The 72089-nt window shown below is 38.9% G+C and overlaps 2 protein-coding genes, 1 long non-coding RNA gene and 1 pseudogene across 4 annotated transcripts; 2 read left to right on the top strand and 2 right to left on the bottom strand.

The window, feature by feature from the left end:
• Positions 1–20771: 20771 nt before the first annotated feature.
• On the bottom strand, positions 20772–30700 carry LOC126592650 (uncharacterized; annotated as a pseudogene).
• Positions 30701–30942: 242 nt separating this feature from the next.
• On the top strand, positions 30943–31578 carry LOC126592653 (uncharacterized). Its single transcript, XR_007612746.1, has 2 exons — positions 30943–31048; positions 31171–31578. It is a non-coding gene; the product is annotated as an uncharacterized LOC126592653 (long non-coding RNA).
• A 17513-nt stretch (positions 31579–49091) lies between these two features.
• Positions 49092–54137, bottom strand: LOC126592649 (uncharacterized). The gene is made up of 9 exons (XM_050258406.1): positions 53883–54137; positions 53404–53703; positions 53139–53279; positions 52951–53054; positions 52577–52798; positions 51584–52078; positions 50013–50422; positions 49502–49595; positions 49092–49424 (listed from the first exon to the last, which is right to left on the bottom strand). Exons 1-9 carry the CDS (start codon positions 54054–54056, stop codon positions 49313–49315), a joined length of 2052 nt encoding a protein of 683 aa, XP_050114363.1. The 5' UTR covers positions 54057–54137; the 3' UTR covers positions 49092–49312.
• A 10375-nt stretch (positions 54138–64512) lies between these two features.
• On the top strand, positions 64513–66297 carry LOC126592651 (protein EARLY RESPONSIVE TO DEHYDRATION 15). 2 transcript variants are annotated; one of them, XM_050258409.1, is made up of 3 exons: positions 64513–64671; positions 65370–65700; positions 65898–66297. In XM_050258409.1, exons 2-3 carry the CDS (start codon positions 65391–65393, stop codon positions 66008–66010), a joined length of 423 nt encoding a protein of 140 aa, XP_050114366.1. In that variant the 5' UTR covers positions 64513–64671; positions 65370–65390; the 3' UTR covers positions 66011–66297. The 2 variants fall into 2 exon arrangements, with proteins under 2 accessions (XP_050114366.1, XP_050114364.1); XM_050258407.1 differs by having other exon boundaries at positions 64514–64671; positions 65917–66297.
• Positions 66298–72089: the final 5792 nt, after the last annotated feature.

The following is a 72089-nucleotide window of genomic DNA, read 5'->3' as shown; positions in this document are numbered from 1 at the left end:
TTCATGCATACAAAACACTTTTTGCATACATATCTTTCTCAACTTTTGACTAACATTTTTCAACTATTGAAAAACAAAAGATAAACATATTTTGAATGAAACAATAATCATGTCATACATAATATTAATACCCATATGCATAAAATCCAAAAGGACACATTATACATAAACCTTTGGCTCTGATACCACTTGAAGGGAAAAATATGAGTTTTACACATAGGGATTTCGAAATGACTATCATGCATATACAAATCAAATTTAATACACGAAAGCAGCGGAAGCATTTAACACAAAATATCAAAGCTATAGTCATGCAAATCCCCTTCAAGGTTCATAGGTTTATATATAATGCATCATAACATTTTAGAGAAGAACAAAGTGAAGGTTTAGCCTTATACCTCTTGATCTAGACTTGAGACCAAGGATGGACCACCTCCAAGCCCTTTGCTCCTTGAACTCCTTGAGCCTAGCCTCCCTCCTTGCCTCCTCCACTTTGTTGGTAAGAGTGCTCCAAGGTTCTCCTTTAGTCTCCAAATGAGAAGACCTCTAAAGATCCACACCCACTAGTGTAGTGAGATGGATGGAGGAATAACCAAAAGGGTGAAAAATTGTTAGCTAAAACACCCTCAAGGTGGCCGGCCTTTGTGTAGTTTTAGAGAGATATATCTTTTGCCTCTTTGATGTTTTAAACACACAAAAACCCTAAGGAATAAATCTCTATAAAGTTCCTTATATAGACAAAAAGAAACCTAGTCAACAACTTGACTAAATATCTCTCCCAAACCCTTTAAGTGGCCGGCCCTTTAGTGTTTTGTTTGGGCTTTGGGCTTTTATTATTTCAAGTCATCCTATGCTTGAATAAAAGCCCAATGGGTTTAGGCCCAATGGGCCCAATAAAACCCGAACGTTTCTTTAAGCCCAAAACGATCTTTATCGCTTTTATGATTTCTTTAGACTTTCTAAATTAATCACAACACTTAATTAATCCAATTAATTATTCCTTCATCCATTAATTACTCACTACAATAGTGTGTCGATGTACAATCATTTTAGGTTCTAATTAGCAAGGCAGTGAGGTGATTGGCATCAATCCAATTGATTATATTTAATTCAATCACTCAGTGAATTAAAACTTCCTTTTAATTCACCTTCTTCTTTGATGACTACATTTAATCATCTAGAAGAACCCACAAGCTATGAGTGACATCTAACCATATGTCATAGCTACCCAAGCTAATGTAGAAGTTGTTCGGAGAACCTATTCAGTTGTAATTACAATGTAATTCGATCCTTCTCTAAAACAATACTCTCAATCACATTACTAGGGTATGGATATATTATGTCAAACCCCTAATGTGATTATTCCTTCTTATATGATTCTATTGAGTCGTATAGGAATGCTTTCCTTTATTACGCTCGATACTTCGGCCGAAGATTCCTGAATCATATCTTAGAGCATTCTTCCTCTCTTATCGAGGATTAGAGATTCCTTGTTGCGCATACACTTGCCTTCATGACTAAGTGGTTTAACCCCAATTATGCCGTGGACACCCGCGAATGGGGAGACTTTGACATAATCAAAGATTAAGTACTTAACCACAAGACAACGACGATGCCTCAGGTCAAAGGATTACTTACATTATTCCAACCATTAGAGTTACTTGCTTGACATGTGAGTAGACCTTCATGCAAGTACTCTCGTTCGATTGTGTTCAGTGAACTCATTCCCTTAATGAGCACCTACATACTTGTCTTAGTGTCACCACACGAATGGGATGAGACTTTCCATCCTTCCAATTGAAGCAGACACAGTATGTACCGGTCTAAGCATTGTCAGTATCCCTCCGACAATCCAATGACCAGGAACCTTTTTGGACATTATGGTTATGTGAAGAAGGTCTCTGTAATCTAACATCATTAGATTACTTCTTCAATCGATCCATTGTCCATGGATACACTATTTAGGACATATATCGTTTGTTGAGATAGTCCTAACTAGTATCTTTGCCATTTAATGTATAAGAGTCATCTATACATCGATTCATTTGTCCTGAAAGGTTTCTTCCAAAGATTGACTTTCAGGGCATATTTCCAACATCATCAATGGAGGGCAACTACAATTCTTAAACCTTCGAAGCAAATTCAAGACTGTTCGATGAAAATTCAATTTATCCAAACCTTCGACTACTACAAGGTGTGGCTTCCATCACAATCTCTTGCTCAACAATGTGGAAGCAAAATTTGTATATGTTGTCTCTCCCACATTTTCAAATTTCTAGTTTCCCAAAAAAAAAAAAAAAAAAAAAAAAAAGAAATTCAACAAAAGCTTCAACTTCAAAGCTTCACCAACAAAAGCTTCATCAATGGAGGACAACTACAAATTCTCAAAAGCTTCACACTATCTTGATCAAGATAGTGTGAAGCAAAATCAATTCATGGTACCCAACAAAAGCTTCAACTCCAAAGCTTTACCAACAAAAGCTTCAACTCCAAAGCTTTACCAACAAAAGCTTCATCAGTGGAGGACAACAACAAATTCTCAAAAGCTTCACACTATCTTTATCAAGGTAGTGTGAAGCAAAATCAATTCATGGTACCCAACAAAAGCTTCAACTCCAAAGCTCCACCTACAAAGCTTCAACTCGAAAGCTTCACCAACAAAAGCTTCATCAATGGAGGACAACAACAAATTCTCAAAAGCTTCACACTATCTTGATCAAGATAGTGTGAAGCAAAATCAATTTATGGTACCCAACAAAAACTTCAACTCCAAAGCTTCACCGACAAAACTTCAACTCCAAAGCTTCACCAACAAAAGCTTCATCAATTGAGGACAACTACAAATTCTCAAAAGCTTCACACTATCTTGATCAAAATAGTGTGAATCAAAATCAATTCATGGTACCCAACAAAAGCTTCAACTCCAAAGCTTCACCTACAAAGCTTCAACTCCAAAGCTTCACCTACAAAAGCTTCAACACAAAAGCTTGACCCACAAAAGCTTGACCCACAAAAGCTTGCCCTACAAAAGCTTCACCCACAAAAGCTTGACCCACAAAAGCTTGACCTACAAAAGCTTGACCTACAAAAGCTTGACCCACAAAAGCTTCACCTACAAAAGCTTGACCCACAAAAGCTTGACCCACAAAGGCTTTACCCACAAAAGCTTCACCTACAAAAGCTTGACCCACAAAAGCTTCACCTACAAAAGCTTCACCCATAAAAGCTTCGCCCACAAAAGCTTCACCCACAAAGCTTCAACACAAAAGCTTCACACTATCTTGATCAAGATAGTGTGAAGCAAAATCAATTCATGGTGCCCAACAAAACTTCAACCTTAAAGCTTCACCTACAAAGCTTTAATATATATATATATATATAATTTTTTTTCGGAAATTCAAAAATTCAAAAATTTGGAAATTCAAAAATTCGAAAAAAAAAATCGAAAAAAAAAAAATTGCCTAGGCCTCATCTTCTTTGGGCCTAACAACTTTCATAACAAATATATATGAAGAAGGAGTTTTGGGCTATCACTTAGAAAGGAAGTGCTTATTCGTCAACTCCCTCGACCGGAGACTTGGGAGACTCCTACCATATGCTACTGCACCTTGATACTCAGAAGTCTCACGACCACTCAGTGACTTGGATTTTTCAAGTCTCCAAATGAGAAGTTTTCCTCACTCGGGAAATTAAGGGAGCATTACCTCAACCTACATGCTTCACTCACAAAGCTTCAACATACAAGCTTTAACAAAAGGAAAAATTCAAAGAACTTAGTGAAGAAGGCCTTGGTGTATTTAACACAATACGTTGAAATAAAGCAATGCTTGTTTATTGATATCTCCGATAAGTTACAAATATGTACATATACATGAATCAAAATAAACAAACAAGAGGGAGCCTTCACAAAGGTTGCTCAGAAGAAGTCTCAGCAGTCGGCAGAGCCCCAGAAAGAGGAGGCACCAGAGAGTGATTATTCGGAGCCTCAGTACTAGGCAGAACCCCAGAAGGAGGAGGCACCGCAGGTTGATCATTTGGAGCTTCATTACGCAGTACAGCCCCAGAAGACGAAGGCAATAAATGCCTTTGAAACAAACCCACAAACCTCTGATGATCAAGTAAAATCTGACCATCAGATTCCTGCAGCTGGTCAAGCTTCCTCTTCATGTTTGTAGCATAGTCATGTGCGAGCATGTGCAACTGTTTATTCTCATGCTTAAGCCCTTTGATATCCTGTTTGGGACTTATCACTTCAGTCGCCAATGATTCAACTTGGTGGGTTCGAGCAAATAGGCGTTGGACCATATTAGACACAGAACCTGCACATTGAACACTGAGAGCCAGAGAATCCTTAACAGCCAACTCATCAGACCGTTTGGAAAGTAGTCTGTTATCTTTGGGAGTGAGAAGGTTCCTGGCCACCACCGCAGCGGTCATATCATTCTTCATCACAGAGTCCCCAACGGTAAGAGGACCAGTAGGGGATAAGAAAGATGTGCGCCATATGTTGTCTTGAGAAGGCATGGCTGCCTCTTCACCAAAGTTTAAGTCAAAACGAAGGTCGGATGGGCTAGACATTCTCAGAAATGATGAAGGAGAAATGAGGTGCAATAAATCTCTAAAGTAAGGGGAAATTCCTACAAGCAATAACTCTCTTAATGTACTTTTTGCACACAATTGGTGCCCTTATAAAAGAAAGGGCAACAGGGTCGTTGGTTTAAAAAATTAAAAGGCACCACTCTCCGGATTCCGAAGAGGCACCATTTTCCACATACAACATCAGCTCCTTGGGTACCACAGATAACTTTGCTAAAGATCTCTGACAAAGTTTAGACACATAAATTTTGAAGGTCCAGCTACACTACTATTACCCACAATGGTAAAGGAACAGCACCACTGCTTGATAACTAGAAAGTCCCAATATGTGTCAACCTCCGTGCTCCGTGGCAAGGAAGACTGGAAAAAATGCCCAACCTTTACTCACATCCGAGAAAACACTCTCAACAAGATTGCTTGCTCAAAAATCGAAGAGGCACAGCCCTCCGAATCTCGAGAGCCAGACTCCCAATAGGATTACTTTATCAAAAATCAAAGAGACACTGCTCTCCGAATCTCGAGAGCCAGACTCGCAACAGGATTACTTTCTCAAACATCGAAGAGACACTGCTCTACGAATCTCAAGAGTCAGACTCCCAATAGGATTGATTTCTCAAACATCGAAGAGGCACCGCTCTTCGAATCTCGAGAGCCAGACTCCCAACAGGATTACTTTCTCAAAAATCGAAGAGACACTACTTTCCGAATCTCAAGAGTCAGACTCCCAACAAGATTGCTTTCTCAAAAATAGAAGAGGCACCATTCTCTGAATCTCGAGAGCCAGATCCCCGACATGATTGCTTGTTCGAAAACCGAAGAGGCACCGCTCTCCGAACTTAGAGAGCCAGATTTCCTTGGATAAAGCTTGTCTGCAAACTTCACACACAACATCAGCTTTCCAGATACCACAAACCACTTTTTCAAAGTGCTCTGACAAAGTTAAAACACGTGAAGCTTGCAGCTCCCACTACATTACTATGACCAAGAAGGGTAAAGGAATAGCACTACTACTTGTTATTAGGGAGACTTCTATATATGTCGACCTCCATCCTCCACAGCCAGGCAAACCTGCAAATAAAAAAAATGCTCAACTTTTCTTCACATCCGAGAGGGCACTCTCAGCAGAGTCTCTCGAAATACTCAGCTTCTTTTCCTCCCGATAATACCTCTGCAAACAAGCCACACCAGAGCAAGAGTATCTCATATCATCAGGGTTAAAAGCAAGAGTATCCCATATCATGCTTTTTCCCTGTCTTTTCCTTTGGACTTGTTCTTACCTGCAAAACAATGAGAAAAAGAGCAATCAGTCAATACTTGGAATCAAGCTTCCAGTCAAGAACTGACTGCCTGGAACCCCTTACCTGATTACTTACCTGGCATTGCTCTCGAGTACTCATCTTCAACATCTTATGCTTCCAGAGAAGATACCACATCTGCCTAAGGAACAGATAGGGCAAGTGAGAAGGACACAAGGAAGCATGTGGAGACAAGCGTAACAGAACACGTACTGATACATCCACTACTTTGTCAATAGCAAAAGTATCCCATATCATCAGGGTCAACGTACTCTAGATTTGATGGACTTGTTTTAACCCTCAAATTCTTGAGTCGGCCATATACTCTGGAGGAAACCAGAAAACCCTCCAGCCCAGTTCAAGAATAAGCCTGTGGAAAGTTACTTCTTCAAAAGCAAAAGTATCTCATATCATCTCTTCTCCATTTGCTTCTCCTTATCCTTGGTGCTATTTACGACATAAGGAGAATGAGAACAATCAACCGAAAGTCGAAGTCGAACCTCCGAACCAGGTTGCTTACTTGGAAGTCTGATTGCTTACCTTATCTGCTACCTCCTTCGACAAATCTTTTAGCTTGGCGACTTGAGGGACTCCTACTATAGGGTTTGTATCGCACTTGACCAAGCCCGAAACTACAAGTAAGCTTCAAGTGAAATTGATACATTACCTTGTGCATCTTCATCGATTAAAGATACCACCCCTGGATGGAGGAAAATTACTTCCAGAGAAGATGCCACATCTACATATGAGACAGATAAGGCAACTGAAAATGATACCACACTTCGGTACTTAGAAGTTTCATGATTACAAAATGGCTTGGATCTTGCAAGTCCCTAACCGAGGAGCTTCTCTCACTCCGGAACTTAGGGGAGCACTGTTTGTACCATACTTGACCAATCCCGAAACTACTGAGCATAACTCAACGCTATACCGTCAAGGACCTAGAAGAGTTTCCCTCCAACCAGGAGACCAATCACAGCGCGACACGTGTCGACATCAGAAGCCAATCATAACGCGACACGTGTTAACATCAGAAGCCAATCACAACATGACACGTGTCAATGTCAGAATGAAACTAGAAACTCTTTTCTATAAATAGAGATCATTCTCTCACAATATTGCCTAATGTCATTTGTACTAAATCATTCACTAGTACTCACTAAAGGAGAGTTTGAACCTATGTACTTGTGTAAACCCTTCACAATTAATGAGAACTCCTCTACTCCGTGGACGTAGCCAATCTAGGTGAACCACATACATCTTGTGTTTGCTTCCCTATCTCTATCCATTTACATACTTATCCATACTAGTGACCGGAGCAATCTAGCGAATGTCACAAACTTAACATTTTCTGTTGTACCAAAGTCCTCACTGATTTTGTGCATCAACAGGAGTTTACAAAGTGTTGGCAAGCTCAAAATCCGAAAACCCCAATACAACCAATAACTCTCACACACTAAAGAAACAAATAGAGAGAAATATAATGAATAATTTCCTCTCTATACAAAACTCAAAGCTAATACAACAAATACAACTTTGATGGAATGATAGCTAACCAATGAAAGAAGCAACAACTTCTCCTTCTCTGAAATAGGGCTGCGGCAGTGGCTCTTTTCTTCTCTGTGCTGCTCTCTGTTTCAGCTGCTACGCGACTACCTTTCTACAATCAAAAGCAGCAAATGCTGCCAAATAAAAACCCTAAGTCACCTGTGACTTTCACATGGGCTAGAAAATAAGGCCCCTTAAATAGGTTGTTGGGCTTACATAAAGACCTATCCAATTTGGGCACTAATCCAATACCTTCTTTGTGTACTTGGGTGCAACCACAATCTCGTAAAACATCCGAGTTTCACCATCTGTCGGGCTTCTAAACTCTCGGATTTCCTTAGCAAGAGCCTAGAAACACAAAACAACAAACAACAAACAACAACAAAGCCTCTTCCCATTAAGTGGGGTCAGCTAAGTTAATGGGTCCCGCAACTTTCGAACTCATAACCCCTCTAGAATTGTCGAACTTATATAACCAATGGACCAAATTAGGAAGAGCCTAGAAACACACCAAAAAAATGACTTATTTAGGAAACGGAAAAGCTCCAAAACAGGCATATATATATTACCAAGTTAAACTTCTGAAGGCTAGCCTTTAAGAATAAATCAGTTGGCATTCAAGTTCACCACGGTGCCAGAACTTGAGTGCACTTCAACAGCGAACAACATTTTGGGAAGTGCATGGTAATCATAATCTCATTTCATATCATAAACTCAGGTCGGATCCCAAAACTCCAACTCACCTCATCAACCTCGATGTTGAAAGCTACAATGCCACCAAAAGCACTCACGGGATCTGCTTTGACAGCAAGCATGTATGCTTCAAGAATATCATCACGTGAAGCTACAACACAAGGATTTGTACGCTTTACAACTACACAGGTAGGACTCTGAAACTCTGACACACAATTCCAAGCCGCATCGGCATTAAATAGTTATTATATGACATTTCCTGCATGCAGAAACTAAAAGGTTTAAAGCAGATGAGATCTGGTTAATTTGTAAACATTCAAAACAAAGCCCAGTTATATAGACCAATTCAAATATTTTTCCTCCCACCAACATGCTATTTCCAATGATTTGCATGTCCACAACAACAATAAAGCCTCAACCCACTAAGTAGGGTAAGCTATATGAATCCTAGAACGCCATTGCACTCGGTTTTGTATCATGTCTTCTGTTAGATCCAAGTAATCCAAGTCTTTTCTTAGAGTCTCTTAGTGGGTGTCTATTCCAATCTTGATCGATACTTTCAAATGAAAAAGTATTAAGGTTTCCTTATTAACCTAAATGCCACTAAAGATTCAGAAAAATAAGGATGCATGGTCATCCCTATCAATTCCTTACTATAAGTGGAGTCCAATAGCTAAAGGAAGAAGTCTATCTTACCTTCCCAAGCTGAAGCTAGCGCACAACGTACGTGTGTCCAACGATTGATCAAGATTACGTATGACTCGCGACATCGTGGAGCAGCTACCTCACAACAGCGTAGTAGCATCGCTACCAGTTGTGGTTTTGTTATTTTGTGGCATTGTCCTATGCAGTGGGAGTCTTAGGCAAAAATTCCCGAGGAGACGAAGAAAGTAGTGTAGCATGAGTTGTCGGTTACTATTTTCATTTTTAGCCTTTATCATTTTTTTAATTTTGTTTACAAATATTATAAACCAAAGTATATTATCTTAATATTATTAAATTTCTTACTATTATTTTACTATTTTCATATTTGTAGTTCAATTATAATCATAAGGATATATCCCCTGAGGCCACTGCCTACTTAGAGGAGAACTTAGCAACCCATTACAAACATTGGAAGTGCGAACTCCACGTGCATTTTAAGAAATGGGATGATCAGGAGATTGCTCGCCTAGAGAGTTGCCCAACGGAGTTGTTGGAGCGGCTGGAGGATTGGGAGTGGCTTTGCAAACATTTTACAAACTCAAAATTTGTGGTAAGTATGTACATAATATTTTAATAATAATTTAATATTGTTTTATTTATTTTTTAAATTTTTTTTAATAATTCTTTCAAATAGTCGCGCTAACATATATATTGTGTGTTTAATAGAAGAAATATGTTGCTGGCAAGAAAGCTCGAGAGTCAAAGACACTTCTCCACCATTCTAGTTCGATGCCTTTCTCTTATAGGGTTGAGGAGCGACGTCAGGTAAAAGTATATTAATTTTTTAATTTTGTACAATTTATTTTTTATTATTGATTAATAACATTTTCTTAATGTTTTTTTTTCTTCAAGAGGGTTATAAGTTCCCAAAGCTTGACATGTCCAAGGACGTTTATGTTCAACCCGGCGATGAGACCATTGAGCAACTCCATGTAAGTATATGTAATTATTATTATATTTATGTATCGTTCAAATATTAATTACAATTTTTTTATTAAATATAAAAAAAAATTCTTTATTATTATAGGTCGCTATGGTGGAGAATAGCAGCATTGCGGCTTCTCCTCGAGACCCCGACCAAGGACGCATTCTACCCTAGGATGCAGGGCTTCAGATCCTGACTGAGATCTCGGTTGTTGACATGGCAAGGTTGTTTGGGGTATGGGGAAAGCACGCGTTCGTGAGACGAGTGCCTCCTCTTCCAAATCGACCACAAGATAGGTCGTCATCATGACGGAGGAAGTGGCAACCCTAAAAGATAAGATTGCAGCTTAGGAAGCCCAGATTGCAGCTTAGGAAGCCCAGATTGCTGCCCAGGACGATAAGATAAGCATGATCTTACAGGCCTTCCAAATGTCCAACCTCAAAATCCTGATGTCAACACTTGATCTTGCTCCACCTTCGACCTCCTAACCGCTTTGCCCAGCCGATACCCAGTAGCATGATGCATCAAACACGGACGACTATTTATTTAGTTTTTTCTTTTATGTTCGAACAGCTTGTACGTACATTTTTATATATTTTATAATTAAATATTGTTTCATGGTTGATTAATTATTGTTTATAATTTAATTAAAATATTTGTAGAAATTAAATAAAAATATTTTGTCAAGAAAAAAGAAAAAAATATGAAGAAGTGTTTGCGCAACGACGACAATAACCTGTGTGACGATAGCAACCTACGTCGTGCACCTATCTTCGCACGACAATGAGAGCTAGATACGTTGCGCACCTATCTGCGTAGATTACATCATCGTCGCCCAAACCCTGCTTTCCCAACCTTTGCACAACGGTCTCCGTGTGACGAAGTTTCATTAGACTAATTCTCAAGCGATGTTTTTTGTCTTTGTGCGACGAACTATGCTTCGCCGCGCAAACTGTTATTTGTTCTATGCAGGGAAGAAGCATATATAGCCTTGAATCATGTCAACAGTATGATCAAATCATTCCAGAAAGCGACTCTCTCCAAGGTTGAATCAAGAATCAAACTTTGCTCTAATATCAAGTTAAACAACGTATTTTAAAATTACAAATAAGAAACAACCCTAACTAAATCAAATAAGTAAACATTAATTTCTTATATGGACACTTTATTACTCTGAAGGTAAGAAATAAAATACAATCGCAAATTTACCAATCTCAAGGACACTCCTATTTTCTAATTCTTCAACACGGAGGATTGAATTACAGCCATATAATCTAAACTACTTTCATTTGTATTACGGAGAATTCGAATACTACCATACACGAAACGGGTGACAAGATTCATTATGCTAAAAAAATTGATTCTCGCATTCCTTTTTCTTCTCCTTCACACCTTTATCTAATTCTAGTCCTTACGTTAAGTGTATCAAAAGAAAAATTAAAATACATAAATTAACAGTAGAAACAAAAATGGGGTGTATGGATTTCATTTCGACCGTGCAAAAACCAACCTAGAGGTCACAACCCAGGGTTCTCAACGACGCAACCCAGTCCAGTCATCTGCCCTTCCCATTATTAAAAAAGAAAATGAAATAAAAATAAATAAATAGTGTGGTTTCGTCCCTTACTAGTCGCTACCGTGTCGTTTTCTTTTTCGTTTTTTTCTTTTTGACTAGCCGTGTCGTGTTCTTTAATTTCCCAAATTAGCACCTTCAAAATGCTCGACCAATAAAATAATAAAGCACTTTGAAAATGCAAAGCACCTGCAGTGTATATAAACCAAAGTATTAGGTGCCCAAAGGCACATGTGATCTACTCTTTTTCTCCAAAGTCCCCAAAGTCCACCAAGCAGCCAACATCTTCATATAAACACCTTCTAACCCCCACCCCTTCCCCCACTCTTTCTCTCTGCAGCTTCCTACTTTTCCATGGCTGGCCTTCAATACAACTTCTTTCCCACTGACTTCCTCTACCCTCGTACTTCTCAGTTGAGGGCCTTAGAGACAACTAACAAAGCTACTGTCCTTCCCCTCAAAACCACCAAAACCGATCATGTAGCCGATGACCTCGAGCAGCTCAAGATTCAACACCGTGGAGTTCAAGTCGTCAAGATTTCAAAATCTCCTCCTTCCATGCATGGTTGAATATGAAGGATTCGCCCGGTTTGTGAATGCTGACACTCTTAGGGTTTCTGACGCTTGTGAAGATCAAGATCATGAACTTGAGGATCTGGTTATTTATGGGGTTCTTTCTTTACCCCCGCTAATAGTTATTACTTTGCTTCCATGTCAGCACCATGATGTATCACATACATAGTCGCGCTGTGTATCGTCCACAACATATGTATGTTCAGATTATTGTTAATGTACGAAGATATTGGGCGATATGTGATGCATGTTTCTTATATCTTTTCCCTTATTTTCCTCAGTAACTACAATTTAAGTAATTCAAACTTTGCAGATTTTAAGGCCTTCGTTTACTTTCCACCAATATACCAAACAAGATATATATGTAATTTCTGCTACTGAGGATTGAAAGAGAATCGTTTGTTCCCCAAAAGTTATATTGAAAAAATTATACTAAAGGTTAAATTGTAAGATATTTTGTTCTTGCACACTTGTTCATAGCAAGAAATAATTAAATTTCACCTAGCACCAAATGGTTGGTTAAGGCTAGGAGCACAAATAAATAATTGCAACCAAATATTTGATTTGAGTTTTTAGGCATCTATTTCATGCTCACTTTTCCTTTCATTCAGGATTCAGCCAGATATAACAAAGTTTATATTGTAAAATTAAAACATATAACATATTAAGATTTATTCTTATCAATTATTTAATACTTCAAAATCTTAGTAATGAAATGTAAAACAAAGGGTATTTTGACACCTTCATGCGGCCAGCTGAAATGGAAAGTCATGGCTTTCGATTATGAGAATGGCTCCAATTACGAAGCATATATTTGAGAAAGGGGCTAACAAAGAACCTCCCACTTGTACAAATTTTAAAAATAAAAAGGTAACCTAACAATCTGTCTTTAAACTGTATCAAGTACAATCAAGTAACTTAAATGACGAAAAAATATATTTTTGAATCTAACACTATTGAACTTAGCAGTTTTTAATATTATTCGACGACTAACTCAGCGCATTACTCAAATAGAATAAAAATAGAATAAAAAAAAAGAAATTCAACATATATATAATTCATGTGGGCATCGTACAGCCGTCCAAATTAGCGGTGAAAATTGGTGTAGGCAGGGGTCATTGCTGGACCACATGTGGAAATAATTTAAAACATGGGGGAGTGATGTAATACAGAATAAAATAGGGTTTTGTGGTGCTTTCACTATTACAAAACAAAATATTTGTTAGGAGGATCCTCGTCGGATCGTCTAGGATCAGGAGATCCTTCAATCACACATGTTCATCATATATCATGAAGTTAAAAAAAAATTTAATTTTTTATTTAAAATTGAATATAAATAGTACCTGATAAAAACTGACCGTATGATATCCAATAAATAGGTGTGATTAAAGGATTGCTGAAATCCTCACGAATGCAGAGAGGATCCTCTCAAATATTTGCATATGAGTTTCTGTCTCAATTCATTAAAAAAAAATGAATATCTGTTCAAAATTGAACAGTTTAAACTTTCCAATTTATTTGACTTGCCCTAGAGAATAAAGCATAGACCAATGTGTCATGGCGTGCGGTCCACGGTGTACGTTTGGCATTGGCACCTACATGAAATATGCGAATATGCCGTTGAGAGAGAACTCAAACAGTCTGCATGCACCATGCCAAAGAGTCTTCTTTCGTTTTCTCTTCTTTTTAATTTTTAGTACTAGCATATGCCCAATCATGTTCTCTAGACATTAATGTCTAAGAAAAGCCGTGGTTGTTTACTGTTCGATTTTAATTTAACGATAGATAATTGAACAGTGATCACGATTTACTTAGACCCTAAAATTTAGGAAAACGGAACTCCTAGCATGCTAAGCACTTTGCTCTTAGGTCATCCTGCATGCCTTAAAATATATGTTTGTTTACTTATTTGATGTATGTTTGTTTAATTATTTAATATCGAGTCATGATGCATGCCTTGAAATATATATCTATATATATGTTTGTTTTATTACTAGTGCCAAAACAGAATCTGTACTTCTTTTAAATAATGTCTGGAAATTGATGTACGAATCTCATCACGAGTTTTTCTTTGGAAGTTTTAATGAAAAGCACACGGTACTGTTCACTTTAATGAAAAACCACATTTTTACACTAAAAAGTCAAATTTAGTACTATTCACTTTACCCTTTATTTTGTCCTTATCATTAAAACTCAAAGTTTTCAAATCATTTTCATTAATTTTCTTTTTTTCTTTTTGTAATGTCAACCCATCACAAGCTATTCCGGCACACCAAATTAGACGGAGGGCTCAGGGCAGGTAACTGTGCATCTTTATATGCATATTCTTATTTATCAATTATATGCATATATTTATTGATGAAGCATATAAGATAGAACCGTACGTATCTCCATTAATTTATCAGTTCACAAGAGCCTTCTTTCATGAAGTAAACTTCTAACAGTAGAAAACTAAAGAATAACTGTTTTCACCGAAATACCAGTCAACAGAAAGAAAAGAAAATTTTCCAATTACAATTAATTATAAAAAAAAAATATTCATTTAACTGGTATTTCAGTAAAAACAATCGGGAGGTCATCTTCGAAAGAAGAATAACAAGATTACAGTGTTCAAGTGGGTTGAGAAACTTTTTCTTTGTTTGGACGGATTTTGCAAACAATCGGGAGGACTAAACCATGAAACTCTAAAAATTAAAGTATAAAAACCCAAATAATGTATTGAAACTTTGATTATACAACCCCAAGATGATCAAAGATTTAATCATTCCAACCCCAAGATGATCAAAGATTTAATCATTCCAAGAAAGCATCTAGGTCCTCCAAGGAATCCAATCTGATTTTGAACAATATTAATCAAGTTAAGTAAAGGGTAAATTATACTTTACTATCTCAGGTTTGAGATCTATTACAACCTCATACAATATCTTCAAAACATTTCACTTTTATACTACAAGTATTATTTTATTTCAATATAATACATCAATTACATTTTTCATCCATTGATCCGTTAAAAGCTGACGTGACTGGTACATTTGTGCCACATGGCAACAAAAAATTTATGAATTTAAAATATAATAATTTGCTCTATTTATAATTAAAAATAAAATTTAAAAAAAAAACTGGAAACCCATTCCCCTTCCCCTTCCCCGCAACCCCCAACCCAAACCCTAAATCTCATGTCTTCTTCGATCCACTCTTCCCTCTTCACCTCCCCGACCCACTTCGTCATCCCCACCTGAACACCCCTCTTCACCTCCCTCTTCTTCCGTCACCAACCCCGTCTATCAGCCCCCAAATCTTCTCTGCCTTCACCTTCAACAACACACTGTAGCCATCACAAAGACTCGAGCTTCAGCAATCCCCGAGTTCAACAACACATTAAAGCAACACGAAGCCCCGAAATCAACGACTTTGCTCCAGCCCCATGTTTTTCTTCAGCAATCTGAGATGAACATGACCTTCGCATGTTTTGGATCTGAAGTCGCTAGCAAGAAAGCTTTCGATGTTCACCAGCTGAAGATGAACACGAACCCAGAAACCTAGAAAAAGCAATTGTTCTTATGTTAGGAACATCCCAGAAATTGTCCAAAAGAGATTTCAATAAATGTAACGTCTTTTACTTTTTTTATTAGGGTTGGGTGCAGGTTGATTTGGGGAGAGAGAAGGGAGGAGAGGTGAAGATAGTGGAGGAGAGGGAGAAGTGGATCAAGGAGGTGAAGAGGGAAGAGTGGATCGGAGAAGACATGGGATTTAGGGTTTGGGTTGGGGGGGTTGCGAGGAAAGGGAATTGGTTTCAGGTTTTTTTTTTTTTTAATAGAGTAAATTATTATATTTTAAATTCATAAAAAATAATAATAATTGCCACGTGGCACAAATTTGGCAACCACGTCAGCACAAATGTGGTAGCCACATCAGCTCTTAACGGATCAATAGATGGAAAATGTAACGGATGTATTATATTAAAATAAAATAATACTTGAGGTATGAAAGTGAAATGTTTTGAAGATATTGTATAAAGTTGTAATAGACCTCAAACCTGAGGTTGTAAAGTGTAATTTACCCTAAGTAAAACCATGATTTATTTACTAGAAAAAGTAAAGCTTTGGTATCACTTTTACTCCTTCAATAAACAAATGGCTCAACATTTAACACTCATTTTCTTTATCTAGCCATTTTTGTAATTTTTCAGATCTGGCTATGGCTCTCCAAGGAAGTGAGACAGTAGTTTCAGCAAATTTTGGGTTGTTATTTCTTCTGCACGGATATTTTGTTGTTAATTTTTTTTTTTTTTAACAAACGATATTATTTACACTAAAGACTGAGAGAATGAGTTAAGTCTCACAATGGGCTAGCACTAATGTAGTTCAAATTCGCCTTTGATGAAAATTGAATCTAAGACTTCTCACTTATAAGTGAAAAAAAATAGCACTAGGCCGTAGTATTAAGTGCCTTAAGAATAAGTCCTTAAGAATTTCAACCGTTAGATTAATCTAATGGTTTGCAATCAGTTTGTCTTTCACAGCACCTTAAAAAGTGGTCCTTAGGTGAGCATCACTTATACATTCTTATTGTAATTAGTTTTCATTTTCCATTTTGCTGTTAGAGATAGATGGAAAGGATATATGAAGAAGGTGAAGCAAATGTATATGGAGATAGATTTTGGACCCCCCATTGGAATCAGCATTCCAAGCATTCCTCGTTGGATCAATGCTATATTACATATGTGTAGACTGGATTTTGATTCGGATCCTATTCGAATTGATGTAATTGTCAAGACTTTTAATACGATTATCCGAAACATCTTATTTAATTTTCATATTATTTTGAAAATAAACTTATACCTTGCTTTCTTATTAGGGCAATATGAAAATTTCTAATTGAAAATAGTTCAGTATAATAAAAGAACAAAGTTACTAATCATAAATTCATGTTTTTCCCGGTCTTGAAATAGATCTAATAAGGATTGGTTCGATCTTAATCTGATGCTTATCGAAAATGGATCTACAAGTCAGATATGATGATCTGACTGTGAAAATCATTTTATAAACGGATTTGGATATCAATCAAGGTTGATCTAGTTTGAATTCGATTCGTTTACAGGCCTACATATGTGTTATCATCATGGCAATTTTCTTTTCTTGAGTAGTCAAGATGGATAGACTAGTATAGTCAAGCAGGGCAGATAATCCAAGTCCATTTTTCTAATTCAAAATACTATTTGTCATGATCCACATATAATCAGATTTATTTGTAATCAGATTATCAGATTTGGATCTTGTGAAGAATAATTGGGTTGAAAGTCTTAATCGATCCATATTGAATTTGGATCAAATACGGATCAAAATCTGATCCATTGACAAGTCTAGTCTAGTGGTACTCCTTTCTTGTAAGTGAGAGGTTTATGATTTACTTATATATGAAGGGCGAGTTTGACATTAAATTATGAGTAAATTACATAGTAGCCCCTCAGGTTTGAGGTCTATTGCAATCTTATACAACATCTTTAAAACATTTCACTTTCATACCTCAAGTACTATTTTATTTCAATTTTATACAACCGTTACATTTTCCATCCATGGATCTGTTAAATGTTGACGTGGCTGCCACATGTATGCCATGTGGCTGCCAAATGTCTGCCACGTGGCAAATAAAATAATTTTTTAATTTTTTTTTAAAAAAACTGAAATTGGAAGAAAAAAAAAAGAAGAAGGGACCGAACCCCTGCAACCCAGAAGAAGAAGGAGGAAGAAGAAGAAGAAAGAGGAGGAGGAGGAAGAAGAAGAAGAAGAAGAAAGAGAAAGAGAAAGAGAAGAAGAAGAAGAAAGAGAAAAAAAAAAGGGTCCGAACCCAGAAGAAGAAGAAAGAGAAAGAGAAGAAGAAGAAGAAAGAGAAAAAAAAAAAAAAAAAAAAAAAGGGGTCCGAACCCAGAAGAAGAAGAAGAAGAAGAAGAAGAAGAAGAAGAAGAAAGAGAAAGAGAAGAAGAAGAAAGAGAAAAAAAAAAAAAGGGTCCGAACCCAGAAAAAGAAGAAAGAGAAAGAGAAAGAGAAGAAGAAGAAGAAAGAGAAAGAGAAGAAGAAGAAAGAGAAAAAAAAAAAAAGTGGCAAACAGGTTTTTTTAAAATAAATTAAAAATTATTTTATTTGCCACGTGGCAGACATTTGGCAGCCACGTGGCATACATGTGGCAGCCTTTTCAGCATTTAACAGATCCATGGATAGAAAATGTAACGGTTGTATGAAATTGAAATAAAATAGTACTTGAGGTATTAAAGTGAAATGTTTTAAAGATGTTGTATAAGATTGTAATAGACCTCAAACCTGAGGGGCTACTATGTAATTTACCCTTAAATTATTGTTACATGTCTATTATAGCTCAACCCTAATCTTTTAGACCTTGATGTATAAAATGGTTGTATAAAATATCTAAAAATAATTCATTTAAAAAGACCAATAGATTCCCTAAAGTAATCCAAGTAAATAACGTTATACAAGATTAAGACCGTTAAGATAACAAATATGAAATGAAAACAATACAAATACGACCTATTTACCATAATTGTTAAGAATCCTCGCAAGGACATATAAGAAGTCTCCTCTTATTGCTAATTGATTTTAGTCTTTAGATGAATCCTCAAATTTCATCATAACAACTACTAGAGTGTAAGTCACTCAGTACTATGGTTTCATCATAACAACTACTAGAGTCTTAGGTTCAAATATTGTAGAAGGCGAATTCGATATCAAATTAGGCTGCCCATTCTATGGCTGAGCCAACTCTCCCTCCACCTAGTGTAAAAATATTGATGTACTTAAAAAAATAAAAATAAAAATAAAAATAAAATAAAAACCCTAGTGTGTATTGGGCAAGTGTTACTATGTCCTCTCTAGTAATTTGGAAAATTTTTCTCTCTTAGTTTGGGTTTTATTTCTCTTTGAGGTTGACGGAAATATATAGAAGAGAAAGGGATGGATAAAGAGATGATGTGAATGTGTAAAAAGTCCAAGAGTCATCAAACAAACTCTTAATTGTGCGATTCGAGCAATATGTAAGAGTGCACAATACTTTGTTCTAGTATTACTAATTTTATTTTGTGCTTTTGGTTTGTCTTGGAGAGCTGTCGAGAGATACTGTCAGAATTTTTTACAATTGAAATTGCGCTTTGAAGCTACTATTGTATGATATGTAAATATACATATATAGGGGTCAAGGTCGGTCCAGAGGTTTTTGCCCGGGGCGATGTCAAAAAAGTGCCCTAACTTTATGTAAGAAAATTATTTATTTTCACACATAAGACATAGAAAAAATTATACTTAGAAAAACACTTCAAACTCAATAATTTAGAAACACAGAAAGACTACTTTATTTTGTATTGAGAAAGGGAAACAAAAAAACTTCGAGCTTACAAGTAAATAGATGATGAGTTTTGTTTTCCATCTGAACTTTGAATGTGTTTTTGAATAAATCGTGAGGTGTTTTTTTCTTATTTACTAACCTTGTCAAGATAAGACTAAAAAATAATGATGTTTTCGAGTCTTTAATTTATATGTATTATTAATGAATGGGCACTAAATTAAAAAAAAATAATGATGTTTTCGAGTCTTCAATTGATATGTATTATTAATGAATGGACACTAAATTAAACATTTTGATGACACGTCATATAATTTGCAAATTTGGTTTACGTATTATTTTTTGTTGAAGATTAGACTTGAATTAAAACGAATATTTAAAAATAACAACCGACATAGCTACTAGATAGTAACTAAAAATAAATTAACAACCAAACAAAAATTTGTAAAAATTGAAAAGAATAAACATACACATAGCATTTCGAACTTAGGACCTCTTATTAATTTTAAACAACAAAAATCATTGTTTATAATTAAACTTCTTGATCCTTTAACCAAATTTTATAAATTTATACTCTTAGAAAAAGAAATTTGTAAAAAATGGAAAGTAAATAATCACACATGGTGTTATGAACCCAAGACCTCCTCATTATTTTCAAATGACAAACCACCACTTCTAGTTAAATTTCTGTGTCCTTGTACCAAATTTTATAAATTTATACTCTTATAAAAACATATATAAATATACCACCCTAATAATATTGGTGCCCCTAATTTTTTTTGGGCCCTGGAAGGTCGCCCTGCCTGCACTGGGCCTGGGCCGACCCTGATAGGGGTGTACATCTACATTTTAATATATTCTTTTATTTTTAATTTTTTGGCTTGACGTGTAATGATTGGGACCATCGATTTTCAAAGTCCTATTTCAAGAATCATTCCTACAAATATCAGCCAAATGAAACATTGTTTGGCCACTTATTGAGAGGGTTATGGAAGAAGTTCACAATTATGATGAATGGATTGAGTGAATCTCATTTATTGTACTCTCCGATCAAAATTTTTTTTTTTTTTTTTTTTTTTTTTTTTTTTTTTTTTTGTTCTTGAAGGGGTTTTCTTGGGTAACTTCGGATTTGAATCCAATAAAATTAAACAATCAGTTGAGTTCCTTCGAAAAAGGGCTTCTAGAATTCCAAATTCTCCTTTTAATAAACCAAAAAGGGGTTCCCAACGTCCTGTGTTGCTTAAAGATAAATTGCTCTCCCAATCACCCTTAAAAACCTCACATCAGAGAGGGCAGTTTTATGTTTTTCTTCCTACCTTTACTCATGCATGTATAAGGGATGTGAAAAAAGAAATTCGCTCACCCAAACCAAGCATGACCCAGCTAAATAGTGTTGGAATGACATTATGATAACATGGTTTGCACAAAATGCATAATCATGTGTGAAGGTACAGTTGTATTCAACGGGTAACTTTCCCTGAAGAATACAACTCCTCCAGAAAGGCTATCTCATTCTATATATTCACCAAATCCCTTATTAGAGCAATTATTTCATTCTATATATTCACCAAATCCCTTTCTTATCAGAGCAATTCAATTGCAACGTACAATTGTTCTCTCTCTCTGATTCATATCCTCACACCATATTGTGATCGATATTCTAAACGACATCGGTTTCCTGATCCTATCTACTACCCAATTTCCATCAAATAGTCACTAGTAGGAAAAACAACTTGCACAACGACAAAACAAGAAAGATCAACAATATACAAGAAGCAAAGTTATTAACGTATGGTACCTCAAATCCGCATTCAGATTACGAAAAAAATTATGATTTGCCTCGATGTCAAACAAGCATGTCTACAGGAACTTCTCCGTGAGAGAACCTAGTTATCTTCTTATGAAAACAACGGATCGAGACCTAAGGTCCTTGTATCGAAGCACCAAGGACAAAAACGTTGTCAATGGCTGAAGTGCCTCACGTTTGTGAAAAGAAGTGAAACTCCATACTTGTCACGGCAGTCTATAGCATCCCCCTCTCTAATGCTCCCACCGGGTTCCGTGATTACACTAACTCCGCTTTGGCAGGCTTCTTCCGCTGCATCTTTTCATGCTGCTTGTAAAACGAGCATCATTCAGATTATTATAGAGGTACTTCCCTGTGTTTTCAGTTTAGCACATAAGAAGAAACCGATCTCATTGAACTTGGTCTTGCACTCCACTGTTAAATAACATAAATAAAAGTTGATGCATGATCTCGTAATTACCGAATGGGAAGAAGGCATCACTGGCCAAAGCTGCACCCTTGACCTCTTCTCCAACTTTCTTCAAGCCTATTCTTAAACTCTCCAGGCGGTTAGGCTGCCCACTCCCCATGCCTAGCATGCAGTTATTCTGCTCATATGTCAAGGATCAGATATTTGTCCGAAAGTGCAAACCCTCAAAATAGCCTACCGAAACTATATTAAATGTGAGCTCTGCATCAACAAGCTCACTTTCTTGTGGAGCCTTCTCAGAAAGAGCTTTGAACTGTATATCTTGGGGGATCAAATCATCCGAGTCCTGGGCTAAACACCCACCACCAACCTGTCTAAGTGAAAGCTTTCCTTTCTCATTTTTCCTTGCCTCAAGGATCCTTAGAGTCTTTTATTTTCCGCGGAGGATTTCAGGCCCCTTCTTTGTGTACTTGGGTGCAACCACAATCTCGTAAAACATCCGAGTTTCACCATCTGTCAGGCTTCTAAACTCTCGGATTTCCTTAGCAAGAGCCTAGAAACACCCCAAAAAAAATAAATTGACTTATTTAGGAAACGGAGAAACTGAAAAACAGGCATATATATTACCAAGTTAAACTTCTGAAGGCTAGCCTTTCAGAATAAATCAGTTGGCATTCAAGTTCACCACGGCCAGAACTTGAGTGCACTTCAACAGCGAACAACATTTTGGGAAGTGCATGGTAATCACAATCTCATTTCATATCATAAATTCAGGTCGGATCCCAAAACTCCAACTCACCTCATCAACCTCGATGTTGAACGCTACAATGCCACCAAAAGCACTCACGGGATCTCCTGTATGCTTCAAGAATATCATCACGTGAAGCTACACCACAAGGATTTGTATGCTTTACAACTACACAGGTAGGACTCTGAAACTCTGACACACAATTCCAAGCCGCATCGGCATCTAAATAGTTATTATATGACATTTCCTGCATCCACCCTTCACCATAATTTGGGGGTCATCATCCAAAGACACTACATTTCACATCTCATAACTTCATTCACAAACACAATTTCCTTGCCGTGACCTCCATCCATTCATCTAGCCATACTACATCTCACCAATCCATACACTTTCATCTCTTAGCCGTGCAAATCCATTCCATCCATATATCCATACACATCCTAGACACTTGTGCTACAACAAGCTGGTGAAAACAAAGGTCCTTGGGGTTTCAAGCTTGGAACTTTGCAGCGTTTTAGGTGTACTTCGTTCTTGCTTTCAATGTCTACTTTGTTATTTTCTAATTTTGTTGCAATTATGAGTGGCTAAACCCCTATTTAGTTAGGGGGAAGTTTGAAGCCATGAACATGCTTGAGATTTGAATTGATTTCTTCCAATTGTGATTTGATAAGTTGTGATTGCAATTCAATTATCTATTTTATTCATAACTGATTCTTATATGTTGATTAAGGATGCATACTTAGTTTTCATACATGAATTAGATGCTAGAATATAAATGAGTTTCACCTAATCGTTACAAGTTTATATTCATGAGTAGTGAAGGTTGTTTATCACAATCGCGTTAATTGAATTCTTGGCAATTGTATCATGCATTCATAGTTATAATTGCCTCGTCAACACTTATGATTTTCATTGAACGTAATGATCTCTGATTGTATCTCTATTATGCATTCATATAGGGGACTTTTAGAGAATGATTTGGGTTGTCGCATGCATTCATCCAATTCAATGAGTAAAGGAAAATCTGAGGGTTAATTTGTGCATCATGGTTAATCTAGGGTGTTGAGCATCATAGTTTATTGAAAAGCAATTGGAAATCGATTCATGTACAAGTGTGTCATGTGTGAAGAACGGACCTCTAACTAATCCATCCATCATCGTATTCCTCAAATTTGTCTTACAATCTGCCTAGTTTTATAACTTGTTTGTTTGTTTCAAATTCATCAAAACCAAAATCCCCATTTTACTTTCTTGTTTCAAAGTGTTAAATTTCGGTTTTGTTTGTGTTTTTGAGTGTTTTGATTCAAACCAAAACACTAAGTTCGTCCAAAATTGTGTTAGAGTCAAATCTGCCCAGTTTGTGTTTTTAGGCAGTTTTGAGTCTTTAGAATCTATTTTGAGTCCCTTGAGTCTATTCAAACGTTTTTAACTTTGTTTTTATGTTTTTGAGTAAGCCTAATCCCCGGTTTAGAACGATCCCTACTTGCATTTATATTACAATTTGACAAAAAGAGGGTTTAATCTGTGTGTTAAGTTATTTACGCACCATAGACCAATTCAAATATTTTGCCTCCCACCAATTAGCATTCAGAATATCAGAGAACTCCAAACATGGAGCTACCATGCTGCTGTCAAAAATTAATATTGGAAAGCAAATATGTTAATGAACTCACTCCTTTCAACAACATGCTACTTCCAATGATTTGCATGTCCACAACAACAACAAAGCCTCAACCCACTAAGTAGGGTCAGCTATATGAATCATAGAACACCACTGCGCTCGGTTTTGTGCCATGTTTTCCGTTAGATCCAAGTAGTTCAAGTCTTTTCTTAGAGTCTCTTAGTGGGTGTCTATTCCAATCTTGATCAATACTTTCAAATAAAAAAGTATTAAGGTTTCCTTATCAACCTAAATGCCACTAAAGATTCAGAAAAATAAGGATGCATGGTCATCCCTATCAATTCCTTACTTTAAGTGGAGTCCAATAGCTAAAGGAAGATGTCTATCTTACCTTCCCATGGTGTCGGATAGCAGTTGCAATACCACCAGCATTCACCTCAGAAAGACTCTTGTCAACGTAGAATGCAGCCTTCTGATGAGGATTTTCACCATAACGAAGGGGACTTTTGAGCAACATAGGCACCGTTGAGCTCTGAGGGAATTTCTCTTGCAAAAACAGAAAAAAATAAGTATAAGAAGTTTGTCAATCTACGCATCCCATCACAAAAGGGTAACACAAGAAAATTAGTTGAAGTACAATTTCATAGAATGTACTGTCAATGCCCCCCCCCCCCCCTCTCTCTCCTCTCTCTCTCCATACCCGAAGGTAATTCCTCGCGCTATATCATGAACATCAAAATGGTGCATTATTACAATCTTCTTAATGAAACTCCCTCTTCTCTCTTAAAGGTCATTTTCCACTAACTCCTAATTCATTTTTATGAAGCTCAAATTGTTTGCTCAATAAATTGCAGCCTACCTGACGATTTGGCATGTTAATTCTGACTCTAATGTCTACCTGACGATTTGGCATGTTAATTCTGACTCTAATGTCTACTTAGATATTAAATTCACAAATATATAAATAAAAGTAAAGCTATAATCCTTGTCTTGTCAAAGTAAATTTATAACTAAAAACAAGACCATCAAAGACGTAATACCTTCAGAAGTCTGCTTCCAAAGCCATTCTGAAACTGCAGAATCATAAGAAGCAACATGCTGGAAAGCCTTCCATGCAAGCTTCCTTCGGAATTGTTGATCATCCTTGTCTCCCTTAAGAAATTCTAGAAGTGCAGGATAGTCTTCTGAATCAACCACTACCAAGACATCTTTGTGATTCTGTTTGACAAACATATTTAACTTGGAACATCAGATAAAGATAAAAAAGGTCGTACCCAGTGCACAAGGCTCCCGCTTTACGCAGGGTCTGGGAGAGGTGAATGTCGGCTAGCCTTACCCCCATTTATGGAGAGGCTGCTCCCAAGAAACATCAGATAAAGATATTGAGACAAATTTAGGTACTACGAGTGATACAAGGATTGTGTTTGAGAAAGCATATTATGGGCGATAAATTGAACAATAAAAACAAAAACAAAAAGATGTCACAATTTTAAACAAAAATAAGCAGTAATACAAGGATCGTGTTAAAAATGTATGTCACATTCCCTGTTAGACCAATGATGCGTAAAATAACTAAACACACAAATTAAACCCTCTTGTTGACAATTGTAGTATGGATAAGTAGGGATCGTTCTTAAACCGGGGATTAGGAGAGATTGCTAAACACTCTAAACTGACTCAACTATGTAAAACAAAGTTTAAAACACTAAACTAGACTCAAAGAATGCAAAACTAAACTCTCAAACACTAAAACAAACCAAAAGACTCAAAACAACACAAAAACACTCAAAACTGCCTTAAAAACACTTTCTGGGCAGTTTTGAACTCTAACATAAACTTGGACGAATTTGGGTTATGACTTGAATCAAAACACTTAAAAACACAAACTAAATTGATTTCTAACTAATCTAACACTTTAAAATAATGGGGGATTTGGTTTTGATGAATTTGAAAATAAAGAAGACAGATTGTAACTAAAACAGATTGTTAAAACGAATTTGGATGAAACTATGGATTAAAGGATAGTTAGGAGGTTCTTCTCCACACATGACACACTTGCATATAAAACGATTTCCAGTTGCTTTTCAATAAGCTATGAATTCTCAACGCCCCAGATTAACCGTGAATTGCATTAATTAACCCTCAGATTTTCCAAAAGTTATTGAATTGGATGATTGCATACGACAACCCAAAGCATTCCCCACAAGTTCCCTACATGAATTGCATAATAGAGATACAAGTAAGAATCATTAAGTTCTATGAAAATCATAAGCATTGACGAGGCACTCGTTACTATGAATTGCATGAAACTTATGCCAAGAATTTACTTAAAGCAATTGTGACTAGCAACCTTCACTACTTGTGAATATAAGTTCGTAACGATTAGGTGAAACTCCCTTATATTCTAGCATCAAATTCATGCATGAAAATTAAGCGTGCACTCTCAACCAACATACATAAATCAGTTTTTATACGAACGGATAAGTAAATTGAATTCACAACTCATAAAACACAACTGGATGTAATCAAATCATATTGCAAGCATGAACATGGTTTCGAATCACCCCCTAACTAAGAGGGGTTTAGTTCCTCATACTCACAAAACAAAGATTATTGAATTGAAACATTGAAAACAAAAGAAAGATTACACCTAGAACATTCCAGCAATCCTCAATCGAATGACAAGCACGTCCAAGGGCTTTCCTCCTTCCTCTTTGATGTGGCACAAGGGTTGGTGGTGAGTTTTGGGGGTTATGGATGGTGTAGAAGTATAGAATTATGTTTAGGATGGATGTATGGTGCGGCAAGGAGTGTTTAGATCAGAAACAATGGAGATTGGTGAAGGATGGGCACGGCAAGGGATGGTGAATGATTTCTGGCGTGAATGGGTGAGTGAATGGTTGATTTGTGGCTGCAAAAAGGGAGTTTATTTAAAGGGTTTAGGAAATTAAAACCCTAGGTTATTTAGGGTAACAGAAATTAAGTCCAAAAGCTTCTAGAAATAGGAAATCAAATCAGAAAACTAAGGGAAATTAGTTAAGATATGCGGCAAGGCATTAAAACTAGGGGTGGGTTCGGTACGGTTACCGTACCAAAACTCTCGTACCAATTACCGTACTAAATTTTCGGTTTGGTAAAATCTATTACCATTACCATACCAAACTTTCAGTATACCGAAGTTCGGTATTGCCAAATGTTCGGTTGGCATGGTATAGCAATGGTAATTGCCACTTTATTTTGAGACAAAATCTTTTTTTGCTTTGTTCAACATTTCATATTTTGTGCCTCTGTAATAAGACAAAGATATATAAACCAAATGCATAGACGGAAAAAAATTCTCATAACAAGTGCCCAAATGGATTTTGGATTTCCACCTTCAAATGGATTTACAGCGGCATGAAATATTGATGAATTACTTGAAAATTATAAGCCTAAAACAAAGAATGGAAACATAATTCAAATTATGCATCAAAATGAAAATTAAGCTTACAATCCAAATAGAAGTTACAAACCAAAACAAATAGAAGTTAACAATCCAAATAGAAGTTAAAGTTTCAAACCAAAGGAAAATTGAAACTAAACTTCAAAAGGTAAAATTCATTGATCAATTCTTCAAGTTTAAGATGTCGAAGCTTTTGGAGGAGACATTGAACTTGTAGAAGATTGAGTTTGTGTCAAGCCTATATTACAAACGAAGAAAACATATTAGTAGCAAAAAGAATTAAAGTTGAAAACCATTTAACAAACAAAGAAAATATATTATAATTTATAAATATGTGTTATATTATAATTATATATTATATAATTTATATAAATTATATATTATATTACATTTTTGGTACGGTATGGTAATACCGTGGTAATGGTATCCATTACCAATACCGTACCACGAACTTTCGGTACGGTACAATACCGTACCATTACCGTTGGCATAAAAAATTTGGCACAAAATCGGTATGGCACGGTTGGCAATTCGGTTGGTATGGCAATTTGGCAAAAAAATCCACCCCTAATTAAAACACAAAAGGAATGTGTTTTAATGCAAGGAAATAGGAAATAACCCTCTCCCTTGCACGGCAAGGAAGAGGAAAGGTGGGACAAGTGCGGCAAGGAAGTGGACCATGTAAGGAATGTGTAATTTGTGTCCTAGAATGCTTAAAAGGCCTTCACAGTTGCTGGAACATAGGGACAATTAGGATTGAGGAAAGGTCAAACCAAAATAGGAAATCTTGGCTTAACTTTCCTACTTCAAGTAGGAATCCTTATTCTTCTAGAAATCCTCATTTGAGTAGGAATCCATCTTCAATTAGGAATCCTTCGTTGATTAGGAATCCTTCCTTCTTCCAATCTTCAATTTCGTTCATTCCTTTTGCTCCAAGCATGTGATAATCATTCCAAGCCCAATTTTGCTCCAAAAGGCTCCAAAATGCATCTTCTTGCATACTTTGTCCTTAGAATCTGAAAACACACAAAAGTGACTTTAAACACTAAAATAACTAAGGAAACACAACGTAAATGCACGAGAACAAGCCAATTAAGTCGCATAAATATGCTCCTATCAACCAAAAGCAGAATTGATATGTATCATTGTTTCTCGGATCAATATGTATCAAGATTTCTGCAGATGGTGTTGAATTGAATACTAGCACCAAGGATGCAGCACAGAGTTCATATCTAGATATCTACTAAATGAGATTCACTTGGATGGATAAAACGAGAGAATTACGAAATAGCAAGTTCAATGAGAATATTTGGTTCATGACAATGATTCTGAAAAGCAAAACCTATTATGATTTATAAAATTATAGGACAACAATATGCTAACATTTCCATTCAGATAAACAACCTTTGCAGCTGCTCTTATCATGGCAGGACCACCAATATCTATATTCTCAATTCCGTTCAAAATCTATTCCTCCCGTTAAAGTAACCTTGTCGTAGAAGGGGTATAAATTCACCCCAACCACATCAAATGTACCTGTACAAATATTTTGAAGTAAATTATTATTGTTACAACATATTCTCACAAAGAGAGCATGAGAGAGAGTGTGTGTGTGTATCGTGCAAGCATCATAAAAGAATTCACAGCAGAACTCACCAATTCCGTGTTTACTAAGAGCTTCCATGTGATGCGTTTGATCTCTTCTAGCAAGGATACCCCCATGTACGTTAGGGTGTAAAGTTTTTACACGACCATCAAACTGCAACACAAATCTTAGTCATGTTTTAATTTGCACAACAGAGTTAATATGCCCAACATTAAATATTTCCTAAAGTGCTGCATGAGATTCGTAATTTCCAGAGAAAAACAAGAAAAATAACTTGCTTACCATCTCAGGGAAACAAGTAAGTTCTTCCACTTTAGTGACTGACAGTCCAGCACTTTTTTAAAGCAGATGCCGTTCCTCCAGTCGAAACAATTTTATATCTACAGTTTTCGAAAACAACCAAATTGAAAGGAATATGGCACTTGCCAGCCACTTAAGCGAAGATAAGTGTTTTCTATTGAAATGAAATTGGAAATATGTTAAATAGACTTGTATGTAACTATTGGGAGTGAAAATCTTATACATAACATGACTATTTTCAGGCTGACTAACAGGTTAAAGACAATGATTTATAACAAGAGCTCCTAATTTAAAGTTTTTTTGCATAACAAAACAAGGACACATTATGAAGTAATCATCCTTAAAAAACTGCGGCAAACGTAACAATATTTTAATAAAACAAAGTAGGTTCCTCAAATTACCCCAAGTTCTGAAGGCCATTCCCTAAGACAGCAAGATCCTTCTTGTCTGACAATGATATCAGAGCCTGCCTATTACCTGAAACAAAGATTTAATCACATGAATCACAAAAAATAAAGAAGAAAAATAATGAAAGCAAGAGAAACCAAATTCATATAGCAAAGACATGCATACATAGGCACATATATAACCATCAAACTCCCACAAATTCTCTCTTGGAAGTATATTTTTTAATAAGATAAATATATTGCATAATTATCTTTTAAGGCACAAATTAAATTTTAAAAATGGCCAACTACATTTTTCACATTTTGCACCATGAGGTTTTGTAATTGATCAATATATGTATATATTTTCTCTTTGAACGTCTAAACCTCAACTAGATTGATGAGTGTTTTTGTCAAAGTGATGCAATACATTAGCCCCTATAAAGGTCTCACGATTACCATGTCGTCAATTTTTAATGAATGATAATCCGACCAAAGAAAAATTGAAACTTCATGACCCATCTTGAATACCACCCCCAACCGTCAAGGGCGTGAAATGTAGTTAGCCCTTTAAAAAATCGCACGACGCAACAAAATAAGCAGACCGGAGACGGGGCGAGGGGATTGAGAGTCAGGGTTTGTAACTGTAAGGGTCTCCCCAGCCGCTGCCATGACTTTAAGTGTTCTGCAACTTGAGTGCAGCAGTTATGAGCTCCTGCCTGAGCAATACTGTATGCCACAAAGAGGGAGACAATGCATACATCCACAAACACACATGAGATATAAATATATATACACGCACACACACATACCAGAAGAAAAGAAATAGAGAAATATGGTCGGGGAAAACTGAATTTCATACCGTTAAAGACGAAGAGGAGGAGGAAATGGTATGTATTTGGGCGCTGGAGGATAGCAGGAGAATATTGATGTTGGGAATAATACAGGAGGTTGTGGTGGCGGCGGCGTTGGGTGTTGTGGCGGCAGGAGCACCAGCCAGACCACCTAGCATCTCTCTTTGTAAGAGAGAGAGAGAGAGAGAGAGAGAGAGAGAGTGGGAGTGGTGTAGTGGATGGGTGGCTTTCGGCGGCAAACGGCAAATGCGTGGAGAGCCAAAGACAGTAAAGTGCAAACTTCAAAGTGATTTGAGATTCTCCCAAAGTCGATACAGATTCTCTCCGGAACTCTTCCAGACCAATCAATATCCACCGTCCTATACCGAGCGTGCGGTCAGATACAAAACTGGTTTTTCACATAAAACTTCCAGCCGAAAACGACGCCGTTTGCTCCCCGTTCTCTGTAATCCCGCATCGCTTGTCGCCCTTTTTTCTATAGCAGCTTCACCGCCCCGCCCCGCCCACTCTGCCCTCCCGCTCCCAGTAGTTCCTCAGTCCCATTCTTCCCAGCGAACCAGAAGCTCCTCCTCCTCCTCCTCCTCCATTGAGTATACTGGGGCAAAATGTTTGGTGTAGGAACTAAAACTCATACGTGATTTGTTTACATGGATACGTGATTTGTTTACATGGATGTCCATTGCCTCTAACCATTTATCTGATTGCGAGTTGTCCATGGCTTCTTGGTAAGTGGCAGGATCATCAGTCATGCCCTCATTCATTTCAACTTCATGATTATACACCAAATAGTAATCAGAGATGGCTGACCTTCTGGCTCTTGGTGGCAAAACCCCTCTATCGTTTATCACTCCTTGCACTGACGAACTCGCTGGTACCTGAGATGAGGAAGCAATATTCATTGGACCAACAGAAGAATTCAGTGAGGCATCATTTGCATTTATTTCAGTTATTTCAACTTGATTATTTAAATTTTCATGTTGAAAATCAACTTAAGGTTGCTGCAATTCCATCGAGCCTTCATAACTTTGGTCTTCATGAACACGAACACTAATTATTTGCTTTTCAAAATCAAAAGATGGTAACGTGTGTGAACTGCTCGATACTTCCCCATTCTCAATAAACTTGGAACTGTTGGATTCAAAAATTCTATCTGAAACATTTGGTGCATAGAATCTGTAACCTTTAGATTTATAAGGAAACCCTACAAAATGACAAGCCTGATTCTCTATCACTCCTACGTCAGTTGTAAGAAACATCTTTGGCTTGCTATTGTAGGAAATAAGATACTGCCAGTCCCAATTGAAAACAGAATTCATCTAAATTGGTTAGGTTAATTACATTAGGCCGTTAATATTAATTTTGACGGACTCAAATTCCCGGCCAAACCCTTACAATCTTTGGGAAAAGTGTTTTCAAACAAGAAAATTTCAGATTTTGATTGGAAGAATGCAGCTAGCCTAAGAGAGAATGGTATGTATATAAGCCACGCAAAGCTTAGAAGAAAGTAGTACTAATACCTTAACTGAAACAAAGCCAGTTTGAGCTCCTCTAAATGAAAACACCTTACTTCTATCTTTCCACTGTCCACATAAGACCTGCAAACATAGTCATACGGTGGTGCGATTGGAATTCAAAGTGACAAATCAACTTCTAAGAAAGATTTCCAAATGATGGACAACAGAACCATGACGAAAAGAGAACCAAGGTAACTTACATTCTGCAGTTACTAAGATACATCTATGCCAAAAAACCAAACAAAAGTCCGTTTTGAAGAATTCTTAATCATATAAACATCTTGTAGGTCCAAGAGTAAAAATAAAGCTTCTCACAACTCTAAATGAAACAGAAAACAGAATGAAAACAGAAGGTTAGTTCTACTATTAGCAAGCCAAACACAAAAAATCAATACACATCTTAGGAAGCCTTCAGATCTCATAGCTGTATTGGTCATTGATGGTTCTTCAAGATTATCATTATAAGCCTTTTGACATTTTAAACTGTACAAGCCATAGAGAGGGAGAGAGACAGAGAGGTTGGCAGAGATGATGATGACGATGATGAAGTTGAAGACTAGTACAGCAAAATATGATAAAAACAAAAAAACAAAAAAAAAAAAAAAAAAAAGACTCCTAATAATCCGCTTACCCACTCCAAAAATGAGTTTTCCATCATTAGGCTTATAAAAATTAGCACATCATTAGTTAAATCTCAAAATTCTCAACCCTAGGATAACAACTTGACAATTCATTTGCAATGCAATGAAAATGAGTTCACTACACAATAATAATAGTAACAACAAGAAATCGACCCCAAAATTTCCAATCCAATGACATTTCATGCAGTACACCTAAAAAATGTAAACTAGCATCAGCGAAAACAAAAAAAATTATTGCAGCACTGAAACACCGATGATGCAAAAGGATTTAAACTGGGGTGGCCGCATATCAATCAATAATCGCAGTTATAAAGGAAAATATTAAAGCCCATTAAAGAACTAGAAGCTTTATTGACAACCAGTCGGAAAAAAAAGAGCATAACTATGGAAGTAGAGAACTGAGATGAATATAACTGCTTTTATAAGATAAACTTGGTACCTCCTAATCCTATGATGGCATGACTGACCGAGAAATAACTTCTGATACAAGATGCCCAGAAGTGCAAGCTAGTTCGAAGAAATAAGAAAAGATACCATTGAAAGTACCACATGACAGTCAAGATGTGATTCCCAGTACACATGACAGGCTTGCTTCCCATGCAAATCATGTTTTAAAAAACATTTAACATCAAAAGTGAAATAATAACCAAGAGTAAAGAAATGTCAAGAACTAATCTTTTAGAAAGGTAGGATCTTCTTTACCATTTTCAATATGTCAAGTTATAAGAAAAAGTGTTCACCGAACAAGTACATAGTACCACCTTAGAAGAATTTGTTAAACATGGCATGTTGAAAAAATTGGATGAATTTATGGCAGAGAAAACGAACATAAATTGACAAAGAGCTTTGTGCATACCATCTGATTACAAACTAAGATCTGACCACATATGCATCGAGGCATAGCCTGCAAGATAATCATTCGTTTAGCATCACAGTTACTATAATTGACAAAATGAGAATATAAACGAAAGATACTGTCAATTTCCATTTAAGTAAAAATTTACAAGGCAAAGGTGTACCAACAAACAATATTTCCCCAAACTATCAATTTAAAACTAACCTATTGATCAAAGTGAAACAAGTATGCTTCCACTTAAATCCAGTTATCTGACAAGCCCTACTTCCTGTATCGTCCGCGGAAAAGCGTACCATGTTTCAAACAATCTAAAAAACAACAATCTTAAAAAAAAAATAAAAAAACAGTGGAAAACATGGGCATCTAAACAGTAAATGAGAAATCAAAAGACTTGACACTTTCTTGACCGAGAAATAACAGTGGACAACTTTTTCATGTGGTGTTGCGGCTTAGGCAAAGGTAAATCCTTGACTTCCAGAATTTGAATTTTCCTTCTCTTTCTTGGATCCTGTTGATAAGCTTGATGGAGTTTTCTCTTACTAGACTCCATCTTCTGTGCATCATTCCAATCCACATCAGGTTTAGGAGTCTCCTTACGAGGGTTTATCATGGAAGAAGAAAGAGGGGTCTCCTTATTAGGGTTCTGGGCAGGGGAAGCAAGTGGATATAGACTTTGGAGCACTATCTCCAAGACCTTGCCCTTACCAAAGGATGGTAAAGCTTTACCTTTGTTCTGCATTGTTGGTTGCGGTTTAGGCAGTTCAGGTGGAGGCAAAATTTGAATTTTCCTTCTGTTTCTTTGTTGGTGTTGATAAGATTGGCGGAGTTTTAAGGTACTAGACTCCATCTTGCGTGCATCATTCCAATCAATATCAGGTCTAGTATGTGGTTTAGAGCTGGCTTGATTAGGGTTAGGGTTTTGCGGCCTAGAAGAAGGAAGTGGAGGAGCTACGGTGACACTGAGGACTGTCTCGGGCTTATATATCTTTTTCTTCTTACGGTCAAAAACTGGAAGATCTGTCACTGCCACTGCCACCAATTGGTCGTCAAGATCAACATCGTCGAAGAAGGTGGAGGGATTGAAGTCCAAGTCCATGGACTGGACGATCGAGAAAGCTTCAGGATCAAATACGATTTGATCAAAGTTGTCGTTGCCCTCCAACTCCATCATGTTCTTTCAAAATCGAAAGTTGCAGAGCCCAGAAGCCCAGAGAGAGTGGATCGATCCACTTTGGGTTTTTCGCAATTAGGTTTTCAATTCAAAAAAAAATCAACGCATGCGAGAACCCAATTTGTGTGCAAAATCGACTAAAATAAACACCTCGAGAAAATTAAATGAACCTAGAGAGAAGAAAAGGGGGAACCTGGAAATTAAGATTTGTAAAACTTGATGGTATCCCAGAGCGAGAAGCTCGTTCCCCGCCGGAATCTATCTGTCTCTGTTTCAAAGTCGTCCCCAGAGAAGAAAACGATGTGAATGGCGTTGCGAATTTGGGGTTCTAGGTTCCGTTTGATTTGTTTCGGATTGGGGCAATCTCTTTGATCTGCAGTGCAATTCAATTCAACCTAATTCGGCAGAGGAAATTAGGGTTTCAGGTTTGATCAGGGAGCAGTACGAGAGCGAGAGAGGGAGGGATGTGGGTAGCGTTGATCGAGAGCGGGAAAGAAGAGATGATGCGTTTCGTTTTTTAATTTAGGAGGTAATGACCGTTTGGACTTTTTTATAGTTGCCAAACCCTCACCGCCTATTCGGTGGTAATTGACCAAAATGCCCTTAATTTGCATTTTTTTTTCTCTTCTTGGGGATTATATTTCTGTTGGTTCCACTCTAGTTTTGTGACTATAAGAATATAGTCACTTAGTACTATGATTTAATGATATTTCTTTTCACTTGTAAATGAGAGTTTCTAGGTTAATTTTTCGCTAAAGACGAATTAGAACCACAAGTCATTCATCAACCCCTTAGATCATCCCCAACCCTTGAATTAAAATTGTTTATACCATATTTAGGGCCTCGTATTTAGACCTCGTATAAATACTCGGGGGATTTAAATGTAATTATGTAATAAAGGAAGGGGCAAATATGTAATTAGGGGAGGAGCCCTTATTCTATAAAAGGGTCTGCTCACCCTCACAAACCCTAAGTCCCTCCTATCTAGAGCAAAGCTCTCACACTCTCTCCCTCACAAATACTCTCAGATAAATATAATTAGTGTGGACGTAGCCCAAATCTTAGGGTGAACCACGATACATCTTGTGTTATTTACATTACTCGCAGATTCACAGTCGGATTTACGTTGTACCAAGACCTCCGGTTTTGTGCATCAACATTTGGCGCAGTCTGTGGGAATCGATACGAAAAGTTATGTCGGTTCTCTTTCATTTTTTCACCTCCACCGTGAATCTGCAGAAACCCAACACCCACCCTCAGAGACACACCCATTCAATCTACAGAGAGAAAGAGAAACTCAGGTGCATCTCTCTTGAATTCGCTGACCAATAGCCTCCAATTCCACAAGCAAATCACAAAGACAAACACCACCACCAATTAGGCATTGACCTCCAACTGATCTCAGCCATCCATCAGATCTGAGACTCTGATCACCTGATGTTGACACTCAACGTTTGCTCTCTCACTCTCTCTCTATCTCCCTGTGAATTTTTCAAATCCCAACCCTCTGCCATGGAGCTCACTCCTCCGCCCCACCGTTACATTTGGTCCTCACCTTTCTCAAAATCCCCATCTTCTTTCTCCACGGTCTCCACACCTACATCCACCCCGATTTCGATTCTGGGCAACCCTCCAAATCCAACCCCGAGTTCAATGAAAACAATGCTCAGATCTTCCGCCTCAAGATCGACGAGGCCCACCTCCAAACCCGCATATTTTTCAATGATTAAGAGTGTGTGGCGCTCATGACGGTCACATTTTCCCAGATTCGTCTGAAATGACTGAGTCACAGTCCGAGTCAATCTCCGACTCACCTTTCAACCACAGCAACGAGGGGAACGATGCAATCGTGCCAGAAATCCAAATCAAGATTGTAAGCGAGGAAGGGATGGCTCTGCTCGAAGCTGCTATTATTTCCGCTCTCACTGGGTTTGTATAAATTAAGGATGCGGTTGCGGTCTGCAAATGGGTTTTCAAAGCTCCAAGTTGTGATGTGCCTTGTAGCCGTTCGTCTCAGTCAATGCCCGTAGCCGAACGGCGGTCAATAGGAACTATGGAAAACAGCATGGTAGAGAACGGAGTCTGCTCCTCGGAGTCGGCTAACGGGAATTGCGACGTCTGGAGCTCGGAGGAGTCAGAATCTTCCTCCGCTGATCATCTTGTCATCATGATCCATGGAATTATGGGTACTGTTGCGGATTGGAAGTTTGGGGCGGAGCAATTTGTTAAAACACTTCTAGATCAAAGTTCAGGTTGTGCTCTCCAATGGAATCATGACGGCGCAATCACCTCTCGCCCAAATCCCCTTCGACCCTTTTGGGTCTTTCAATGTTTCTAATGGGTCGGCGCCAACCAGACCCGAGACAGAGTTAATCCGAGACATACACGACCCAAAACTCAGAAAACTGGTATGCATCCCTAAGAATGGTCTGGGACTAAACTGAGATGAGAAGATGACTCAAGTATAGCATTGAGATTAACGTCAGGCTTGACTCAATGCTCGAGGCTGTTTCATTTGGTGCCTGCTTCGCCCTAGTGGTATTGCTTTCATGAGCCTGTGTTGAAGGTCGGCGGAAAGAGCCCCACCATTTCCCAAGTTGCAGCCATAGCTACTCATGACACCGGGGCCAAAGTTGAACTCTCTGAGTCGGCCAGGGCTGGGGTCAAGGCCAGCAGTGATTGAGTCATTGACAGCATGGGCAAAGGGACAAGATAAGATTCTTCATCATGAACCTGCCTATTTTCTAAAAACCAACTGTCGACCAGCAACTTCTAAATCATGCATGTTCCTCTTTTCTGAAAAAAGAAAAGCAAATGCAGAAAGCAAAAGAGAAAGCAAAAAGAGAAAGAGAAAGCAAAAGCAAGGAATAAACACCCCACCAGAATGATGTGATTTACTTTTGTTATTTCTGAATGATGTAATTTATTTTATCTTTCGGAGACATCTGTAAAAACCCCATCAGATGGTTAAAAAAAATGGCAAAGCCCAAAATAAATGGGCTGGCATGTTGTGGAGAGTGAAGGCCTATAAGCCCAAAAAAGCACCAACCAGGTCATCAAAAGTACACCCAGTACTCCACAATTATTCGGCAATCCGCCGCTATTACCACCAACCAGGTGACCAAAATAACACCCAGTACTCCACAATTATTCGGCAACCCGCCGCTATTACCACCAACCAGGTGACCAAAAGTACACCCAGTACTCCAAAATTATTCGGCAACCCGCCGCTATTACCACCAACCAGGTGATGAGATGTACAACCCGTACTCTAATTTGGCAACTAGCCATTCATGCCACCAACCAGGTGATGAAATGTACAACCTGTACTCCCCTTCATGCCACCAACCAGGTGATCAAAAGTACGCCTAGTACTCCAAATTATACGTGAGCATTACTCATGTCATTCATACATAAACATTCATGGGCATCACTCATGACAATCATACATAAACATTCATGACCATCATTCATGTCAACATTCATGAGCATCACTCATATCAACATTCATGAGCATCACTCATGACAACATCCATGAGCATCACTCATGTCAACATCCATGAGCATCACTCATGTCAATCAAACATTCATGAGCATCACTCATGTCAAATCAGCTTCAAAAGCTTCATTTACAGAGCTCTAGCTTCAAAAGCTTCATTTACAAAGCTCTAGCTTCAAAAGCTTCATTTACAAAAGCTCCAGCTTCGAAAGCTTCATTTACAGAGCTCTAGCTTCATTTTACAGAGCTCTAGCTTCAAAAGCTTCATTTACAGAGCTCTAGCTTCAAAAGCTTCATTTACAAAAGCTCCAGCTTCAAAACCTTCATTTACAGAGCTCTAGCTTCAAAGCTTCACTTGCAAAGCTTCACCTACAAAGCTTCAGTGCAAGGTATACAAATACCACCTCCGAACAACCGCCACTTCGGCCCATACATGGATTCAATTTGAAGTCTCCAGCCAACAGACTCTATTGACCGAAGACTTGGGGGACTACATTATGTACCATATATTGGCCCTCAACTGGGCTTCATGAAAAATACTTAGGGGACTGAGCCCATTACTTATGTGTTGAGAAGCGAGCTCTTATTCTATAAAAAGGACTCCCTCACTTTCATTAGAGAGCACCCATTGTTCATGTACTGAGGAGCGAGCCCTTATTTTATAAAAGGGACTCCCTCACCATCATTAGAGAGCAACGCCGCCAGCTGAGCAACCGCCTCGCCGTGAGCATCATTCCTAACCCATCACTTATGTATTAAGGAACGAGCCTTTATTCTATAAAAATGACTCCCTCACCATCATTAGAGAGCATCGCCGCCTACTGAGCAACCACCTCGTCGCGAGCATCAACTCTAGCCCATCATTTATGTATTGAGGAACGAACCCTTATTCTATAAAAGGGACTCCCTCACCATCATTAGAGAGCATCAACTCTAGCCCATCATTCATATATTGAGGAACGAGCCCTTATTCTATAAAAGGGACTCCCTCACCTTCAAACGCCGCAAGCCGAGCCAACCAAGGCAACATAAGCCACGAGCCGAGTAGCCGAGCAGCGTATGCTACTTCTAATTGAGCGTCATTTCAGATTGAACACTGCCTTATATCGAGCATCAGTTCAAGACAGCATTTAGTTACTTCGGCCCACACATGGACTGAATTTCAAGTCTCCAACCAAAAGACTCTCTTAATTGAAGACTTGGGGGACTACTGTTTATACCATATTTAGGGCCCCGTATTTAGACCTCGTATAAATACTCGGGGGACTTAAATGTAATTATGTAATAAAGGAAGAGGCAAATATGTAATTAGGGGAGGAGCCCTTATTCTATAAAAGGGCATCTTCACCCTCACAAACCCTAAGTCCCTCCTATCTAGAGCAAAGCTCTCACACTCTCTCCCTCACAAATATAATCAGTGTGGATGTAGCCCAAACCTTGGGATGAACCACGATACATCTTGTGTTATTAACATTACTCGCAGATTCACGGTCGGATTTACGTTGTACCAAGACCTCCGGTTTTGTACATTAACAAAAATGTAAAATTTTTGACCCAGAAAATTTAAGTTTTAACCAAAAACAGTTTTTTTGCTCCAACCCTTCTGGTTAAATTTTAGCTCGAGATTATTAAAGAATGAATTTAGGATAAGTTTTTTCTTAAAGTAACTTTCTTTTAAATAAAAATTATGTAGACTATTCTAATTTAATTTTATGAACATTTTAACCTAAAAATATTTAGATTCCGATAAATATTAAAAAATTATTAAACCGACACCATGAAACTCATGCAACATTATGAAAGAATATGAAACTGTTGGCCCTAAAAACTACCAAGTCTACGTGGCACGCATGCCGAATAATCTATAAGCTAACTACGTCCTTCAGTGAATGCGGGGCGTGCCAACTCGTCGGCCGAGCTCTGTCGAGGAGTAAATTTGTTGATGTTGCGTTGGGTGCGCGGCTGACTTCTGCGTCCTGCGACTGCGACCGAGGAAGGAACACGTCTCGGCCTCTTGGGTTCTCGAACCTGAAGACAAGGTTACTATTCTTACGAAGTTCACGAATCATCGTCGTTGGATTCGGTCACAGTGATGTTATTCGTCAGAGTAAACTCTCACCGAATCGACACCAAAGTGTAAGGGCACAAATACTCAAAGCAAATATAAGTTTTAATAGTGAACGTGGTTTGGCCGTCCGAATGCCGAACTCTAAATCCCACTTGGGAGTATCCAATCATAAAATAACTCGGCGTGCAATGCGCCGAGCTCGATATACTGTAACACCTCACTTCGCCGAGAAGGCTAATGAGATGACCTCAATCAATAAGGATCCGGAAATCCTTCTCGACCGAGACTTGGATAGGTAACCAACCGTTCTCGCCGCAGTGTTGTTGATGCCAACGGAAGATACTGCGAGACCGACTGATTCTACGATGACAGAGCTATCTATGCCATTGAGGATACCAACGATCGTGGTTAAGAGATTGAATGACAATGCCAACGCCGGCCGAGGATGAAGTACTTGAACCGTCAAAATACATCGTCCAGTAGTTATCGCGCGTTTCGACCATGCCGATTTCGACGTCGATGTCCCCAAAACCGTAGGGGGAAGGGTGTTGAGCAAGGAAGTCTGCCAATGCCTGGCCTTTGACAGCTTTCTGGGGCACGTATTGCAAGCTAAACTCGGACAACGCCATTGTCCATTTCCCAATTCGGCCTTTTACGATTGGTCGGGTAAGCATGTACCGGATGACGTCGGTCTGGGCGATGACTTGTGTGACCGACGGAAGCATGTAATGCCGAAGCTTGGAGGCGGTGAAGAACACGGCGAGACAGAGCTTCTCAACGGCGGAATAATTGATTTCGGGTTGATTAAGACTTCGACTGAGGTAAAAAATAGCCTGCTCCCGCTCGGCATCGTTATCTTGGGCGAGGAAACAGCCAATGGACTCTTCAGCCGTCGAAATATATAGTTTGAAAGGTTTACCGCGCTGGGGTGGAACAAGGACAGGTGGTGTCGTGAGGGAGACTTTGATTTGTGTAAACGCTGCCTGATGCTCGTCGGTCCACTCAAACTTATCTGAGTCATTAAGTTTCAAAAGCATCGAGAACGCTTTCATTTTTCCTGCCGAATTAGCTATAAATCGGTGGAGAAAATTTATCTTGCCAAGTAAGGACTGCAGTTGTTTCTTCGTCGTCGGGGGTGGAGCACTGATGATTGCACGTGCTTTATTTTCGTCCACCTCAATCCCACGGTGATGTACTAGGAAACCGAGAAAATTACCGGCCGACACACCGAATGCACATTTGGCAGGATTCATTTTGAGATTATGTTGGCGCATGCGGAGGAAAGCATGTCGGAGATCATCCAGATGAGTCCGCCATTGTTTGGATTTAATTACAACATCGTCGATATAGACTTCGATGATGGTTCCAATTAAATCATGAAATATGGTGTTCATTGCCCGTTGGTATGTGGCGTCGGTGTTTTTGAGGCCGAATGGCATAACAACCCATTCGTAAGTGCCGAGTGCCCCCGGGTAGCGAAAAGCAGTTTTGTGCACATCGGCTTCGGTAATGAAAATTGGTTGTACCCGGCATGTCCATCCATAAAGGATAAGTCGCATGATCATCGATTAACAAATCCAAAATCAGCATCGTATACTCATCTTTGGGAGTTACCAGATTCAGATTTCTGAAATCGATGCAAATGCGCAATGCACCATTTTTCTTTAAAACGGGAACGATATTGGCTAACCATTCAACATATCGAGCTGTCCGAATGAACCCAGCTTTCAAAAGTCGAACCAGTTCGTCCTTGATACCGAGTTGCACTTCGGTCGAGAATCGGCGAGGTGGTTGACGGAAAGGTTTACATCCAGGTATAATACGTAACTCATGCTCGACAAGAGTACTATCTAAGCCAGGCATTTCATGGTAGCTCCAAGCAAAACAATCTTTGAACTCCTCAAGCAAGGCACGAAGTTCGTCTTTCATTTGTTGGGGAAGTAAAGCACTAATAAACAAAGGTCGTGGGTCATCGGCCGTCCCAACATTAATTTCTTCCAGGGGGTCCTTAACTTGGGGCCGATGATCTTCAAGCTTGGCCGGAGTGGCTCGAACCTTATCAGGAGATAAGACGAGACCGTTATCCCTTTCAGCGAGGAACTCGACGAGATTGACCCCCGAATGTGGTTGCTTAGAAATAGTATACCAATGGGCCAGCAGTCGTTCCATAGTGTAAGAAACCGCGGCCTGTCGTTGTTCCCGATCGGTGTCAAACATCCGAGTCGGGGAGGAAGTTAGCTAACCCGAGTCTCGCCGAATCCTGGTGGACAGTCTCGGCGCCAACCTCGATAGCTTTCTGAACAGAAATCCGAGTCGGCCGTCCTTCATCATTGAAGCCTTGTAAAGTAATGTAGTCGACGTGGTCATCATAATACCGTGCTTGGATCATGTTAGCTTCGAAAGGTTGGCTATCGGCCAGGTGAACAGTGACCGATTTGCCGTCCCAAAAGACGAGCACTTGATACAATGAGGAAGGAATACAGCTGGTTTGATGAATCCAATCTCGACCGAGCAGTGCATTATACTCGGTGTTGGAGTCAACCATGAAAAAAACGGTCATGTGAGTACGGCCGGTAATATTTACCGCTAAAGGAAGCACCCCTTTGGTTTGGGATTTGTCTCCGACGAAACTGCTCATTCTGATCCCGGAGGGAATGAGTTCGTCATTGGAGCAACGTAACGCCTTCATGATGTTTACAAGCATGATATTGACCGTCGCTCCGCAGTCGACAAAAACTTTGGAGACTGGATACCCTTCGATATGGGCCGTGACATACAATGGCTTTAAATGATGAAGTTTGGCCGATGATGAGCGAGGAAACAATTCGGCCAAAGCTGCTTTGATATTGTCATCTTTCGTTGTAGAATCGTCATCAACAATAGTTACAAAATCAATGTGACCGGCTTCCTCGGCAATTGCGTCACCATCAAAGAAACTCGGTTGAGCTGTGCTTGACTGAAAATCAGCAGGCAAAACATGAACCATACTGATTTTCATGTTATCCAAAACTGACGGGCCCATCAAGTTAGGATCTTCCTCGCTCGCTGCATCTCTTGTCTGGTCGGCGACTGCGGCCTCCGCTACCGTCAGAGTTGGACAAAGAGACTTTTCTGTTCCTTCTTCAATGGTTTGATCTTGCGGTGTCTCTTCGGCAGCCTGTTGGTTCTATGTAATCGCCTCAGGTGAAGTTGAGATCGAAAGTGTGCTTCGGGCCCGGACCTGAACTTGCTCCTAGTAATGCATCCGGGCGTCTCTGGTGTCGAGATAGGCATCCAATCGTGCAACACGTGCTATTTCATCGGCCGTAAGGCCGAAGAGAGACACAGCCAAAAATACTTCGAAGTGATATCGTAAATACTGAAGGTCCTCTATTGAGAAATGAATGTCAGTTGCATCGATATCAGTGTATGGGTCGACTTCAAATCCAAGAACATGAGTTTCTCGTATGTGCTGGAACCTCACTTTCAATCCTGGGTCTGAGGTCTTCTGAATGATTCGCTCGGCATCAGGGCAAGTTTGGACCAGATCAATTGTGTCTTAACATGCTTTCGGCAAACCATACAGATCGTTGGCCGAATGTTTCTTATGAAACTCTCGCATATATTCCAAGGCCTCCCCGAGGAATGGTGGATGCAAATTTCATCAAATTTTGATCAAAGGCTCTTGGATGGCCGGCGAGGATAATTTGCTTTCAGCTTCTTGCCTGAAATGCTCGAGGCGTGCCTTCATCTCCCCAGGTCGAAGAAGAAGTTTGATCCGTTTATCAGCCTCTTAGAACGTGGTTTCGATATCTCGATTGACCAGCTATTTCCCTTGAACCAACTCTGTCATAATAGCTGGAGGTGGTCGTTCATCGTCAGTGACAATTGTGTCCTTCGGCCGCCATTTAGGGACCGAAGTTTCTTGGGCTGCCCGTCGGCGGGCCATGCAATCTATCATTTGGTGCCAGCGCTTCTGAGATTTGGACAGTGCGATGTAGACGCCTTTCGAAGAATGATATGTATACCAACGTTGGTCTCTAAGTTCAGGAGGTTTGAAAGTTTTTTGGCTTCGCGATGACTCCGAGCTGCTAGAGTTACGTATATAGTAGTCCTTGTCATAGAACGGGGCATCAAAATCGAGGCACCGTCTGACTGAAGGTGTCTCTTCCACCTTTACCTTAGGACCGAGCCTATCAAAAACCCCTTGATGTTGGCCTACATTGGTCGCCTTTCGCTGGGTTGCGGCTGCAGGTTGTTCTATTATAGGTGGAGAGGACTTCTCCTCTAGCTCAATGTTGACTTTTGCTTTACATTTACTGCATAAAACCGCCGTTCCACTGTCTTCATCAGTGCTGTAATCCGTCATAGGCTTGACAATAGCAGGTCCCGTCAAAGCTGTAGGTGGTTCGTTTGAACGAAAATCGGCCATGAAACGTGGCTGAGAGTTCTGATTCCGAGAGTATTGCGTTGCAACAGCTTCGGCCTTCCCTTTCCCTTTATCCTTAGGTAGGCACGCATCGACCATATTTACTGTTGCCGTGGGGAACGGGTCAGTATCAACGCTCATCTTCTTCTCTGGAAATCTCAGTTTGCCACTATCAATCCAGTTTTGGACGTTGTCTCGAAACACGACGCAATTGTTTGTCGTATGTTTGCTTGAATTATGGTATTTACAATATATCTTTCCTTTAAGTTCTTCGGCCTTGGGAATGTTATGCCCAGGCTGAAGTTTGATGATCCTCGCTGATAATAGTTGATCGAAAATGGCATCGGCTTTTGTAATATTAAAAGTATAAACTTTTGACGGTTTCAGTGTTCCTTCAGTGGCCGAACGGGTTTTGACTTCCTTAGAGTTGACTTGAGTCAATGCCTTGCACACGTATGGCTTATCTATCACTATCTCGGCTGCATCCACACTAACGCATTCATCCTCGGTCGATGCATAATTGACAGTAGGATTCTTGTAAATCGTCCCCCGAGATGGAGCTTTCGAAATCTTTTCCTCGTGGAGTAAATAATCATACTGCTCGACATGTTGGGCTAATTCATACATATCCTAAAAGTTTGCCCCCAAGAATTTCTTTTTGTATTCGACGTCAAGACCGTTCAAAGCAAGTCTGACGAATTCGACTTCGGGGAGAGGTACTCGGCACCAATTCCTAGCTGATTTGAATCTAGTAAGATAATCCATTGGTGACTCGTCGGACGCCTGAGCCATCCTTACTAGTGAGGATATTGACATTTCCATCCCCGGCCGATAAAATTGCTCATGAAATTTCTCGACCAACTCCTCCCAGCTCTGGACGGAATTCGGTGGAAGATTGATATACCAAGCGAACGCTGAACCGGTCAGCGAAAAATTGAAAAGTCGCAGCTTGTGAAAGTCACTATTAACGTCTCCGCATTGTGCGGTGAAACGAGCTACATGTTCCAACGAGGATAAGGATGATTCTCCGGTAAAAAGGCTAAAATCCAGGATCTTGAAACCTCTAGGGTACTCGACCTGTTCTACATAAGCTGGATACGGGTGTATAAACTTAGGGAACTTCGGCCCTTTCTTCATGGCCGAATCGATCATCCGTTGAACTTCAGTCACATCGACGGATGTTGTTTCCACTCTCTGGTCGGATCCGTCTGACCTACTATTCGATCCTCCTCCTCTTTCCAAGTTAATTGGCCTGAGCCGAGCAGGAATTGGCTCAGTCGATGCACTTGATAATAGATTATTCCTCGGCGGCAAATGCTGGGCAAGATCGAAAGTTCTACCATCGCTGACCTTACTAACCAATATTTCGAGTAATCTGGTTTGTGCTTCACTGGAATTGCGTATCACGTCATGAAGCTTATCAATTCCTCGACTCAATGTCTGTTCAACCGTCCGAGATTGCTCGTCAAGCCGTTTTCGAAGAAACGACCTTGTGGGTGGATCGGATCCTTCGCCACCATCTTTATCACGATCTTCTATTATTCCTTCATTGAGAACGCAGGTGTTCCTGTCGGGGATTTCAAGACTGCGAAACTGACTGTCAAGATTAACCTCCCTTTCTCGGCGGGTTGCGCTCGTGGACTCAGGTGTTACGGCGCTGATGGGATTCTGCGCCTGTGGCACACTGTGTCCTATGTTCTGAATCGGCAAATCGGCTGTTGATTTTCCCATAGCTGTTTTCTTTTTTACCGATCGCGTTTCAATTGGCATGAACTTCGTAGTTTAGCACTTGGTCCCACTGGGCGTGCCAAAATGTTGGCCCTAAAAACTACCAAGCCTACGTGGCACGCAGGCCGAATAATCTATAAGCTAACTACGTCCTTCGGTGAATGCGGGGCGTGCCAACTCATCGGCCGAGCTCGGCCGAGGAGTAAATTTGTTGACGTTGCGTCCTGCGACTGCGATCGAGGAACACGTCTCGGCCTCTTGGGTTCTCGAACCTGAAAACAAGGTTACTATTCTTACGAAGTTCACAAATCGTCGTCGTCGTCGGATTCGGTCACAGTGATGTTATTCGTCAAAGTAAACTCTCGCCAAATCGACACCAAAGTGTAAGGGCACAAATACTCAAAGCAAATATAAGTTTTAATAGTGAACGTGGTTCGGCCGTCCGAATGCCGAACTCTAAATCCCACTTGGGAGTATCTAATCATAAAATAACTCGACATGCAATGCACTGAGCTCGATATACTGTAACACCTCACTTCGCCGAGAAGGCTAATGAGATGACCTCAATCAATAAGGATCCGGAAATCCTTCTCGACCGAGACTTGGATAGGTAACCAACCGTTCTCGCCGCAGTGCTGTTAATGCCAACGGAAGATACTGCGAGACCGACTGATTCTACGATGACAGAGCTATCTATGCCGACTTAAGATATCACCGATAGAGTTCGCACAGGGCAGTTTTGTGTTGAATTGTAGGGGCTTTTGAATGATGCACAACCTCTTCTATTTATAGCAACGGCTCCCCCAAGGTCGAGTTAAAACCCTATTCGGACTAGGACTTCTTCTCCTGATCAAACACTGACTCGACCAATCCTACTTTCATTATGACTGTGAACCTAGTCCTTTATTGAACCAGATTCGCTCTCGAGTTATTAATCATGATGAGACTCCTTATTGCACCAGGACTCGACTTATCCTACGTCCTGACCTAGCCGACCTAGGTTTGGAGGCCCACGTACTGAACGATCCATAGCACCTTTGCCGCAAGGCCTTCCGGGGCCGAGAATGATTCTATACTCGGCCCAAACTATTATTTTGGGCCTAAACAGAAACACATGAAAGTGTTTTAATTATCTGGCTATTGGATTTAAATTTGGACCGATGGATTTTTTCTTTTCTTTTCGTGATGATTGGATTTGATCATATTAGATCTTAGATCTAGGATTCAATGAATTTATAAATATAATATTAAAAAAATACACATATATGGTGGCCTAACCTGCTAACCCAAGGGAAATTTTGGCTTAAATTTGCTCCAGAAATGAGTTTTGGGTTAAAACTCATATTTGGCTCAAGGGTTAGAGGCTTAGAGCAAGTTTGGTATGTTTAGAACCTAAAATTTGAGTTTTACTCCAAGGGTTGGAATAAGTCTTAGTGTAAATAATATTGTTTGTTAAAGGAAAAAAAAAAAAAAAGGTTATCGCTACTAACAGAAATTTTTTACAATAGAAATGTTAAGAAGACTCTCAAAATGAGATGTTTGTGTGAAAAGTAATATTTGGCTCTACATTTTTTCAGTAATTGTGACTCTTTCTATGTCTTTTAAGAATACATTACTTATTATTTATCTAACAATTTGATGTTTGTGCGGAAAGTAATTGATAAACTTGATTGCTTTGCACAAATGCATCCAACTTTTTGTCTTCTTCAGGATATTTGAAGCAAAGGAGATTATCGAACGTGGCACTAACAAAAGGTACACATTTTGCTTTCATTTGTTTTTTTAATCATGATGCAATGCAATTATGTCTGCTTCAGGTTTAGTGTTAGAATTCAAATCAATGAACTAACGGATGGTTAAGATGGTCACTAAGTTTAATTTGAATATAACCGTAACGAGGAAATTAGAGTAATTGTCCATGAACTTTTAAACGATTAGAGCTTTGGTCCTTGAACTAAAAATTTGTGATTTGTGATCCTAAACTGGTTAAAAGTAAAAATAAGCGTGGGATTCAGTGATTGGAGAAACTCTTGAGCAGGTAACCGTGGATCATGCCACCGGAAATCTGGTTAATTAAGAGTTTCGGGCCCTTCGATTGCCTTGAAGTATCTAGCGATAGAATCTGGTTTTAACCTCAAAAACATTGAATAACCTTGTTTCATTCAACTTTCGTCGACCGAGCATACACCGGTGACCGTATATCCATATAGCTTCCTTTTAGCCAACTTTGTTGCTGTCTTTCTCAGCTAGAGTTTCTCGAGTTGGATGCCGCCGGAGCTTTCTACGAACAGGATCATGTGTTTCCTACATTAACAAATCTCAAGCAAAAGAATGAGCAGCACCTGCTGGACTAGGAGGTCGAGGATTTCCAATGGCATTCCAAACCCGAAGAGAAACACTGCAGCTTCTCAACACCCTCCTCCTGACCCTCTGAACTGAAGATTTGCAACTCTTTTTTTTGGGTCAATAGCTCTAGCACTCAACGTCTCCATAGAAAATCTCAGGTCAACTACTTAAAATTATGTCTTTCCTCCTAACATACACATCATAAACTTTATTTTTGTACTCTTACTTAAGTCACTTCAGTATAGGCGTCAACCTGCGACTTGCAGTTGCAATTCATCCCAGTAGAACGGACCACGCATCAATTATCTTAGGTCCGAATCAACTGGGATGGATGAAGTTATGTACCCGCACCAAGAACACACTTCTGACCGCATGATAATTAAATCCCTATACTCGAATCACGTTATTTAAGCAACGGAGCAGACATTTTGGATGAAACAGATGGAAGTAAGTATAAAAATTTCAAAAAATAACATAATTTTCCGTTGCAATCCTTCAAAATCGAATCAGATATATGTTGCCTGAATGGTCGGCCCGAAACAGAATCAATGGACACAAGACTGGTTTACATGGGAGAACAAAATTTCGGGTTAGGTTAAAATAACTGCAGTTAGTTGTTAACGGGCAGCGGCAAGACTAGTTACATTTCACGTTCTGTGGCATGCGAGAACTGAATCGCGGCAGAGACGCCAATACTCTTTGTAGGAGATTAGCATCCACGGAAATATTGGAAGATCAGTTCCGATTGTAGATGGAATCCTGGAACCATTTCAAAGAGTTTAAATTTGAAAAGCCAGGAAAATAACGGTCAAATTTGAATTCAAATTTCAACTCACCGTCTGCCAGTGAGGACTCCATAAGCTGCAGTAGCAACCAATGTCCGAGGTTTCCCAGAAAGAAGCTTTTTGTAGTGAGGCATGACTATTTGTCCTGATATGTATATTCCATCAATACAGTTAGAAGAAAAGTATCAGACATAAATAAGTATACCTTATCACTTCGACAGTACAATGCATCTTTCAGCTCGTTATCATGAATGCATGTTCTGCATAAGCATAAATTCATGCATGTAACACAATCTGCATAAAACTTCATTTGGAATTAGCTTATTGAAGCAATGCTACAGAACGCGCACGTGCACAGGTAAACAGAGCCTCGAGACACCGCACTTTAATTATTGAAGTTTTAAAGCTTTTAATTTTGCATGGTCCTGACTCCTGATTGACTTAAAATGAAATATTTCAAAAGTAAAGCCCAAGTAATCGACGTGAAGCTTTCAGACTTTCTGAGATACGGTAAACTATAGAAACATCATTAATGCACTTAAAAAAAAGATCAAGCTCTCACCTACAGTCAAGAAGTTACTATGGAGAAATGAAACCACAACAGAAGATCTAGTGAGGTCCTTTCCGGTCTGAAGTTTATCTGATGGTGAAATAATACCCTTAGGAGAATCAATTCCACCACTCCAAACAGACATTATTTCAAACCATATCCCAGTTGGAAATCTTCTCGGCCTGACCAACCAAAGGAAAATTTTGATATATGGTGTGGCATGGATAACAGATATGGTCACTTCAATCAGTATACAGATAAGGGTGATAGTTGTGTTCATAATGGTAAAAAAGATGTAGAAAACAGAAGTTGTCGGTAATAGAAGTAGGAGTGGTGTGAACAGAAGAGATCCAACGATGTGTTGCTTGACAGTGTAGTCATAGCTATCTAATCTCTGACGAAGAGGATTCCACTTTCGGCCCCTGAAAAACATTCAGCAAGTACATGAGAAACTAGATGTTACAAAACAGCAAAACAATTACCAATAAAGGACATATTTTACTTATACCTTCACCAGCTATATACAATTGAAATTCTATATATCAATGAATTGAGAGAGGTGCACAACAAAAAGGGAGCTTTTTCATAAAATAGCAATTCACGTCAATTAATTATAACAAAATTATCTTCACTACACCAAAGACTAGCAAGTCTTGGATGGGTGTACACTGTACATATTTATACATGCAGACATTAGTACATACATAAGTACATGAACAGATAAATGGATATAAAAAGCACAGCAATCTTCTAGAAACAGGATGTTACTCCTACTTTAAAAGGAAATATACGAGAAGTTAGTGGATCCACAGATTTAACATTTTAGCTTACACGAAAATGACTCTGCTACAGGAACACGGGGTTTCCAATATCATTTTTTAGCATTATGGGCATTCTTATCGCAGATGACAGCTGCATATATGGAAAATCTAATACAACCATACAATCAAACCCCTATATAAAAGCACAGTAGCAACTAGCTAGGCAAATAAAAAGGTCAAGGTTAAACCAACGAGCAAAGTTCGCAATGACGTAATCAGGGAAAGAACTGCCTCTTCATTGGAAGGTTGGCTACTGGCAGAACCAGATCAAGTCACACTTTCCCTTTAGCTTAGCCTGATTTCCACATAAATCCCTGTGCTTCTAAATCTTTTCAATTTCATGCACATCCCTTTGTTACATTTGCAATCGAGGACAAAACAACTTCATCTAATAAATTAACTGAGTGGTGATGTGGCAAGGAGGTAGATGTCTCTAAACATACCTATCATATAATTTTCACGTTGCCAGACAAAGTTGACATTTTGTCCTGGATTGCAAATGTAATCAAAATACTAGGGTACAAATAAAACATATTTAAAGTACAGGGAATTGGAAAATGGGCTAAACTGCAGGAAATACTAAGTGTAATTTGACTGAAGAACTATGTATTAAAGACCTACAAATCCAACCAACAGGTGCTGAATAAGCATATGACGTGTTAAGGGATAAAAAATAGGTTGGTTAGAAAAATGACCCTATCGCATGTATACAATGCCCAAAGAAAACTGAAAAAGAAAGAACAAGACATCACCAAGTAATACCTGAAAAGGCGCCACAGAGCTGCTAATGCCTGTATCTGAGTTGAATACAAAAGTGATATCAACCAATGAAGAGTAGACACATGCAACGTTGCTAGTGCAATCAAGTCGATTATCAAAGCAGCAGGTATAGTCACCCCAAAAATGATTCCTGATATAGCAAGTCCTCTAATGAAATAAAGAAAGTGGGACCCCAAAAAGATCCAAATGGTAGACCAAATCTGGATAGCAGTTAGAGAAATCATCCCAAGAACTCCTGCCAATTCATTGTTTAACTTAAAACCTGCAGGTACCCCCATCAACCACACACAGCCTGAGCGCAATAATTCATTCGTCATGTCACTGGAAAATTTCAAGATCCATATGCAAACAGATTCTGCATGATACAACAGTACCAAACCAAACAAGTTTCCCAGAAGTACATCAACAGCTAAACTTGACCACACGGAATGCTTATGCAATGCGGCTTTCTCCGCGTATTCCACACTTGATGGTGACCTTTCAAATCCAGAATAAGGTGATGAAATAATTGCAATTAATTCAAAGAAATAAGAGGAGCCTACTACCAGAAAGAAAGAAACAAATGGAGATGGAACAAAAAAACACAAGACGAAACAGACTCATCAGTAAATGTCTATTGGAGATAACAGGTTACGTGTAACACAAGAAAAGATGAAGGGGTTATTGTCAATGCAGTGAAGAAGATGATGGAAGAGATCAGGTGGATGGGCCAATCATGGTCACAAACAAACCTCAATCTCAGCCTACAAAAGTACAGATAAAAAAACCCTAAACACTTGCAGGGTACAAAATTTATAAATAGGAAAATTTCTTATAAACCAAACTGGACTGAAATCTAATAACATCTTGGGATTTATAAATTTTATCCAAAATTAGAATGCAAATGAAAGGGAATATAAAGCCCAACTTATCAGTCAGACAACTCCACAGGATTGAAAAAATATCCCATATTTGCAGTTGAAATTTTCATCTTACCTCATGCCATTATCTTGAAGAACGATTGGCCAATACAAGATCTGAGAACCACGGATTCTGACATTTATCCTTGAAATGCTGAATACCTTTACTAATATAAGGTCTATCCAAGAGTCTGATGCATAATTCAGAAGTCTATACAGAAACTGAAGAACGACATAGAATAAAGTGGATAATGAAGCCACAGACATGGCGAATAGTTGCCATACAAAGCCCACAAACCTGAAAAGCCACAGAATAGCCATTTAAATACCGCAAATAATACAACAACAACAACAAAGCCTTTTCCCACTAAGTGGGGTCGGCTAAAATACCGCAGATAGTGCCGGACATAAAAAGGAGAGTAGTAGAGAGGTAAATGTGTGAATAGATACATGTAAACAGTAGAAAAGCACACAAAAGACGTCTTGGGACCTAGGCAGCTCTCAAAAACAATTTCAGCGGTTGCGGAGCTATTAATTGCCAGAATGACTGTATCCTGCATTTAAAGATAATAAATATTGTTTCAATATATTAACAAAGATAAGTCTTAATCTACAAAAGAATTCTCACAAACTCTTACCAAATCAAGGAGTTGCTGCTTCTGGTGAAGTTCATCAACCCACTTGGGTTTTCTCAAAGGTGCACTCACTTTCTCAAATGAATTCCAAGGATGTAATGAGAAATGGTGGGCACCATAGGCGGGAGTCTCATACAAAATTAGCTAAATTTCATCAAACCAAAAACAAAATATTAATCACCAAAAAATAAACATGAGAATCATATATAAAAGTTAACAGATAAATTAAGTCCAACACATGCCATTTAAGCATTCATGACTTACATACGTGGACATCACACCGAGAAACGATTTGCCCATGCCAGTGAATGTGATGCAGTTTCGGAATCCAAGTAATGTCCTTTCCAACTTGTTCTTGAGGATCACACATCATCGTAATCCAATAACCGTTTCCCTCAAAATTTTCCCTACATTGTTCTACTGATCCACTGAGCTTGTGGCACCCACAAGAAGAAGAATGAGATTGATCCTCTTCTGTTTGAACCTTAAACAAATGACCCACTACACACAACATAGAATTATCCTGTAGTAACACAGGCATCCTTCTGTTCGCGTCGCAAAGAATTCCCTGAAAACAATATATGATTTCAACCAATTTCCCAAACCATACAAAATAAGCAAAAAATCAAATGCATCCCGAAATTCGATCAAATGCGGTAATAAACAGATTGAAACCGACCCACATAAATTGCTGCTAAATTTGATTGAAATATGATTGGCATTCACTCATTGAAGAAGTTTATGTACCTGGAGACTTGATTGAATACCAGAAAGCGCGAGTTCAGTGCAGGCGAAAGCGACGACGACGTCAAGAGAAGACGGAGAAGAAGAAACAAACCAACCAAGCAAGAAATTGGAGGATGATGATGGTTTGCTCAATGTGAGTTGCTTTGGCCACCAAACCCTACATCTCCTTCCCATCGTTGTGGAGACAACACAGATATGTGGGTAGAGACGAAGACGAAGTGACGAAGACACTATTTCAAATTTTGATGTAAAAATAATAAAAACACGAAAGAGAATAAGAGGTAATATTACTTTTGATTAAAAAGAGAGGTAATTTCCTTTCCTTTTTCTTTTTCTTTTCCTTTTTCTTTTCTTTTTTTCTTTTCCTTTTCTTTTTCCTTTTCTTCTTTTTCCTTAACTTTTTCTCTCATTGGGGTTCCCTTCTCCCGAAAAAATTATTTATGTATAAGCCCTCCCATTAATTAAATAAATTATGTTGAAATTTTAAAAACATCTCCAAAGAATATATTAAATAAGTATTTTTAGAACAAAAGATAGTGATAAAAATGATAAAAATGATAAATTATGTGGACGTTTTGATTGGCTTATAACTTTGTTTGGTCTGTCATTTAATACTATAATATAATGGTATTTATCTTCACTTATAAATGAAATATTTTAAGTTTGAATTTCGTGAATGATGCATTTGATATCATCTTATTATGACTGGTGTATTGTGTAACTTATTTCAAAACATGCACCCCTTCATGTGAATAAGAAGACGAAAATGGTGTCAAAAGTGCCTCATTTGCTGAGCTTTTTCACAATGTTGTAATTTGATAACATTTCTTGTTCCATGAGATTTATAAGAAGACGAAAATGGTGTCAAAAGTCAAATGGGGTTGGGGAGGAAGTGGGCGAAGTTGAAGGAGATAGATTCGGATAAGGCGGGTGTGAAGTTTGAATATTTCTGCTGCGTCAAATTGACCCAATTGTAGTCAGTGTTCTAAAAATTGATCTAGGTGGCACCTAGGCGCTAGGCGGTGAAGGCCAGCCCCGATTTTGGGCAAATCGTTTCGAAAAATCGGTCTGAGCTAGGCGGCAGCCTAGTTGGTCCTAGGCAGCTCCTAGGCGGAGAGCTAGGCAGTTTTTTTATATTTTTTATTAATTGTGTGCTTTTTTTCTTTTTTGGTTTCATGATGGTATACATATGGAAATGGTGTACCTAATTTGCAAATGCGGGATTTACTACAAGTTCATCCAATAGTGAAACAAATTGGAACACTTTTGATGGGATACATACAAATAAAATAAATAAAACTAGAAACAATAAGGTTAAATAATTTAGTCTATGTCCAATCCAATACAAGGATCATGATTCATGAACAAGAAGAATTTAGTCTATCATCCAAATCCTCCTCATTATGATTATATGTTTACTGTTTTTTAAATATTGAACTTTTTGGATGTATATCATTTGTGTATTTTTCTACTTCTATTTTTGCATTTTATCATTCTTTTATTATTCATACAGGTATAGTTTTTTTTAGGTGTAAATAAGCCACGAATCCTCGTCGATAAGAAAGCTTAGCTATTAAAACCTGGAGGGGCGAAAAACAAGGGTAAGTGGACCTGAAAATAAAGTTTTAATAAAAAACATTTTGAAAATGTTATAACCCCTCGCTGTAAAACCTATATAGTTTCCAGAAAATCATACTATGTATAAGTATGAAATCAAATGCAAATCAACAGTAAATCTAGAAATATTCCAAATCAATACATATCAGCAGCAGCATAATAAAATAAGGTGTTCATCAATCTATGCTGACACACAAGTCGGAGTTACCTAAGGTAACTTGTACGACTTATAAATCAATCTATGATAACACACAAGTCGGAGTTGCCTAATGCAACCTGTATGACTCATAGGCAACCTATACGACAGTGTCAAAATTGCCTATTATTGCAACATGTACGACAATGTCGGAGTTGCCTATCGCAACCTGTACGACAGTGTTAGAGTTGCCTATTATTGCAACATGTACGACAGTGTCGAAGTTGCCTATCGCAACATGTACGACAGTGTTGGAATTGCCTATTATTGCAAACTGTACGACAGTGTTGGAGTTGCCTATTATTGCAACTTGTACGACAGTGTCGGAGTTGCCTATCGCAACCTGTACGACAGTGTTGAAGTTGCCTATTATTACAAAATGTACGATAGTGTCGAAGTTGCATAAAACATAAATATAGTTAAGTCATAACTCAATCATTTCAAGTAACACCATAAACTCACTTGAACTTACCTGCGTGTCTCGCGTTCACGTTAGCACTTCCAAGCATTAACAACAATTATATGTAGGTAATATGCATATGGATAAGCCATGATGCAATCTAAAACTCAACCATATCATAGTATTTTAAAATATATACATAACATGGCATAAAATGCATAAATCAATTTAAAAGCATTTGTGGAACTTTCAATCATATATATACTATAAAAAGGAAAAGACCCACTTACCTGAAGTCTACGCTACAATTCCCTAGCATGAATATCGAGGCGTCATGAACCATCATCACCTAGAACAATGATCAAATAACGTCTCAAAATTCTTATCGATAGAACACGTAACTTACATAAAATAAACCCCCAAGGCCGTTCTAGAATGATTTGAAACCAATTGACCAAAAATCAACCGTCAGTCAAAGGTCGATGGTAGGGTCCACAATCTTACGTAACTCAATCCAGAAGATCTGCACCTCGGATTTCTGATCCGTAACTTCCAAAGATTCACATTATGCTTCTAGAACATCATACTAAAATTTCATTATGATCGAACGGTCGGATCTCTACCAATTGCTAGAATTAAGTGGCGGCCGACGTTTTATTTTACGAGCTTACAAATTCAGTTCAAGAAGATCCGTATGTCGGATTCCCGATCCGTCAGTTTCTATTGTCCTCAAATATTATGTATTATAATGTATTAAAGTTTGGTGATGATCCAACAGTTGGATCGTCAATTCATATAAGGTTCAAGTGACTGTCCCTATCATAACTATGTTCAAACGATGAAATTTCATCAATTACCATCATAACTATGTTCAAACGATGAAATTTCATCAATTAGACTTCACATATGGAATTGGGGTATCAAATTTAGCTTAGGAAGGTTAGGGGATACCTTGGTCCATGCGCCACTGCCACGAGCCGCTGTGCACGGCAGTCGCCCGCCTCAACTCGTCAAAAAAATCAACTATTTATAAAAATTCTCAAACTCCACAAAAATGAAGATCTCAGTGAGTAGAGCAAGTTTTATACATGTGGCCAAGTCCAATTTGGCCTGAAAAAAACCTCAAATCACCATGAACCTGCCAGAAACCCTTGAATTTAGGTGTCATTCAATTCGATCAATTCGTAGCACCATCGCCCCTAAAACTGTTTGGGTTTTGTTCTTGACCTCTAGAGAAGTGTTTTGGTGGTGGTGATTGAAGGTAAGTGTTTTAGAAATGGATGGATCGCCGCCTAGTACCCTCGAAGCCGTGCTTCGACCTTCACGAAAATTGGAACCAAAACTCTCTATTTTTGGGCTGAGATGGTGGATGGGGAGGCCACATGAGTGATTTGCAGGTGATGGATGGTGGTGATCAACGAGAAAAATGGTGGAAATTCGCCGGATTTGGGTTGGGTGGTGCGCGAGTGTATGGACTGACGGGAAGGCTGGAGTTTCCTTTCTTTTTCTTTTTCTTTTCTTTTCTTCTTCTTGATTTCTAATTGGTCCTTACCCTTTAATTTGATTGGTCCCTTATTCTTTGCTTAAAACTAATTGGGATTCTTTCCCACAAGGTGGGAGTTCAAATGATTTATAATCTAAAATGTAACTAACCATTTCAAACGTCCGTAACTATACCGTTATAATCCGGACTCGCAAACAGTTTTCGTCCATGCGTTTGTACCATTGAGTACCACACAAATATGTCAAAAGAATAAGTCATACGTTTCTCTAGACAATGGTCAACGGAAGTTGAAATCCTTGCCTCTAGGGCATTTTCGACAATTCACGCTTTTAAAATTAATAAAAACATAAAATTAGGGACGAATTGTCACATACTTTCTTTAGGCAATGTTGATTTTGAGACGATTTCTTCTCTTTTCACTCTTCCCCTTTCCCTTTAATTTCTATGGTTCAACACGTTTCATATTTAATTCAGTTCAATCTTTCATAATATCTACTCAAATCGTTAATTTCTCAAATAGGTAGTTAAGTGTTTTTTTAGCTTATTTGGATGTGCTTTTAAAATGACTAAAACGCTTATAGAGAAAATATTTTTGGGTCCCAAAAACACTTGAAGTGCTTTCTGCAAGAAGCATCAGTTATGTGCTTCTTCCAAGAATCATTTAAGTATTTTTTTTCATGATTTACTTGTATTTTTACTAATTATTGGTTCCAAAAACAGTTGATTTGAAAAATAATTTCCTACTTACTCTTTCCCTCCTAACCTTTTTTGTAATTATTTATTTTCTTTCAAATGTTTTATATGTACACCCATAGTGTCCATCTAGTCTAAAATAATAGTCATTTTTACTAATAAAATGGGAGGGTATGATTGTGATGTAAACCGTTTTGTTTGGCAAGAACTTTAGACATTTACTCACCCAAAAACAAAACTTTAGACATTTGCTGGGTTCAACTTATGCCTTTACTTGGCAGGATATGTGTCGCATCCGCGTCCTTCTCATACGACCATGATCATATCCGGTGTTTACCCCAACCGACCAACAAGCCATGTGCTGCTGATACGCGAATGATGCGGAGCGGATAAACCAGAACCAGTCTGGTCCCACCTCGAAAGAACACGGAACCATTTCTCCAAAAGAATGTTGGCCATTTGATTAAACAAGCAAATTTCTAGCCCCCAGATTTCCTGTGTAGGAAATACCTCTAGCAATAAGCAATTCAATTCCCTATAATGAATAGTAATTATCGTTAATAAATAGTAATTATCGAAGTGTATCTTTATCACTAAACTGCATATTCCAGACAATTCGTATTAAAATATTATTCTTTTTATTTTATAAAATAATAAAAATATTTTTACTTTTAATTTTGAATATAATTTTTAACAGATCTCGTCATACTACGTGTCATTATTCGAAAGTACAATTTTTGAAAATATGGAAATATGGTGTAAGGTGTAAGAAAATGGTTAGGTATTTATTGAAAAAAAAAATTATAATTTAAAAAAAAACTTCTATTTTAATTAATTTTTTATAACTTAATTAATCTAGATTATTGGATTATAAAAAAATCGAAATTCAACCGTCCAGATTATATTTTTATCTTTTTATTTATTTTTTATAGCAAAAAAGATGAACGGTTGAGCGAAAAATCAAACAGTTCAGATCGTGCCACCTCATGTAGTCGTTTGGAGAAATTTGAAATTTTTTCACCATTGGAATTCCAACAACTCAAAAAAAAGAACGATTAAAAATCCAACGGCCTGAAAGCAGCCACATCACCCAAACACATGGTTACATTGTTTTTGAGGGTAGGATTAGGGGTGGATTTTTTTGCCAAATTGCCGTGCCAACCGAATTGCCAACCGTGTCATACCGATTTTGTGCCAAATTTTTTATACCAATCAGTAATGGTACGGTATTGTACCATACCGAACCGAAATTTCATGGTATGGTATTTGTTGATGCACAAAACCGGATGGTCTTGGAACAACGTAAATCCGACCGTGAATCTGCAAGTAATGTAAATGACACAAGAGTTATCGTGGTTCACCCCAAGGTTTGGGCTACGTCCACACTGATTGTATTGTATTTCTCTATTGAAGAGGGAAAGAGAGAGCTTAGAGCTTAGGGGATGTGAGAAGGCTTTGAGAGGGATGAGGAGAGATCTCCCTGTTTGTGAGGGTGAGGAGGCCCTTTTATATAATAAGGGCTCCTCCCCTAATTACATATTTGCCCCTTCCTTTATTACATAATTACATTTAAGTCCCCCAAGTATTTATACGAGGTCTAAATACGAGGCCCTAAATATGGTATAAACAGTAGTCCCCCAAGTCTTCAGTCAAGAGAGTTTTTTGGCTGGAGACTTGAAATTCAGTCCATGTGTGGGCCGAAGTAACTAGATGTTGTCTTGAACTGATGCTCGATATGAGGCGGTGCTCAATCTGAAATGATGCTCAACTAGAAGTAGCATATGCTGTAAGGCTGCTCGGCTCGTGGCTTGTGTTGCCTTGGTTGGCTCGGCTTGTGGCGTTGAAGGTGAGGGAGTCCCTTTTATAGAATAAGGGCTCGCTCCTCAATACATAAGTGATGGGCTAAAAGTTGATGCTCGTGGTGAGGCGGTTACTCAGCTGGCGGCGATACTCTTCTAATGATGGTGAGGGGGTCCCTTTTATAGAATAAGGGCTCGCTCCTCAATACATGAATAATGTGTTAGAGTTGATGCTCGCGGCGAGATGGTTGCTCAGCTGGTGGAGTTGCTCTCTAATGAAGGTGAGGGAGTCCCTTTTATAAAATAAGGGCTCGCTCCTTAATACATAAATAATGGGCTAGAGTCCCCTAAGTATTTTTCATGAGGCCCAGTTGAGGCCCAATATATAGTACATAATGTAGTCCCCCAAGTCTTCGGTCAATAGAGTCTGTTGGCTGGAGACTTCAAATTGAATCCATGTATGGGCCGAAGTGGCGGTTGTTCGGAGGCGGTATTTGTATACCCTGCACTGAAGCTTTGTAGGTGCAGCTTTGCAAGTGAAGCTTTGAAGCTGGAGCTTTGTAAATGAAGCTTTCGAAGCTAGAGCTTTTGTAAATGAAGCTTGTGAAGCTGATTTGACATGAGTGATGCTCATGAATGTTTGATTGACATGAGTGATGCTCATGAATGTTGACATGAGTGATGCTCATGGATGTTGTCATGAGTGATGCTCATGAATGTTAACAGGAGTGATGCTCATGAATGTTGACATGAATGATGGTCATGAATGTTTATGTATGATTGTCATGAGTGATGCTCATGAATGTGTATGTATGAATGACATGAGTAATGTTCATGTATAATTTGGAGTACTAGGCGTACTTTTGATCACCTGGTTGGTGGTATGAAGGGGAGTACAGGTTGTACATTTCATCACCTGGTTGGTGGCATGGATGGCTAGTTGCCAAATTAGAGTACGGGTTGTACATCTCATCACCTGGTTGGTGATAATAACGGCGGGTTGCCGAATAATTTGTGGAGTACTGGGCGTACTGTTGATGACCTGGTTGGTGCTATTTTGGGCATATGGGCCTTCACTCTCCACAACATGCCAGCCCATTTATTTTGGGCTTTGCCTTTTTTTTTTTTTTTTTTTTTTGTTTTTTTTTAACCCTCTGGTGGGGTTTATATTACCCTCTGATGGGGTTTATACATATTACCATCTGATGGGGTTTATACAGATATCTCCGAAAAATAAGAATAATAAATGACATCATTTTAAAGTAAGAAAACCTTTGTCTTCCTCCCAGGTCTTCCCGTAACTTTATCAGAAAATAGGAATATGCATGATGAAAGTATGGGCATCTTCTTTAGCTTTAGTAAGATCTCTCTTTTTCTTTTTCTTTTGCGATGTCCCCATGTGCTCTCAAGGAGAGCCTCCCTTTTTCTTTTTCTTTTTCTCTTTTCCTTTTGCTTTCTATTGCGTCTCTGTCTCTTGGCAAAACTGGAGGGCTAACTCCACTTGCTTTTCTTGGACAGCTGGTCCTGGGTCGGACCCTTTGACCCGGCATTGCAGTAGATTTGCATTGAAAACAGAGGGTCCCACATACCTGCCTGTACGCCATATAATTGCATGTTGTTCGGATATGGGCACATGCAAGCTTTGCATAGTTGCAGCAGATAATTGCAGTGGAGATAATATATATAACAGGTGAGTGCATGGTTGGAGTTGGAGGACCCATTGGTGGTGCTCGTGCCACTGCTAGTAGATGATTGCTTTTGCCTGTTTTTTTATGATAGTGTCTCTTTCTTTTGAGTTGGTTGGCAGACAAGGGATTATCATGGGAACATGATCTTATTTCCTCTTATGGCAGACTTGGGAGTTGCGCCACGATCTTCAGAATGGTGGCTTTGTCAAAATCACTTATGGGCAAGAAATCATTCAGTTCTAATTTTGCTGTTACGTAGTAATTTCCAGTAACATTCGATATTTAGGGCCTCGTATTTAGACCTCGTATAAATACTTGGGGGACTTAAATATAATTATGTAATAAAGGAAGGGGCAAATATGTAATTAGGGGAGGAGCCCTTATTCTATAAAAGGGCCTCCTCACCCTCACAAACAGGGAGGTCTCTCCTCATCCCTCTCAAAGCCTTCTCACATCCCCTAAGCTCTAAGCTTTCTCTTTCCCTCTTCAATAGAGAAATACAATACAATCAGTGTGGACGTAGCCCAAACCTTGGGGTGAACCACGATAACTCTTGTGTCATTTACATTACTTGCAGATTCACGGTCGGATTTACGTTGTTCCAAGACCATCCGGTTTTGTGCATCAACAGTATTGATAATGGATACCATTATCACGGTATTATTGTACCACACCGAAAATACAATTATATAATATATAATTATATAACAGATATTTATAATATTCCAATAATTTGAAAATAAAACCCTACTTATATTAGCATTGTTGTTTATGACTTTGATCTCTTGAAATTGTGGAAATCAAACACAAAAGAGTTCATAATTCTTTCACAAATAGCCAAAATATCTTTGTAACCCCCACTTCTACTGTTGCTAGTGAAAATGCATTTAGCCTATGGAGGAGGGTTGTGGAACCTTTTAGGGTATCCTTAACTCCTAAAATAATGGAGGCAATAGTGCGTACTAATGGTTGACTTAGGACAGATGAAGTAAACTTCTACAAGGAACCAACGGAAGATATGGTTCAATTTTACAAGGAAATGGAAGAAGAGAAAACAAGAAAGATATGATTTAATTTTTTTAGTAAATTTGTTATTAAATGGTTTTCAACTTTAATTCTTCTTGTTACTAATTAATATGTTTTCTTTGTTTGTAATGTAGGTTTGACACAAACTCAATCTTCTATAAGTTCAATGCCTCCTCTAAAAGCTTCGACATCTCAAGCTTGAATAACTGATCAATGAATTCTCCTTTTTGAAGTTTACTTCCAATTTTCATTTGAATTGAAACTTCAATTTTTATTTGGATTGTTAACTTCTATTTGTTTTGGTTTGTAACTTCTATTTGGATTGTAAGCTTAATTTTTATAATGAATCTTGATGCATCATTTAAATTATTATGTGTGTAAATTGTGAATGATGAATAATAGATTAATTTAATCTATAATGTATGAGATAAAGGTACCCAAAAAAAAAAAGTTTTGCCCTTGAATTGGGTTAAAAAAGCAAAAACAGATTTTGTCCCAAAACAAAATGGCAATTACCATTGCCATACCATACCAACCGAACTTTTGGCAATACCGAATTTTGGTATACCTGTTTGTACCATACTTGACCAATCCCGAAACTACTGAGCACCGGTCAACGTTATACCGTCAAAGACCCAGAATAGCTTCCCTTCAACCAGGAGGCCAATCACAATGCGACACATGTCGACATCAGAAGCCAATCACAGCGCGACACGTGTCAACATCAGAAGCCAATCACAACACGACACGTGTCAATGTTAGAACAAAACTAGAAACTCTCTTCTATAAATAGGGATTATTCTCCCACAATAATCTCGAATGTCATTTTGTACTAAACTATTTACTAGAACTCACAAAATGAGAGTTTGAACCTATGTATTTGTGTAAACCCTTCACAATTAATGAGAACTCCTCTACTCCGTGGACGTAGCCGATTTGGGTGAATCACGTACATCTTGTGTTTGCTTCCCTGTCCCTATTCATTTACGTACTTATCTTCACTAGTGATTGAAGCAACCAAGCGAAGGTCACAAACCTGACACTTTCTGTTGTACCAAAGTCCTCGTTGATTTTGTGCATCAACAATACCGAAAATTTGGTACGGTAATAGTAATAGATTTTACCAAACCGAAAATTTGGTACGGTAATTAGTACAAGGATTTTGGTATTGTAAGGTACTGTTTGGTACGTAGAACGGGACAGAACGGAGTGGGATGAGGCGTTCCGTCCCACGTTTGGTGCGCCTAAAACGGGTGGAACACGCTGTTCCACGGAACGAATTTTGGGTGAATTTTCGTTCCGCCTCACCTGCTTGGAACGACTTGTTCCACATTCGTGGAACACAAAATTATAACCTCTCCGTCTCCTTCTTCTTCCTCCTTGTTTCCATCCGAGGGCATCTTTGTTCTCTTTCCGTTCTGTCCCATCTCGTCTGCATACCAAACAATACCTAACCGTACCGAACTCACCCCTAGATAGGATAGTTGCGTTTTAACTTGTGGGAAACGTGGCACGGCTTTAATTGGTGATATCCCAAACCAGTCAAAAGTCAAAGACCAAGAGCTTTGTTACCGCGTGACACCGATCAGGCAATCAACGGCAACGGCTAGTAACTGCTCAAAAATCCAGGAGTCCGTACATTGCAAAAATAGGGGCGTTCGTTGGCTCGGAGTACCCGAACCTCAGGTTCTCATTCCAAAGCAGCTAGGCTCGGATTTCCCTCATTATATAAACCCCCCTTCCCTCTCTTGTCCCCTCACACGTATTTCTCGCTCTCCTCACACGTATTTCTCGCTCTCTGGTCAGGCCCTTTACCTGATATTTTGCAGCCTGATATTTTCCTCTTCGCTCGAAGCCTCGGAGGAGGTACTGAAAATCTTTCGAATTTTGCGATTTATTTTTTTCGTTAATGGATATGATTAGGTGTAAAATTATTATCGCCCCTGTTTGGTTGCTGAGAAAATGAAGGAAAAAGAACGAAATTGGAATCTTGATTCTTTGAATTAGGTTTTAGTGTCCGAACAAAATTAAGACCAGAAACTGTTGATTAGGTAAAATCGAGCGAATAATTTAGCTGTAAGGGTCTGGCTTGTTTTTAATTTTCTGATTGGTAGATCTGGTTCTGTTTGGTTGTTGAGAAAATTTGGGAAAACGCGAAAAGAAAACTGAAGATTTTTTGGAAAACTTAGAAAATCTGGTTTATTTATTTATGTTTTTTTATGACTGATTAGTTTGAAGAACTGGATTTCTCCGATGAAGTTGATCCAATTCTGGTAATATGAAAGTTTGCAAGTTCATTGATTTTATGATTTTCAATTAGCTGCTCAGGTGAAAATCATAGTTTATATTTCCGAGGAAATAATTTCATTGTCGATCTGTGCAAGTTTAGATTCTCGTCAGTGTGCTTGTAAATTAAAAACTTTTGGCGGAAATTTGATCCGATTTGCATAGAATCGTGTCATAGAAAACGTTTTCCATGGATTAGTGCATTGTTCTCATTTACTTGTGTGGAACTTGAAAATGACAAGATTTCGTGACTGATTTACTGTGTTTTTCCGGTGCAGTTGACTTGCGCTCGGCCAAAGATGGCACTGGTTTCCGGAGGATCAAGGTTGAATCCCAATGCCCCTCTCTTCATCCCTGTGGCTCTGCGACAGGTGGAGGATTTCTCCCCGGAATGGTGGCAACTGGTCACAACCTCCACATGGTACCATGATTACTGGCTCAGTCAACAGGGTGAGGATGGCTTCTATGATAATACCCAGAATGAAGTTGACAATGTCGCCGATTTGCTTCCAGAGACCTTTGATCTCGATGTTGGTGATGACTTCTCCAGTCTAGAAGAATCTCAGTTTGAAGAGTTCCTTCAGATGTCTCATACTGAAGGTAAAAATGGTAAGAACAGGTACTCTAAACGATTGTAGATTTTTGTAAAATGGAATGAAAAACTTTTATGCACAAAACATAGCGCAGCAGTTTTGTAGGATTCATATAGCTGACCCCGCTTAGTGGGATAAGGCATTGTTGTTGTTGTTTGGAATGAAAAACTTTTAAGTAGTTTCCAAATATGCTGTTTGATTGTTGGACACAAGTTTTGTTTTGGAACATCAGCGGGGTTAGAAAAGAGTGCTGCGGTCTTGAAGAATTTGAAGTCACTGGAGGACAGACATCTGAAATCCCCGGTGGAGCCGAGGAAGTACGCTGAGAAGCCAGCAAAGCATGTGAGCCCGAAATGCAGCCCCCGTTTCATCCAGCAGCCTCGTTGAAACTGGAAAGCAGCTAGCCTCCCTTGTGTAGTTTAGCCGATGGCAAAACCGAGTAATTTGTAGTTTCTGTAATTTCTGTATAGAGCAAGGCTGAAACACTTGCTTCTATCCGTCTTCATTCTGATGCACCTTTCGTTCGGTTTACTAAAAGTACCCTTGGGTGAAAGCTGTAAAAAAAATGTTACAAGTTTCTTAACAAAACAAGTAAAAAGTAGAGTTTCTAGTTCCTCTGGTGTGTCTGTTTGGGCCCAAATTTACACCATCGGCCCGAGTAATCAAGGCCGTTGAGTAAGCACGTTTCTACACCGTCGATGGAAAAGTGAAGATAGAGGGATAATATTATGATTTTTATCATAATCATTATTTATCCTTTTCTTATACGGAGGAATAAATGGGATTTTCATTATCTCCAATGAAAGCAACAACAACAGAGTTTGAATTAATTGTGGTTATGTAAAATACCATGCAGCATTGGAGTTCTATTTGGTATACGGAACCGTGGGGAGCAATTCCACAAAGTAATGGGATGATCAGCACATTGAGATGATGTGGGGAGTAACCAAAACAAGGTGATGTGACAGGATCATGGTGGTTTTTGCAGATAAAGCAAAAACCATTAACCATTTGTTTTAAGTATCATGTATGCGTGGATAAAGCATATGTGGATGGGTGAAAGATTAGGATTGACCAAGCAAGAGTTGGTGATGTTTAGGATACTGTTTGACGGGAAGTAGAGTTCCAAGTGATATGGTCTCTTTTGGGCATGCAAAAGATAACAATTGAATAGCAATCCGTGGGGTTGTTGAAGGAAAATATTCTGAGGAATATTATTTTGATAGCTTGGATGCCGCGACGGATAAACTTCAACATGGCCAGTAAATAGTATTATAAATACATGAGGCTGTGCATTATTCAAAAGCCCCTGCAAATCAATACAAAATTGCCCTGCGCAAACTCTCACAACTTGTGATTTTTCTTTTTCCTTTTTCGCTGACACATCTTCCGTTGGCATCAACAGCACTGTGGAAGCAACCGGTGATATCTTAAGTCGGCATAGATAGCTCTGTCACCGTAGAGTCAGTCGGTCTCGCAGTATCTTCCGTTGGCATCAACAGCACTGCGGCGAGAACGATTGATTACCTATCCAAGTCTCGGTCGAGAAGGGTTTCTAAATCCTTATTGGTCGAGGTCATCTCATCAGCCTTCTCGGCAAAGTGAGGTGTTACAGTTATTACATTCGGCACATTGAAAGCCGAATTTGATATCGAACTTCGTAAGAATAGTAACCTTGTCTTCAGGTTCGAGAGCCCAAGAGGTCGAGACGTGTTCCTTTCTCGGCCGCAATCGCAAGACGCAGAAGTCAGTAGCGCGACCCAACGCAACATCAACAAATTTACTCCTCGACCGAGCTCGGCCGACGAGTTGGCACGCCCCGCATTCACCGAAGGACGTAGTTAGCTCATTAATTACTCGGCCTGCGTGCCACGTAGGCTTGGTAGTTTTTAGGGTCAACATTTTGGCACGCCCAGTGGGACCCAGTGCTAAAACTACGAAGTTCACATGATAGATCAAAATGTCAATCTGGCTCCATTTAGCCGATTGCACGAGCTCCTAGAGGAATTGAAAAAATACAACGAGGAACAAAAAAAATCTTTGGAAGCAGAAAAAGTTCTTCGTGGCCATAAAGAGATGCAAAAGTCATTCGCTTGCATGTTGAAAATAAAAGCTCCTGTTATCCTACAAGGGCAATGGATAAATGAAGACAGGGCTCGATTTAATGCCTGGCTAGATGAAGAAAATTTTCCTTACGTTTCTGATTACAAATCTATTCCATTTGAAAAATGGTTAGGCCCAAAGGCCGGGAGGCAATTTTTCGCTCCGGCCGTAATCAGACATCAGCCTAAGAAAATTGTTAATTTGGCCGAAGAACAAAAGCCACCTATTTTTTCGGTCGAGACTGAAAGTGTGGTAGGCCTAGAAGAAAAAATTCAAGTTCTTGAGCTAAATACAAAAATTGACTTGGAAAATGATTCGTTAGAGGAATGCTCCAATGACGAACAAGGCCAAGATATTGGCCTAGCCCAAGAAACTACGCCAATTGATATGATTATTGGCAATAAAGCCGATATGGAGAAATCCTGTTCGGCTAAGTTGTTTGAATTAAAAGCCGAAATTATGCATGGGGGGCATAATAATTGTTTAACACATTCGGCGGCCGAGAATGAAAAATATTTCACCAAGTAAAAAATATTTGGAGAAAATTCTTTATTCGGCCTAGAGCAAAATCAATTTGAGAATTTTGATATTAAAAGATCTCGGCTTGGAGTAAAGCATCGTTGGCCTCCTCCTGACTATTGATCGGCCACTTTCGTTTTCTTCTGTTTTTAAAAAAAAAAAAAAAAGAGAATAAATTATTTTCTTAATCATCTGGCTAATTAAGCCGATGCATAAGAAAATAAGGGGGGCTACATAGAAACTCGGTTAAATTTGATACTCGGTGCAGAAGAGAGAAAAAGTAGGAATAATTTTTTATGCACAGACTGGAAAAAAGGAGCATTTCGGCCGTCTAGGCCGAGGCCGAATAAAAAAAAAAAAAAAAAAAAAATAAAAAGTTGGCCGAGATATATAAAAGAAGTTGGCCAAGGACGGCTTGTCAAGGTATTGCCTAGTTGATTTGGTTTTTCTTTTTGGGTTTTGTGCGCCTCAACTGAGAAGAACGCTAAGACCACGTGCATGTGCTTTTGACCTCAACTATATATATATATATATATGTATGTATAAAGTTAGCTTGCATGAAAATGTGTTTTAGTGTATTGTGTGCTGTCATAGATTGATGCCGAGGCTGTTGATTCTCCATGTTGCTCTGTCTGTTGGGTATTCGGCATAGAGCCCAATCATCTAGTATATGGTTGCTTTTCTTCCTCGGCAAGTGGTTTACTCGGCAAGGTTGTATTTAGAACAACTTTCTGTCGAGTGATTTTTTATGCGGCGGTGGATGCTCAATTCTCTTCGACTATATATTTCTTCAACTGCGCTAATTTCCTTAACCATTCGGCTTACGAGCCGAAGTGCAAGGAAATTGGGGGGCAATGTTTGGGCCCAAATTTACACCATCGGCCCGAGTAATCAAGGCCGTTGAGTAAGCACGTTTCTACACCGTCGATCGAAAAGTGAAGATAGAGGGATAATATTATGATTTTTATCATAATCATTATTTATCCTTTTCTTATACGGAGGAATAAATGGGATTTTCATTATCTCCAATGAAAGCAACAACAACAGAGTTTGAATTAATTGTGGTTATGTAAAATACCATGCAGCATTGGAGTTCTATTTGGTATACGGAACCGTGGGGAGCAATTCCACAAAGTAATGGGATGATCAGCACATTGAGATGATGTGGGGAGTAACCAAAACAAGGTGATGTGACAGGATCATGGTGGTTTTTGCAGATAAAGCAAAAACCATTAACCATTTGTTTTAAGTATCATGTATGCGTGGATAAAGCATATGTGGATGGGTGAAAGATTAGGATTGACCAAGCAAGAGTTGGTGATGTTTAGGATACTGTTTGACGGGAAGTAGAGTTCCAAGTGATATGGTCTCTTTTGGGCATGCAAAAGATAACAATTGAATAGCAATCCGTGGGGTTGTTGAAGGAAAATATTCTGAGGAATATTATTTTGATAGCTTGGATGCCGCGACGGATAAACTTCAACATGGCCAGTAAATAGTATTATAAATACATGAGGCTGTGCATTATTCAAAAGCCCCTGCAAATCAATACAAAATTGCCCTGCGCAAACTCTCACAACTTGTGATTTTTCTTTTTCCTTTTTCGCTGACACATCTTCCGTTGGCATCAACAGCACTGTGGAAGCAACCGGTGATATCTTAAGTCGGCATAGATAGCTCTGTCACCGTAGAGTCAGTCGGTCTCGCAGTATCTTCCGTTGGCATCAACAGCACTGCGGCGAGAACGATTGATTACCTATCCAAGTCTCGGTCGAGAAGGGTTTCTAAATCCTTATTGGTCGAGGTCATCTCATCAGCCTTCTCGGCAAAGTGAGGTGTTACAGTTATTACATTCGGCACATTGAAAGCCGAATTTGATATCGAACTTCGTAAGAATAGTAACCTTGTCTTCAGGTTCGAGAGCCCAAGAGGCCGAGACGTGTTCCTTTCTCGGCCGCAATCGCAAGACGCAGAAGTCAGTAGCGCGACCCAACGCAACATCAACAAATTTACTCCTCGGCCGAGCTCGGCCGACGAGTTGGCACGCCCCGCATTCACCGAATGACGTAGTTAGCTCATTAATTACTCGGCCTGCGCGCCACGTAGGCTTGGTAGTTTTTAGGGTCAACAGTGTCGAAACACAATTTTTAAGTCTCGGCCAAAGAAAATTATTATTATTATTATTAGGGAGATGGAATGAGAGGGGACGGTTGAAAACTATCACAATAATGAGAGGAGGAAGATGTTTAAAACACTGGCTGTACGCATCGATGGAGGTCTAAAGACTATAAACAAACAACCTCTCCACCATAACCTGTCAGTCAGATCATTGAGGGACGCCCGGAGGAGCTTAACATGAACTGCTCTAACCTCCAGATGGTCCCGGGACCCCCTGGTTCCCTATGTGGATCCGCCTTCAAAGTCTAGGAATCAAGTAATCTGGATCTTTGAAATTTGATCCAACGGCTAAAAACATAGAAGTTAGTAAAAACTTTTTAAAGCTATAATAATTTTTGGCTGTTTGACCAAATTTCAAATACAACTCCGCCTGTGTAAGTTTATCTTACATTGCCGGTCCCAAGCCCGGATAAAGGAGGAGGGGGAGGGCGTCAGGTAGTCGACAGCCGGCACTCCACATTTACGTCGAATCCTTATGACAATGAATCCAGAACGAAATCGCACTAAAGCTAGGACGTCACCCGTAAGTGGCGCGCTGTGTGGCCCGAGCACAGTGATAAGTGAGCAAGGGTCGCTGTATCTCCATCTGCACCCGGATGCAGTGTTAAATGAGCAAGGGGGCCATAGAAACTTCTTTTCGAACGACTCCACTCAAAGTTGTTTGGGAGCATATGCTCCTATCAACTTTACACAGGACACACAAAAGAAGTACTTTGATCCTACTAGATGGGGGATGGTGAAGAAGTTAGGACAGAAGGGTAGAGTTCAAGAGAGTAGAATGCGTTTAGGAACGTGGAATATAGGAACCTTAACGGGAAAATCTATGGAAGTAGTGAAAGTTATGGTGAGGAGAAGGATAAATATTATGTGCCTACAAGAAACTAAGTGGGTTGGTCTTAAGGCAAAGGATCTAGAAAACTCAGGGTTTAAGCTTTGGTATTCGGGCACAAATAGAACGAGAAACGGTGTTGGCATCATTGTGGACAAGACCTTGACACAAGATGTTGTAGATGTCAAGAGGGTAGGAGATAGAATCATGGCAATCAAGATTGTAATAGGACAAGAACTCATCAATGTGATTAGTGCGTACGCACCTCAAGTAGGGTTGGATACGAGTTCGAAGGAGAAATTTTGGGAAGACCTTGGAGACTTGGTGCAAGGAATTGCTCAGACGGAGAAGTTATTTATAGGAGGAGATTTAAATGGACACGTGGGCAGGGAGACAGGCAACTATGGAGGTTTTCATGGTGGCCATGGTTTTGAGGAGAGAAATGAGGATGGGGAAGCTATCTTGGATTTTGCAATGGCATATGATCTCTTCTTAGCCAACACCTTCTTTAAGAAGAGAGAAGAACATGTGATCACCTACAAGAGTGGGTCGTTAAAAACACAAATAGATTTCTTCTAATGAGGAAAGGGGATCGTATAACTTGTAAGGATTGCAAAGTTATACCGGGGGAGAGCTTGGCTATCAACATCGCTTGTTGGTGATAGATGTACATATCAAAAGAGTGAGAAAAAAGAACAAGACTTGGAAGTGCCCAAGGACTAGATGGTGGAATCTAAAAGGAGAAAAACAAGTCATTTTCAAAGAGCAAGTAATCA

The sequence above is a fragment of the Malus sylvestris genome, chromosome 12 (assembly GCF_916048215.2).
Source record: "Malus sylvestris chromosome 12, drMalSylv7.2, whole genome shotgun sequence".
Taxonomy (NCBI): Eukaryota; Viridiplantae; Streptophyta; class Magnoliopsida; order Rosales; family Rosaceae; genus Malus; species Malus sylvestris.
The sequence above is the reverse complement of the archived record's forward strand: the minus strand, read 5'-3'. Positions and strand labels throughout refer to the sequence as shown.

Coding starts and splice junctions, on each gene's coding strand:
- LOC126592649 (XM_050258406.1), bottom strand. CDS start 54,056: ATGGGAAGGAGATGTAGGGTTTGGTGGCCAAAGCAACTCACATTGAGC. Junction 53,704..53,882: donor GTATTCAATCAAGTCTCCAG/GTACATAAACTT, acceptor TATTGTTTTCAG/GGAATTCTTTGCGACGCGAA. Junction 53,280..53,403: donor TTTCTCGGTGTGATGTCCAC/GTATGTAAGTCA, acceptor GATGAAATTTAG/CTAATTTTGTATGAGACTCC.
- LOC126592651 (XM_050258407.1), top strand. CDS start 65,391: ATGGCACTGGTTTCCGGAGGATCAAGGTTGAATCCCAATGCCCCTCTC. Junction 65,701..65,916: donor TCATACTGAAGGTAAAAATG/GTAAGAACAGGT, acceptor TTGGAACATCAG/CGGGGTTAGAAAAGAGTGCT.